General features: G+C 49.2%; 1 protein-coding gene across 1 annotated transcript; it reads right to left on the bottom strand.

The window, feature by feature from the left end:
* Positions 1-15,212: 15,212 nt before the first annotated feature.
* On the bottom strand, positions 15,213-40,876 carry LOC134965033 (achaete-scute homolog 2-like). The gene is made up of 2 exons (XM_063941620.1): positions 40,086-40,876; positions 15,213-16,706 (listed from the first exon to the last, which is right to left on the bottom strand). Exon 1 carries the CDS (start codon positions 40,625-40,627, stop codon positions 40,100-40,102), a length of 528 nt encoding a protein of 175 aa, XP_063797690.1. The 5' UTR covers positions 40,628-40,876; the 3' UTR covers positions 15,213-16,706; positions 40,086-40,099.
* Between the last annotated feature and the right edge of the window lie 31,213 nt (positions 40,877-72,089).

The raw sequence follows: 72,089 nt of genomic DNA, 5'->3' as shown, positions 1-72,089 counted from the left end.
GGACCACATACGGTTGTACCGGCATTGGGGGTCCCAAATGCGGGGTGTTAGTTTATGAACTAGCGTATGCAGAAGCGTGGAAAAAGCGGCCCATGGAGGGTCAGTATGTGCCTCCGTTGCCACAGTCCCACTGGGGGGCAAGGAGCCCCCAGAACCAGAGCACACTGCTGCTATATTCTCCCCATATGTGCCTGTGGCTTCAGCAATACCAGCAGTGTGTTCCGCCCCAGAACCGTTACCCTCAGAAGCAGACATGATATAACTTGCAGTATGAGGTAACACAGTACAATTATTAGTAGCACTATATCCCTAAACCCAAACCCCTGCGCAGTGTAGTCAGCACCAGCAGAGATAAAGGAGAGATATGGTGACTAAATCACAGAGAAAAATACATAATACAGTATATCTTTGTGAAAATCCTATATTAAATAACACCTGACGCACCAAGCCCCCTCAGGTTATAGAATATAGGGATAGCAAGTTGAGTGAAAGACACGAGATGGACACCACTCAGCTATCAATGCACACACAAATAGTCACAGTTTGTACAATGCAGAGGTTATTTCAGACAATAATACTGCACTGGACTAGCTTACACAGCTATATAACAATAGATATAACACTACACAGTAAGAAACTGGATGTATATCACAGGGTAATTGTACTATAAACCCCTGACTAAATGCACTCTTTCTTACTAACACTGACTAAAAAGGCAGGTAGAATACTTAAGTGTCATGTAAAGGCACAGCGCTGACAACCAGGCGGCTTTACATAGGAGGATTTGCCCAAGCAGTCCCAGGAACAGTGAGCTGAGGAGTAATGGCGCCGCAGACACTGACTGGGAGTGAAGAAAGACAGAGATGCAGCTCCAGGGTGGGAACACTTGCTGGAAATGGCGCCCTGGGGCTGGGGGAGGGGCTTCAGGTCTAAGCCTTATCCCCTTGCTGGCAAAACCACTGGGTACTGTGGGCGATATTAAAATCGGTTTTAAGAGAAAACCTGACCTGTGCCCATGCCCTGGTGATCTAGTGGGATCGCCTGTATCCACAGTGTCCACCGCCAGCGCGCGCGGCCCGCCTCCCACTGACCGCGCCGGATCGCGATAAAGACCGGGTCCCGCGAGCGGGACCCACTTACCACCTCCCAAAGCGCGGCCACGCGATCCTGGAGAGCCCCAGCCGTGTGTGCCTAACGTGAAGTAAACCGGAGCCTACGCTGTAGGTACCCAGCAACCAGGGCTCGGGAGTGTACAGCGCCGCTGGGGAGAGCTGGAGCTGCAGCAGAGAATGTCAGAAGACATTTACCCCTGCTGCTGCCCTTGAAGTTTTCACTTTTTACCTCATAAAAAGCTTTTCTTAGGGCTGCCTGGAGCAGCCCCTCTGTTAAGTGCCTGCTTACTGCAGAACCAACTGACAAACTGAGCTCCTGTGCTGGGAGGCGGGGTTATAGAGGAGGCGGCGCTGTGCATTCTGGGAACAGTCAAAGCTTTGAGCCTGTTGGTGCCTCGGATCAAGATCCTACTCTACACCGATTGTCCAGACTTGTGGAGCCCAGTGTACCCCGCAGCAGAAAGTAGATTTACCTGCGGTAGCTGTGGCAGCCAGGTCCGCGAGACCTTCCCCAAATAAAACTTCACCTTTGTATGGTAAAACCTCCATATGCTTCTTTGAATCGGCATCACCCGTCTATTGGCGGGTCCACAGGGCTCGCCTAGCAGAAATCGCCATGGCGTTGGCTCTCGAACCTAGCAGCCCAACGTCTCTTTGAGCGTCTCTCATATATAAGACTGCGTCTTTAATGTGACCTAAGGTCAATAAAATGATATCCCTGTCTAGGGTATCAAGGTCAGCTGACAAGGTATCTGTCCACGCTGCAACTGCGCTACATACCCATGCCGATGCTATTGCCGGTCTGAGTAAAGCACCCGTATGCGTATAAATAGATTTTAAGGTAGTTTCCTGTCTGCGATCAGCAGGATCCTTGAGGGCTGCCGTGTCTGGAGACGATAGCGCCACCATCTTGGACAGGCGCATTAAAGCTTTGTCCACCCTGGGTGAGGATTCCCAGCGTACCCTGTCCTGAGCTGGGAAAGGATACGCCATAAGAATCCTCTTGGGAATCTGCAGTTTTTTGTCTGGAGTTTCCCAAGTTTTTTCAAATAACTCATTCAGCTCATGAGATGGGGGAAAGGTTGCCTCAGGTTTCTTTTCTTATACATGCGCACCCTCGTGTCAGGGACAGAGGGGTCCTCTGTGATATGCAAAACATCTTTTATTGCAATAATCATATAATGAATACTTTTTGCCACCCTTGGGTGCAACCTCGCATCATCGTAGTCGACACTGGAGTCAGAATCCGTGTCGGTATCAGTGTCTGCTATTTGGGATAGGGGACGCTTTTGAGACCCTGAAGGGCCCTGTGACACAGTCCAATCCGTGGATTGACTCCCTGCCTTTTCCCTGGACTCTGCTTTGTCTATTCTCTTATGTAATAAGTTCACATTTGCATTTAAAACGTTCCACATGTCCACCCAATTATGAGTCGGCGTTGCCGACGGAGACACCACAATCATCTGCTCCACCTCCTCCTTAGATGAGCCTTCCGCTTCAGACATGTCGACACACGTGTACCGACACCCCCACACACACAGGGATATATCTATAAGGAAACAGTTCCCCACCAAGGCCCTTAGGAGAGACAGAGAGAGAGTAGGCCAGCACACACCCAGCGCCAACTGACACTGGAAACAGAATTCCCAGATAGCGCTTTTATATATAATAATAAATCGTGTAATACACTCACTGCGCCTTACAAGTGCCCCCCCTCCCCCCTCTTTTCAGCCCTCTTCACCGTGTTCAGCAGGGGAGAGTCCGAGGAGCCAGCTTCTCTGCAGTGCTCTGTGGAGAAAATGGCGCTGGTTAGTGCTGAGGGACCAAGCTCCGGCCCCTCCAGCGGCGGGCTTCGGTCCCGCTCAATTTTATAAAACTGGCGGGGGATTTATACACTTACTGCCTCTGCAGCCTATATCCATATTGCCAGACTTAAAGGTTTATATTGCTGCCCAGGGCGCCCCCCTACGCCCTGCACCCATCAGTGCCTGGTAGTGTGTGTAATGTGTGGGCGCAATGGCGCGCAGCGTTACCGCTGCACGCTTACCTCAGTGAAGATCTGAAGTCTTCTGCCGCCTTAGAAGTCTTCTTTTCTTCTTATACTCACCCAGCTTCAATCTTCCGGCTCTGTGAGGAGGAGGACGGCGCGGCTCTGGGACGAACGGCGGGGGGAGACCAGCATTCCGACTCCCTCTGGAGCTAATGGTGTCCAGTAGCCTAAGAAGCAGAGCCTATCACTTAAGTAGGTCTGCTTCTCTCTCCTCAGTCCCACGATGCAGGGAGCCTGTTGCCAGCAGTCAGGGGCGGATTGGAAACAAAAAGGGGCCCTGGAAAAGCTTGTACTAGTGGCCCCACATGGGTAGCACCAGAGGTGTAAGGTCTAGCCATGGGCCATGGCAGCAGCACCCTCCCCACAAGACTTTCCAGATAGTGGGCATGTCCAGCATCAAGGAAGTTAAAAAGATATAAAATTAAATATTGTGAGCACATTATGATTATATGATACACCTTCAGAATTTAGGAAACTATATCATTCTTTAGAAAGATATACAGTATTTTCTTCCTTATTACACCAACCGTATCCCAATCACTATTCACTCAATCATATATGTCAGCCAAGCAGGCAGACAGAGCATACACTAGATCATCTGCAATCACAGGCTAAATGTCAAAGTAATTAGAATCAGAATCAGCTTTATTGGCCAGGTATACTTGCGTATACTAGGAATTTGTCTTCGGTTTGCTATACAACAGCCAAGTAGGTAACAGATAAGCAGGTGGGGGGGGGGCAAAAGTAAAGTCAGACAGATAGGTAAACCGTAGGGACACAAGTTAGTTACATGTACGTCTAGTCAGTCAATGTTCAGGAGTTCAGCAGGCGGACCGCTTGGGGATAGAAACTTTTGAGGCTTCTGGTGGAGCTGGCGGGGACGGCCCTGTAACGCCTGCCTGAAGGAAGCAAGTTAATCATGCTGTGGCCGTGGTGTAGCTGGTCTTTTACTATTTTCATTGCCCCCTTTTTAGCTCTGGACAGGTACAGGTCCTGGACTGAGGGAAAGTCGGCCCTGATGATCTCTACGGTTCTAACCACCTTTTGGAGCCTGCATCTGTCCCTCGCGCTGGCAGAGCTGTACCATACAAGTATCGAGGAACCATACGAGTATCGAGGAGTATTTTCATATATGCAAATTATTTTGCATCTTATTCATTATGTCTATAAAAATGACCACATGTCCTCAATCAAAACAGGCTTCACGGGTGCGTTGGCCCACCGGGAATCTTCCCTGTAAACCCTATGGCCAATCTGCCTCTGCCAGCAGTGCTCCCTGAAAATAAAAAAACTAACAAAATTCTTTTTCCAGAGAAACTCAGGAGAGCTCCCCTGTAGTGCACCCAATCTCCTCTGGGCACAGGATCTAACTGAGGTCTGGAGGAGGGGCATAGAGGGAGGAGCCAGTGCACACCCATTCTAATTTATAGTGCCCATGTCTCCTGCGGAGCCCGTCTATACCCCATGGTCCTTACGGAGTCCCCAGCATCCTCTAGGACGTAAGAGAAAAAGACAACTTAAAACTACAAAAATAGGATATTAATTACCTACCAGTAAATCCTTCTCTCGTAGTCCGTAGAGGATACTGGGGGTCCATTTAGTACCATGGGGTATAGACGGGTCCACTAGGAGCCTTGGGCACTTAAGAATTTGATAGTGTGTGCTGGCTCCTCCCTCTATGCCCCTCCTACCAGACTCAGTCTAGGAAATTGTGCCCGAGGAGACGGACATACTTTGAGAGAAGGATAGATAAGGATAGTGGTGAGATTACGAACCAGCACACAGAACAATAGGAAAGCCATGCTTACCAAACTTGAAACATGAACAGCAACAGCTGAACCAAACAATAATACTTAACCAAGTAACAGTGCAGGAACACACGAAGCACTTGGCGGGCACCCAGCATCCTCTCTGGACTACGAGAAAAGGATTTACCGGTAATTAAAATCCTATTTTCTCTTACGTCCTAGACGATACTGGGGATCCATTTAGTACCATGGGGAAGTACCAAAGCTCCCAAACCGGGTGGGAGAGTGCTGAGGTTCCTGCAGAAGTGATTGACAAAACCGAAGGTACTCAGAGGCCAAAGTATCGAACTTGTAAAACTTTGCGAATGTGTTCGAACCTGACCAAGTAGCTGCTCGGCAGAGCTGTAAAGCTGAGACACCCCGGGCAGCCGGATGGTGCTTTTATCAGCAGATCGTCCAGGTACGGAATTATGTTCACTCCCTGTTTGCGGAGGAGAAACATAATCTCTGCCATTACCTTGGTGAACACCCTCGGTGCCATGGAGAGACCAAATGGCAGGGCCTGGAACTGGTAGTGACAGTCCTGTAATGCAAACCTTAGATAAGCCTGATGAGGCGGCCAGATTGGGATATGAAGGTATGCATCCTTGATATCAAGAGACACCAAGAATTCCCCTTCCTCCAGACCTGAGATCACCGCTCTCAGAGACTCCATCTTGAATTTGAACACCAGTAAATACGGGTTCAGTGACGTTTAAAATGAGTCTTACCGAACCGTCCAGTTTCGGTACCAAAAACAGGTTGGAATAATAACCTTTGTTCTGTAGCTGAGGTGGAACTGAAACAATGTCCTGAGTCTGTACCAGTTTTTGAATTGCATCCTGTAAAATTATATGTGCCTCCTGAGAAGCTGGTAAGCCTGATTTGAAGAATCTGTGAGGTGGAAGTTCCTGAAACTCCAGTCTGTACCCCTGGGCGATGAGCTCTTTAACCCAGGGATCCTGGAATGATGTCGCCCATATGTGACTGAAATCTCTTAATCGGGCTCCCACCTGCCTGTCTTCCAGGCAGTGCGGTCCACCGTCATGCTGAAGGCTTTGAGGAAGCAGAACCGGAGTTCTGTTCCTGTGAACCTGCAGTTGCTTGTTTTCTGGGTTTATCTCTATTGCCTCTAAATTTTGCTGTCCGAAAGGACTGCAGAGTTGGAGCAGAGTAGGTCTTCCTAGCTGGGGGGGCTGCGGAAGGAAGGTATGTAGACTTACCCGCTACAGCCTTGGATATCCACGTATCCAATTAATCTCCAAATAGGGCCTCACCTGTGAAAGGTGGACTTTCCACACCTTTTCTGGAATCCGCATCCGCAGTCCACTGACGTAGCCATAGGCCCCTGCGTGCTGACACTGCCATGGCCGTGGTGTGTGCATTGAGCAAGCCTATCTCTTTTATGGCCTCCACCATAACATACAGAGTCCTGTATATGCTGTAGTTGTAAAACTATCTCCCCTCTGTGTTACTTGACCATTTTGCAATGGCCCTAGTGATCCATGCACAAGCTATAGTGGGTCTTTGGGCCACCCCCGCAGCTGTGTATAAAGATTTGAGAGTGGTCTCAATCTTGCGGTCAGCCGCGTCTTTTAAGGACGCAGCCCCCGGGACAGGTAAGATTATCTTACGTGACAACCTAGATACCGATGCCTTAACAATCGGTGGGTTTTCCCATTTTTTTCTATCATCCTGAGGAAAAGGGAAAGATGCCAGTAACCTTTTAGGGATCTGAAACTTCTTCTCAGGATTAATCCAAGTTTCTTCAAAAAGGGAATTTAATTCCTTAGATGCCGGGAAAGTAGCTGAGGTTTTCTTTTTTACATTAAAATAAGATTCCTCATCGCCCTCTGTCACTTTGTCAGGAATGTGCAGGACGTCTCTAATAGCTTCTATCAGAGCCTGTATTCCCTGTGACAAAGCTGCATCCCCCCTCCTGAGTCCACCTCACCCTCCTCTGGGTCTGATACATCATCATCACTGTCAGCCTGCAGGATTTGGGCCAGTGTACGCTTTTGTGGACAAATGCTAGGGGTCTGAGACGCTGGTATGGGCACTGAATCTCTATTCATCAGGTCATCCACAGACTGTCTTAAGTATTGCGTCTCCTTTTCATTTTGGGACAATTTATGTCAAATATTTCAGATCATCCCTTTTAATGAATCCAACCATACTGGTTCGGACCCAATAGCCTGAGAATGTGTACTATCCTGAGTACACTGTAGTGATCCCCCTGGGGAAGAAAAACACTCTGTCGTTCACGAGACACACTCCTTTGACATTGTAAAATGTGAAAGAACACACCCACACAGGTGAAAAGGTTAAAAGCACAGTTAACCCACACAGAGCCCTCCAGGGAGACACAGAGTATGATGGAGTCAGCCACACCGCGCCCTTATAGCTAATGCCAAGCTTAGCTGGGTCACAAACTAAGTACCCTTTATAGGGGCTTAGTATTCTAATATTGCCCCCCCCCCCCCCCTTTGCTATGACCCCCTGGTACTGCTGAGGTAATCTGAAGTCCTTGTGGAGGAGCTGCGCTTCCCTGCCAGTCTGTCTGTGTAAGCTGCAGATGGAAAATGGCGCCGGTGAGCTGCTGGATCCGCTCATAGTGAAGCCCCGCCCATTCAATGGCGCGCGGTCTTACCGTTTTTTTATACTGGCTGTGGTAATTTGGTGCTTAACAGTGGGTCATAGCCCCTGTTAGTGCTGTGCCAGTGTGGGTAGTTGTTTAAAAACGGCTCAGCTCACCCCTCATAGCGGTGCAGCAATGCTGATCCTGAGCCTGGAGACACAGCCTGCACTCAGAGCTGCGCTCCTACCCTTGGGAGAGCAAAATGACAGACATAGGAATGGAGAGAGTTAAACCTCCTGTGAGGGGTGTGGACTTAACTGTTATGAAAAGTACAGCCAATGGTAGAGAGGGGAGGGATCAGTATATATAGGGATGTATAGGCTAGCTAAGGGTCTCTTACTTCTGGTTTGCCTTCTGGTGAGTGTTGCTGAATTGCATATTCACTAGTGTTTTAGCTAGGCTAGTTAGAGTATTCAGGTGTTTGCACTGTATTGTTATAGATCACCCTCCTCTCTCATCTCACCACATACTTCTCTGGGATTATGGCCGCCTCTCGCCCCCTCCGTTCTGCCAGGACCCCAGCTCGTTACCGCTTTGCAGGCGGTGATGCTGGGTCTGCGGATGGGCATGCTGGCTTATCTGCCCGTTCCCCGTCCACCGGCGCCGACGCGGGTGCCCGCGTGGCGGTGGCTGGACGGACCCGGTCTTCCCTGCCCCTGGTTTCGGGTCCGGTGTTAACCTCCGGCCGCGAGCGGCAGGGGGGGCTGGGGGCACGGGGGAGACGACCGGAGGTGGCCGGGCATCGGCCTTCACCTCCACCTCTGGAGGGTGAGGCGCCGCTGCCGGGAGCAGGCACCCGCGGGCGCGCGCCAGAGCGGGCGGCCTACGGGGGTTCCCATCCCATCTCCCCACCCGTCCCCCTTGTCACGGCCGCGGAGTGATGCCGGGCGAGGGGGTCAGGGGGGGGCGGAGAGCGGCGGCAGGTCGGACGAGGCCTGTCGCGGGGTCTCGTCCGGGGGTGCTTTCTGGTGGCCAGGACGCTGGAAGGAGGGTGGCGGGAAGCGGCGGGCTGCGCGCACGGGGTTCGTGCACGCCCGTGCTCTCAGCCAGTGGCGCCGATCGCGCACGTGTGTGCGCAGCGGCGCTGCCAGGTTCAATGTCTCCCCTGCTGCCTCCCTTACAGCCGGAGTCCGGCGGGGAGCGGGGGTGTCCGGATAGGGCGCGGCAGCATTGAGCCCCGCAGAGGTGCCTTCCCTGCAGACGGAGAGAGCTCCGGCCTGCGGGGGGAGGGCACGCGCGGGGGGGCCGGTGGCAGGCACAGCAGTGATAGTGAGGGCCAGCAGGCACAGGATAGGATAGATGATTGGTGGGGGGCCACGCCAATTGTGGTCAGGGGGGCCAGCAGATCACCAGAAGGCCAGGCGGGGCATTGGCCGTTGGGTCCGTTATCGGCGCCTGCCAGCCGACGGGCCAGGAGAGGTGCGCCGGCATCTGCGGGGGCTCCCGCCGGTGCTGGCCGCGACTTTTGGGGAAGTCAGAAGGCTACCGGAGAGTTGGCGTCGGCCCTGACGACGGTGGCGGTGGCTTTGGGCCCATTGGCCGCAGCCGCCTCCCCGGGGGCAGCAAGGCATTCCGGCGCGTGCGCGGAAGCAAGGCTCAGCGAATAGAGTGCACTTGCCGTGACCTGGGGGCAGCCACGGCGCAGTTGGGACACCGTCCAGTACGGACGGAGCGCGGACGCGAGGTGGGGACGTCTTTGCCCCGGAGTGCTAGGCATGCCCCGGGAGTGGTTTCCGGGTCCCGTGCTTTGTCTTCTTTTTCAGGTGATCGTGGTGAGGTTGAGGTGGACGTGAGCGATGAGGAGGATTTCGAAGTTTCCACACCGGAGGACTCCCAGTCCGAACAGTCGACAGCGTCAGGTGAGGTCGAGTAGTCGGCGTCGGGCTCCAGCGCGCGCTCCAGTTCTCTCAGTTCCTCCTCTTCTTCATCCCTGTCGTCGCAAGCGTCCGAAGTTAGTAGCACGACTAGGGCAAAAAAGCGTGCGACGAAGTACGCTAAGAGTGCGGCAGGGCAGCAGGAGAAGTGGAAGAGACGCAAGCGGCTTAGCGAGGACGCTCGCAGGGCCAAGAAGCGCCGCGATTTGCCGGGAGTAGTCCACTGTGATTATACGGCAGTGTTGAGGGGGTTGCGGGATAGCTGCCGTAGGAAGATCTGCAGAGGCGATTACGTGGATATGTTCGTGCTGACTAAGGACGCGAAGAAGGAGTATAAGGCAGCGACGGCTAAGAAAGGCATCGGAGCTGAGGCTTTCCGTACTTTCGACAGCTGGCTGGCCGGTTTCTGCGTCTTTGCGGCATGTTATCTGGAAGATAGGCCGGAGGAACACATGAACGTTATACGATACCTGCACTTGATACACGATATGCAGCGCACATCGTCAGGAATCGAATGGCGGATGTATGATGAGAAGTTCAGAGAGAAGCAGGACTGCTTACAGATTATTGACTTTGGGTGCAAGGACGTGGAGGTCTGGCTCCAGGTCACCCAGACTTCTCAACCCGCAAAGGAGCCCCGGAATCCGGGGGCGGACGGGCAACACGCAGGGTCGTCCGCCCAGGGGAGTAGCGCGGAAGGGGGACCGGGTAGGAGAGGTAGGTTGGCTATCCGCGGGGGAGGACAGGCAGCCGCGAGGGGGAAGTGCTTCGCATTTAATAATGCGACCTGTTCCTTCGGCAAGCAGTGTCGGTTTCGACATTCGTGCTTGCAATGTGGCGGCTTCCACCCGGCCTCCAACTGTTTTAAAGGAAATCGGCAAGGCGCGAGGGGAAAGCAAAGCTACGCAAAACCTGGCGCGAGCGGGATCGCTCAACAGGGCCCCAACACCAATTAATTTGGACGCCATGTCCAAATGGTTGGATTGGTATCCGAATAGTACGGACGCCCAGTTTTTGTTTCAGGGTTTTAAGTTTGGTTTCCGCTTGCCAGTTGCGGGCGAAGTATCGGTCAAGGCTCTCCGGAATCTTCAGTCCGCTCGCGCCTTGCCGTCTGTTTTGCGCGAGAAAGTTGATAAAGAGGTGCGAATGGGTAGGATGGAGGGCCCATTTAGCTCACCCCCAGTGGATGACTTGGTCATTTCTCCAGTGGGGGTAGTCCCCAAGAAGACTCCGGGTGCCTTTCGGCTCATTCAACATCTTTCTTACCCGTCAGGGTCGTCGGTCAACGACGCGATACCGCCGGCACACTGCTCGGTGGTGTACCAGTCGTTTGACGAGGCGCTGGAGTTGGTTCGTAGTTACGGCCCGGGAGCTCTGATGGCTAATATCGATGTTGAATCCGCGTTTCGGTTGCTCCCGTTGCATCCGGACTCATTCCGTTTTATGGGTTTTCGGATCGGAGCGGAATATTTCATTGACAAATGTTTGCCGATGGGATGTTCCGTTTCCTGCTCGTTTTTTTGAAAGGTTTAGCACATTCTTGCATTGGTGCGTGGAGTCTTCTTCAGGGGGTCATGGAGTTGCGCATTACCTCGATGATTTCCTGTGTGTGGGACCGGCGAATTCGCCGCGCTGCAGCGACTTGCTGTTCAGCATCCGAGCGTTGTTTTATCACTTTGGCGTTCCTGTGGCCGAAGATAAAACGGAGGGGCCGGTTTCCTGTTTGTCGTTCTTGGGGATTAAAATCGACACGGTGGCAGGCTCGTGTCGCCTTCCTCAGGCCAAGGTCGCGAAGCTCCGCGAGGTTATTTGCCAGTTCGTGATGTCGCACAAAGTCACGCTGAGGCAGGCGCAGTCCTTGCTGGGCCTCTTGAACTTTGCTTGCCGTGTGATCCCGATGGGCAGGGTTTTCTGCCGAAAGCTGGAGAGGGCGACGGCGGGGTGTGCCAGGCCGCATCATTTAATTCGCTTGTCCTCCGAGATTAAGAGGGATTTGGCCGTCTGGGCCTCGTTCCTGGAGGACTTCAATGGGGTGCGTATCTGGCTGGCCCCAACGATCGACAATGCTAGGTTACAGCTGTTTACCGACGCGGCGGGTTCCTCAGGGTTCGGATGCTACCTAGAGGGATCTTGGTGCGTGGCCTCGTGGCCTGAGGAATGGCATCGCGAAGGTTTCACTAAGGACATTTGCTGCTGGAGCTTTTCCCCATTTTGGTAGCACTGGAGGTTTGGGGCGATCGTCTGGCTCATCGCAGCATTTTGTTTAGATGCGACAATCTGGGCGTGGTGCATGCGATCAATAACCAGAGGGCGAAGTCGCTGGTGGTTTTGAGGGTGCTTGCGCAATTGCTGCTGACATGCTTGCATAGGAATGTATGGTTCCGCGCGCAGCATGTGCCAGGAATTGAGAACGGGATTGCCGACGCGTTGTCCCGCGGGCAGTGGGAGAGATTTCGTTTGTTGGCACCTGAGGCCGATGAGCGGGGGTTTCAATGTCCCGGTTATGTCTGGCAGGTGATCGGGCCGGACTGGAGGGCCTAGCGATGCGGTCCGTGGCTCCGAACACGCTCAAGGCTTACGGGCAAGCTTGGAGCGAGTGGGAAGAGTTTGCCCGAGGACGGAGTCAGGAAGGTAAGAGCGGGCATCGGATGATGCTTTCTTTTATTTGGCAGCTCTTTGTCACGGGTAGGTCCAGAGCGGTGGTGTCCCGGTACTTAGCAGGGATTTCGTTTTTTAATAAAATCAAGGGTGTTCCTGACGTGACAAAGAGCGGGCTTCTGGTGAAGGCGATGAAAGGTTGGGCACAGGTGGCGCCAACGCCGCCAGATAGGCGACGCCCCATCGATGCGGCCTTGTTGCCAGCTGTCATCGATGCTGCGGGCTGTATCGCATCGTCACTTTTTGAATCGCTGTTGTTCCAGTTGGCGTTCTCCATGGCTTATCATGGAGCCTTTCGGGTTTCGGAGGTGGTAGCGCCATCTAAGCGGGCAGATTTGCGCATGCTTCTGGATGACATGGTGGTGGGTGAGAGGTCTTTGCTTTGCAGACTGCGTCGCTCTAAGACGGACCAAGTAGGTAGAGGGTGATGGGTCACATTGGTACCGTCGCTGGAAGGGAGCATTTGCCCGGTGAGATTGGCATCGAAATATGCAGCAGTGCGGCCAGGTGTGAAGGGGTCGTGGCTGTTGCATTATGACGGTTTACCTTTGACGAAGTATCAATTTCGTTGGATGCTGAGTCGCTGTCTGGCGAGCCTGGGCCTTTCACCTGCTGCTTTCGGCACGCATTCATTCCGAATCGGGGCGGCGACGTCGGCTGCTTCGGCGGGTTTTTCCGGAAATTCAGGCGGTGGGGCGATGGAAGTCTTCAAGCTACAAGCGTTATATTCGCCCAGTTTCAAGAGTTTTCAGTTTTCTTAACTGTTCAGTTTTATTAACCGTTGACTAAGTTAATGTTGTAAGGTTAAGTACGTCCTTGTGCAGTTTGTGTCTGTTTGTCTCCCCTGTTCATCCTACTCAGGGATTAGCTACTCACCGCTGCTGGCAGCGGGGGTCTGGAGTTCTTTTGCGATTTTTTGCCTGACTTGACGGACTGAATTTCAATCTACAATTCGGCTGATCAGTACAACTCAAAGTCCCTCAGCAGGTTTTTACGCTTTCACCTCCAGCTGAGTTTCTTACATGTTTTTTTCCCATTTTCAAACCCCCCCCCCCCTCCTTTTTATTTTCCTTATTTTAATTTGATTTTCCCCGTTGTGTGTATATGTTACGCTTCGATTGGCTGGAAGCTTGTTTAGATCGGCTAGGCCGTGACTCATCAAGAACCGTAAACCTTTTTTCTTATGGCAGATCCTTCAGGTTAATGCATGCAATGAGATCCTGTTAGGATATTTATTAACCAATTTTTACTCCTTTCCTTCACTTCAGGTTGGGTAGAAGACGATTTGGCAATCTGGGTAGTTGGCCACTCTTATGTTTACTGGGCAGCCAGGTTTTTGGCCTCGGATGGGGCGCAGTTTTTTCCTTGGGCTCATGGCGTTCGTTGGCTTGGTTGGCGTGGGATGATGTGACAAGATCTGAAAAGTAGATTGATCAGTCAGGTCAGTGAGCATGGAGTCCCTAGGGTGCTGGTTGTCCATTTGGGTGGCAACGATCTGGGGAAGAGGACATCTTTGGAGCTGCGATGGGCCATGATGGAGGATCTGGCCAGTGTGGCCGCAGTGTGGCCCAATTGTGTTTTGGTGTTCTCTATGATGGTGCCAAGGTTGCGTTGGCAAGGAGTGGCGGACGGTCGCCCGATTGATGAGGCCAGGCAAAAGGTGAATGCGGCGGTGGCGAAGTGGGTGTTGGCTCACGGAGGGAAAGTGGTTCGCCACCCTAGGATTCGGTTTCGTGACATTCACCTTTTTCGGCCTGATGGTGTGCATCTGTCCAAGGAGGGGATGATGTTTTTCCTGGAGGATCTGTTTCTGGTGTTGCAGGAGTTAGGTTGAGGGTATGGTGGCGGTGCGAAGACTCTGGGGGAAGAGTCTTTCGCTGTTGGCGGAAAAGAGCGGCAGGTTATAGTTTGACTTGTTAGTTAGTTTTTTACAGTATTGGTGTGGTTTAGGTGCACTCACTTCCATTGACTTTTAAGGCCGCTAGATCACCCATCAGGGGGCAGCGTCATCACCCATCAGGGTGGGCAGTCAGCGTGGAGGTCTGAGTCGGGCACCTATTACCTATGTATGGTTTGTGGTAAATTAGGATTGTTTGGGTTTTTAATGTTTTTTGAGGTTATCGTCAGTGGAATATAGCCGTTCTTTTTTCTGCCACCATATGCCGGCTGTATCGGCATGTTAACTTAAATTTTACTTTACAGGTTTTTTCTAATGGTTAGGGTACAATAAATAGCTAACAATTTTCTGCCAAATTCAAGTCTCCGTGTCATTATTTCTTGGTATTAAAGGTATTGAATGTTTTACTTTTGGAATAGGGGTCCACACATTATCATTAGGAGGTTTATGCCACCATAATAGCCGGCGACCCGCTAACCGGGATGCCGGCATAGTACTCACCACTCTTCTAAGCTCTGGCTCTGTTAGGGGTGGCGGTGTGCTGCGGGAATGTACACTCGCCATGGTGGGTCTTGCGAATGGTTCCCTCAGGAGCTCAGTGTCCTGTCAGCGGGAAACGGGACCATTAACCCTATAGGAGGTTGGGCCGTATCCCCCCTAAGTCCCACAAAGCAGACAGGCTAATGCCAACCAGCCCTGTTTGAAAATAACAAACAGAAAATAAATGCAGAAAACTCTTCAGGAGCTTCCCTAAGTGTGACCGGCTCCTCCGGGCACATTTTCTAAACTGAGTCTGGTAGGAGGGGCATAGAGGGAGGAGCCAGCGCACACTATTCATTTCTTAAAGTGCACAAGGCTCCTAGTGGACCCGTCTATACCCCATGGTACTAAATGGACCCCAGTATCCTCTAGGACGTAAGAGAAGTGAGAGTTAGTTGCTGATTAGTTGGTACTTTATCTCTCTTAACCTTATCAATCTTCAAGGATTAGTACATCTGCCCCAATGTCTTTTTATATCTGATAATTAAAAGGGGTGTTGGCTGGTCCACCAATGCACAAAATAAATGCAAAGCAACAAGAAATGATCAGCTTTTCCCATTTCTTTTCAAATCATGCAAAGGGCTACAAGTCATAATATAATAATATATAGAAATATAATAATATATAGTAATTAAAAAAAATGTTTTCAGTGTTTAATTAGAAAAATAGCTTAACGTTCGGGTTAGAAAATCTGTATGTAAAAAGAATGTATATACAAATAAATAACTTAACAGTCCAGACATCGGTGAGCGCAGTCCACAGATGTACAATGCCTCTTGTCTCCGGATATGTGTGAAAGTCATTTCCCATCATGCACTTGGAGAGATTCTTGATGCGGATTCGCTATAGTTTATACAGTTTAAGGCACAAGTCGCTAGGCCAGGAGAGAGGCTGCAGTAATGTTAGTCCCTGATTGGCCTCTTTCTCTCTGTCTAATTATAGAGCTGACACCATTGTAAGGCAGCTGGATTTTGGAGGCACCCTTCATTGTCTTGTCTGCACTTCCAGAAAACTGGTTATTGCAGCTTTTCCTTTTTAACTGCCATGGAACAGGTTACTGAGCCAATAACATTAAGGTTTCAATACAAACACGAGTCATCAGCAAACCTAAGTAACAGTGATTACATCCATATTAAACATTATCACAACTGATAAATAGAGGTAGTGTGTAAATATTACATCATATGCATAATTGTATAGGTCAGATGTAAGCAACCTGCCGTCATCCAAAGGCTGTAGAAGCCTGAGCGTGATCTAACAGCCAACAGCTGGATCACAATACTGGTACCTGTAGCCTCATGATAGTTAAGGCGGCAACAGGTTGCCCAAGACTGGTTAGATGCCTGTGTGGCGACACCTAGTGGCAGCATTCACCTAATATACAGACATTTTGTTGAACATAGGATTCCAAACATGGAAGCTCGCAGTTTGGCTGTGTGCTGCCGGTGAGGGTGGAAGACGAAAAAAACTTTGTGAACAGATTAATAGGTCACAGGACAAACTCGCCGCTGACGTACTCTGTAATCTGACAGCCGATGCATGTTGTCACATCTCTGTCACTGAGGTACTTAGCCATGAAAAGGCTTTCTAAATATTTTTTTTTTTTTAAATGTCCTTTTTCTTTTTGTTTTGCACGATCCAGAGTCTGTCTGTATCTTTAAAGCTGAGTCTGTTTACTCTTGGATCCATTAGTGAGTATGGCTGTGATTCAGTCCTTTATGCAGCCTGGAGCAAGGGAAAGCTCTCTGCAAACAGAGCTTTTTCAGATCCATACAAGAGCAAGATATTTCCGCATACAATAGGGCTCACTTAAAAGCCCTTCTCCAGAGTTGGACTTTTGGGCGTTCTGAATTTTAGGAAAGTACAATCAAAGAGCAGTTCTCAGCACATAGTCAACACAAAGCCCCATAGTTAGGAGGTTACCGCTTCCCCCTCCAAAATACATAAAATACTGATTTAACCAAATATATTACCCTCCTACAACATTGATAAATACAAAAGGCAGTGTCAGTAGCCAGAACGTATATACAACTCCAGATATAAATAACCGTCTCTATATATTAACATTCTAAAGTATCCGCACAGTGTCCCAGCGAGAAGCCATATCCATATTTGTTGCAAGGCAAATGCAGCCAATCATTCTTTATGACCTGCAGGACAAAGAAGAAAATCAGTTATTGTAGCCATACAACAAAGCACAAGATGTACAGTACATTACAATGCTACTTATAATAGTAACATGTTTGAACAGAAAGAGACGTAGCATTCAGCAACCACTGCCATATAATTTCTTAGGGAACTTTGCCACTTGAGTACTGAATTTCCCCAACCCACCCCTTCCCTATAAAATCGGGTGATTGGAAGAGCTGCTGACTATATTTTAGCACAGACACCCCTGTTAAGTAGCTGAATGTTCCCAGGCTGCCATGAGAGCCCCAATACAGAGGGAGCTTGAGCACAATGTGTGTGGGAACATGGCCATGCCGAGATGCAGTTGCATTGCCGGCAGTCAGGATACCGACGCCAGAATCTCGACCACCGACAATGCCGCCAGACGGAATCCTGGCTAACAGGGACTACTGCATTCCCACTCATGGGTGTCCACAATACCCATAGAGTGGGGATAGAACCTGTGGTGAGCGCAGCAAGCCACAGAGCCCGCAGCGTGGCGAGCGCAACGAGCCGGGATCCCGACCACTGGAATCACATATCCAACGCTTCATGCCATATTGGGAATTTCAGGACCCTTCCGTAGATGTTGCACTACTGGAGAAGGTGCAGCTGCACCATGTTGCGGGTGTGGGTAGGCCCCTGCTCCGCTGTTGTCCGATTACAGAGGGCGATTCTCCCTAACCCATATGTGCTAAGCGATGTTTGAGACTGGAAGATAGGCAATCAATGTAGCTGCTGGTAATTGCAGTGTACTAGTAACGCAGACCGTGCTGTGGTGGTCAGTATATGATGTCAGGCGTGACTGCGCCTTTCAGCGCCCCTAGTGTCACAGGTGGCTGAGCCCCTGCCAAAGAACTCTGAAAGGGAGGGGAGATAGTGAGAATGAATGTTTAAGTGTAAAACCCTTTAGATATCACATTTTCTTAAGTAATTTACAATATATAAGTTATAATATTTACTTGTTTTTCAATATGTGACACTCATATTAAACAATGCAACTATGATGAGGAATGTACAGTTATAAATAACGCAAATGTATAGACCAACTGTATTTCTCCTGCATGTCATTAGGCTAAACTGTGTCTCTCTAACCCTTATAGGAATATAATTTGGGCATGCTGGAATTTGTAGTTCAAAACAGCCAGAGAGTCATCAACACCAAGTGGCATAACTGTCATGCAGACGGAAGATGCTATTACCTCTGCTTACATCAGTAACAGGTGGTCATGTGTTTAATTTTTATACAGTTTATATACACGGTCAAGTCACATTATTATTACCACCTCCTACCTTTGACGTTGGCAGCGCGTAGCCCATGAAGTACGTCATGTGTCGTGCACTGGCTTGATGGGTATATAAGGTGTGTGATAGGCCGTCTGCACAGATCATTCGTTGCTGTCATGGGTAAAAGAGGTAATTTATCCGAGTTGCAAAAAGGGAGGATTATCGGCTTTCGGGCCAAGGGTGGCAGTATTTCTGACACAGGGGGTGATTCAGAGTTGATCGCAGCAGCAAATTTGTTAGCAGTTGGGAAAAACCATGTGCACTGCAGGGGGGGCAGATATAACATGTGCAGAGAGAGTTATAGGCCCTACACACTGGGCGATATTAGTGAAAGATATGAACGATTGCGATCATTAATGAACGAGATACCGTTCATATCTTTCAGTGTGGAGGCACCAGCGATGAACGATGCGCGGCCCCGCACTCGTTCATCGCTGGTGCCCCGTCGCTTGTGCATGCAGGCCAAAATGGACGATTTCGGCCATATTTGCCTGCACTGCTATGGAGCCGGGTGACGGGGGGAGTGAAGAAACTTCACTCCCCCCCGTCACTGCCCCTCCCCCCGGCTGCTTTATTTTTACACTGCAATTTAGATTTCAGTTTGAACACACCCCACCTAAATCTAACTCTCCCTGCACATGTTATATCTGCCCCCCCCTCCCCCCCTGCAGTGCACATGGTTTTGGCCAACTGCTAACAAACTTTCTGCCGCAATCAACTCTGAATTACCCCCACAGTGCAGTATGTGACCTGTTCAAGTGCTGCTGTAGTGACGGTGGTCCGTGACTGGACAAATGGCACCATTGCGAATAACTGACGTGGAGAATGCAGAGCACCTGAACTTCACCTACAAAGATGTGTGACAGTCGGCCACCGTCAAAATGAACCTGGGGCTACCAGATGTGTGTCTAAAATGACAGTTCAGCTGCTGTCCGTGCTGCACACGGCTGTTACTCTGGCTAATAGCTGGTGGTCATAATAACATGACTCGACCGTGTATATACATAATAGTTTAAAACTCCAAACAAGAGGTTTCCTAATGATAAAGGCTCTAAAGGGGGGTACACACGGAGCGATAATCTAAGCAATCTGACTAGATTGCTTAGATTTTCAGCAAGATCGCTCCGTGTGTAGCCCTAACAGCGATAGCGATGCGCAGCCCCGCGCATCGCTATCGCTGGTGCTAGATTGGCCTGCCGTGCAGGCCAATCTAGCGGGTCGCTCACTTCACCCGCTGGGTGAAATGAGCACCCCCCCCGTCTCCCCCCGCATGCTCAGCACAGATCGCGCTGTGCTGAGCAGCGTGAGAGATGTGTGCTGAGCGGTTCGCTCAGCACACATCTCTCCCGCATCGGCCCGTCTATATGGGCCTTAAGGCAGGGCCGAAACTAGGATTCTCGGCACCCGGGGCAAGGCAGTAATTTGGCGCCCCCAACCCCGCCCCCCCTCCTGAAATTTTTTATATATATATATATAAATTAAAAATAAAAACCATTAATTAAAATATTTACATTTTTTTAAAAAATTTTAAGTTTTAATAATTAAACGTTAATTGAAACATTTTTTTTTTTTAAACATTAAAACTACACCACGCTGTAGTGCAACCTTATTCTCATCACACGGCACAGTAGTACCCCTCATTAGATTATGCAGCCCCACAGGGGAGAGATGGAGAAAGAGATGGGAGAGCAGAGAGAGACAGAGATGTGAGGGAGAGAGATGGAGGAGAGGGAGAGAGAGGGGTGAGAGAGAGATAAAGATTGGAGAGAAGAGACTGAGAGAGATAGGAGAGGGGGTTGAGGGAGAGATGGGGAGAGAGAGAGGGATGAGGGAGAGAGGGGTGAGGGAGAGATAGGGAGAGTGGGGTGAGGGAGAGATGGGAGTCACTGCTGTCACTATCAAAATGTTTCACATATATTCTTAAGACAGTTTCCAACTTTACCTATCACAGCTGTGGCTCTCCTCCTAATGTGCACTTCAAGCCTGTAGTGCTGTAAATGCATCTTGTGTATATGTGTTCTTGGATTCCAATGGAGGCAGCCAGTAATGACAGGGCGCATATTTCTTTTATCATCAGCTGCCTACTGGCCATCTGCTCCTCCGCCCGCCGGCGCCGATACATCCTAAAAATCCAGCATTGTCACGGAGGGGAGGTGGTAGCTATTGCATCCTGCAGGGCATATGTTATCATCAGCTGCCTACTCTGGACTATACCAGGTTACCTGCAATCATTCACATACTGACACGCTGACCGCGGCCCACTCACACAACAGTGCTTTGCTGCACTCACGATCGGCAGCACCAACACTTTACACTATCCGGCTACCTGCAATTTCATATTGTCACACTGACAACGGTCAGCACATTTAACAGTGCTCCACTGAACTTACAATCGGCGGCACTAACATCCCGTAGTGCCGCCGATTGTAAGTTCAGTGGAGCACTGTTAAATGTGCTGACCGTTGTCAGTGTGACAATATGCAATTGCAGGTAGCCGGATAGTGTAAAGTGTTGGTGCTGCCGATCGTGAGTGCAGCAAAGCACTGTTGTGTGAGTGGGCCGCGGTCAGCGTGTCAGTATGTGAATGATTGCAGGTAACCTGGTATAGGCCCTCATTCCGAGTCGTTCGCTCGGTATTTTTCATCGCATCGCAGTGAAATTCCGCTTAGTACGCATGCGCAATATTCGCACTGCGACTGCGTCAAGTAATTTTACAATGAAGATAGTATTTTTACTCACGGCTTTTTCATCGCTCCGGCGATCGTAGTGTGATTGACAGGAAATGGGTGTTACTGGGCGGAAACAGGCAGTTTTATGGGCGTGCGGGAAAAAACGCTACCGTTTCCGGAAAAAACGCAGGAGTGGCCGGGGAAACGGGGGAGTGTCTGGGCGAACGCTGGGTGTGTTTGTGACGTCAAACCAGGAACGACAAGCACTGAACTGATCGCAGATGCCGAGTAAGTGTGGAGCTACTCTGAAACTGCTAAGTAGTTTGTAATCGCAATATTGCGAATACATCGTTCGCAATTTTAAGATGCTAAGATTCACTCCCAGTAGGCGGCGGCTTAGCGTGAGCAACTCTGCTAAAATCGCCTTGCGAGCGATCAACTCAGAATGAGGGCCATAGTCCAGAGTAGGCAGCTGATGATAACATATGCCCTGCAGGATGCAATAGCTACCACCTCCCCTCCGTGACAATGCTGGATTATTAGGATGTATCGGCGGGCGGAGGAGCAGATGGCCGAAGTAGTCGGGCAGAGTTCTCGGCGCCCCCCTCCTTCCGGGCCCGGCGCCCTGCAGGATGCAATAGCTACCACCTCCCCTCCGTGACAATGCTGGATTATTAGGATGTATCGGCGGGCGGAGGAGCAGATGGCCGAAGGAGTCGGGCAGAGTTCTCGGCGCCCCCCTCCTTCCGGCGCCCGGGGCACGTGACCCCTTAGCCCCCCCCTAGTTACGGCCCTGCCCTCCGTGACAATGCTGGATTATTAGGATGTATCGGCGGGCGGAGGAGCAGATGGCCGAAGGAGTCGGGCAGAGTTCTCGGCGCCCCCCTCCTTCCGGCGCCCTGCAGGATGCAATAGCTACCACCTCCCCTCCGTGACAATGCTGGATTATTAGGATGTATCGGCGGGCGGAGGAGCAGATGGCCGAAGGAGTCGGGCAGAGTTCTCGGCGCCCCCCTCCTTCCGGCGCCCGGGGCACGTGACCCCTTAGCCCCCCCCTAGTTACGGCCCTGCTTAAGGCCCCTATTTATCAAGCCTTGGAGAGTGATAAATTGATCGTTGATAAAGTATCAACCAATCAGCTCCTAACTGTCATGTTACTGGCTGTGTTTGAAAAATGACAGTTAGGAGCTGGTTGGTTGGTACTTTATCACCGTGCAATTTATCACTCTCCAGGGCTTGATAAATCTGTGCCTATATCTGTTTGTACTTGTTTGCCCAGACATGCCCTTCTTCCCGTGTTGTAAATGAAACAATAAGATTTGACTTAGTAAATTAATTTAAAAAAAAGTTTCTTTCTATTCCAACGGGGAAATGTACTGTAATAGGGTTCGAGTTTGTCGAGGTCCGGGAATTCAGCTGAGATTGCTCATATTTTTAAAGCGGCAATCATTTGCAAGGCAAAACCAAAAACGATTGCCCATTGCTAGGGAGGATAATGGAGGAGCCCTCTGTGTGTTATATTTCTGAAGCGTAGGCCATAGACTACAACTAGCTAACGCCATCTTCACATGTCGTTAGCTGCAGGGGCTTCGCATTCCAGAGCTGATACTAAATATTTACGGGTTTCCCCCCCTAAAGCTGGTAGATAAAGAAAACTCCTTTGTACCAGTGGTTCTCATCTCCAGTCCTTAAGTACCACCAACGGGTTTTGTGTATGTCTTTTTACTATGCACAGGTGAGTTACTCTCTGTTGCTGTAATTATCCCACCTGCTTCCACAGCATACCTCCCAACTGTCCCGATTTTCATGGGACAGTCCCGTTTTTTGGGGACTGTCCCGTTGTCCCACCCGTGGGCCACAGTGTCCCGCGGTGGGGGGGTCAGTTGGGAGGCTCTGTCAATCGCTGCTCTGCTTAGCAGAGCAGCGGTGAATAGACGCTGTGCGCATGCGCACAGCGTCTATTCAGTGGAGTCAGAGGGAGAGGAAGCATGCCAGCGGCTCACAGAGCGCTGGGCATGCCCCCTCAGTGACGAAAACGGGGGCGTGGCTCGCGATAGCGGCCCTCCCTCGAAGCAACGCCCCTTTTCATAAGTCACGCCCCTTTTCATAGGCCACACCCCCTTTCGGCGCGAGTGTCCCGCTCCACAAAACAGCAAAGTTGGGAGGTATGCCACAGACACACATCCTCAGACCATGAGCTGTTGGGAAAACATGAGAGATGAGAAGCACTGCTTTATACTAGAGATGAGCGGGTTCAGTTCCTCGGAATCCGAACCCCCCCGAACTTCAGCCTTTTTACACGGGTCCGAGGCAGACTCAGATCTTCCCGCCTTGCTCGGTTAACCCGAGCGCGCCCGAACGTCATCATCCCGCTGTCGGATTCTCGCGAGGCTCGTATTCTATCGCGAGACTCGGATTCTATATAAGGAGCCGCGCGTCGCCGCCATTTTCACACGTGCATTGAGATTGATAGGGAGAGGACGTGGCTGGCGTCCTCTCCGTTAGAATAGATAGAGACACTTGAGTTGATTTACTACTAACTTAGTAATTTTGGGGAGCATTAGGAGTAGTCAGAGTGCAGAGTTTTGCTGATAGTTACTAGTGACCACCACCAGTTTTATTTATTATTTAATATAATCCGTTCTCTGCCTGAAAAAAAACGATACACAGTCACATACCATATCTGTGCTCAGCCTCAGTGTGCTGCATGATAATATCATCTATGTATATCTGACTGTGCTGAGTGCTCACTGCTCACACAGCTGAATTGTGGGGGAGACTGGGGTGCAGTTATAGCAGGAGTACAGTGCACACTTTTGCTGCCAGTGTGACTGACCAGTGACCACCAGTATATTGTCTGCCTGAAAAAGTTAAACACTCCTGTGGTGTTTTTTTATTTTTATTCTATAAACGCATTCTGCTGACAGTGTCCAGCAGGTCCGTCATTCATTATATTATATAAATATTTACCTGCAGTAGTGTTATATTTTTTTTGTTCATCTCTATCATCTCTATATTAGCAGACGCAGTACGGTAGTCCACGGCTGTGGCTACCTCTGTGTCGTCAGTGCTCGTCCATAATTGTATACCTACCTGTGGTAGGGTTTATTTTTCTATCTTCTTCATACTAGTAGTTTAGGAGTCTGCTGACAGTGTCCAGCAGGTCCGTCATTATATTATATATACCTGCAGTAGTGATATATATATATTTTTTATATCATTATCATCTCTATACTAGCAGACGCAGTACGGTAGTCCACGGCTGTAGCTACCTCTGTGTCGTCAGTGCTCGTCCATAATTGTATACCTACCTGTGGTGGTTTTTTTTTTTCTATCTTCTTCATACTAGTAGTTTAGGAGTCTGCTGACAGTGTCCAGCAGGTACATCATTATATTATATATACCTGCAGTAGTGATATATATATATATATTTTTTTTATATCATTATCATCTCTATACTAGCAGACGCAGTACGGTAGTCCACGGCTGTAGCTACCTCTGTGTCGTCAGTGCTCGTCCATAATTGTATACCTACCTGTGGTGGGGGGTTTTTTCTATCTTCTTCATACTAGTAGTTTAGGAGTCTGCTGACAGTGTCCAGCAGGTCCGTCATTATATTATATATACCTGCAGTAGTGATATATATATATTTTTTATATCATTATCATCTCTATACTAGCAGACGCAGTACGGTAGTCCACGGCTGTAGCTACCTCTGTGTCGTCAGTGCTCGTCCATAATTGTATACCTACCTGTGGGGGGGGGTTCTATCTTCTTCATACTAGTAGTTTAGGAGTCTGCTGACAGTGTCCAGCAGGTCCGTCATTATATTATATATACCTGCAGTAGTGATATATATATATTTTTTATATCATTATCATCTCTATACTAGCAGACGCAGTACGGTAGTCCACGGCTGTAGCTACCTCTGTGTCGTCAGTGCTCGTCCATAATTGTATACCTACCTGTGGTGGGGTTTTTTTTTTTCTATCTTCTTCATACTAGTAGTTTAGGAGTCTGCTGACAGTGTCCAGCAGGTCCGTCATTATATTATATATACCTGCAGTAGTGATATATATATATTTTTTATATCATTATCATCTCTATACTAGCAGACGCAGTACGGTAGTACACGGCTGTAGCTACCTCTGTGTCGTCAGTGCTCGTCCATAATTGTATACCTACCTGTGGTGGGTTTTTTTTTTCTATCTTCTTCATACTAGTAGTTTAGGAGTCTGCTGACAGTGTCCAGCAGGTCCGTCATTATATTATATATACCTGCAGTAGTGATATATATATATTTTTTATATCATTATCATCTCTATACTAGCAGACGCAGTACGGTAGTCCACGGCTGTAGCTACCTCTGTGTCGTCAGTCACTCGTCATCCATAAGTATACTAGTATCCATCCATCTCCATTGTTTACCTGAGGTGCCTTTTAGTTGTGCCTATTAAAATATGGAGAACAAAAATGTTGAGGTTCCAAAAATAGGGAAAGATCAAGATCCACTTCCACCTCGTGCTGAAGCTGCTGCCACTAGTCATGGCCGAGACGATGAAATTCCATCAACGTCGTCTGCCAAGGCCGATGCCCAATGTCATAGTACAGAGCATGTAAAATCCAAAACACAAAATATCAGTAAAAAAAGGACTCAAAAATCTAAAATAAAATCGTCGGAGGAGAAGCGTAAACTTGCCAATATGCCATTTACCACACGGAGTGGCAAGGAACGGCTGAGGCCCTGGCCTATGTTCATGGCTAGTGGTTCAGCTTCACATGAGGATGGAAGCACTCAGCCTCTCGCTAGAAAAATGAAAAGACTTAAGCTGGCAAAAGCACAGCAAAGAACTGTGCGTTCTTCGAAATCACAAATCCACAAGGAGAGTCCAATTGTGTCGGTTGCGATGCCTGACCTTCCCAACACTGGACGTGAAGAGCATGCGCCTTCCACCATTTGCACGCCCCCTGCAAGTGCTGGAAGGAGCACCCGCAGTCCAGTTCCTGATAGTCAGATTGAAGATGTCAGTGTTGAAGTACACCAGGATGAGGAGGATATGGGTGTTGCTGGCGCTGGGGAGGAAATTGACAAGGAGGATTCTAATGGTGAGGTGGTTTGTTTAAGTCAGGCACCCGGGGAGACACCTGTTGTCCGTGGGAGGAATATGGCCATTGACATGCCTGGTGAAAATACCAAAAAAATCAGCTCTTCGGTGTGGAAGTATTTCAACAGAAATGCGGACAACAGGTGTCAAGCCGTGTGTTGCCTTTGTCAAGCTGTAATAAGTAGGGGTAAGGACGTTAACCACCTCGGAACATCCTCCCTTATACGTCACCTGCAGCGCATTCATCATAAGTCAGTGACAAGTTCAAAAACTTTGGGCGACAGCGGAAGCAGTCCACTGACCAGTAAATCCCTTCCTCTTGTAACCAAGCTCACGCAAACCACCCCACCAACTCCCTCAGTGTCAATTTTCTCCTTCCCCAGGAATGCCAATAGTCCTGCAGGCCATGTCACTGGCAATTCTGACGAGTCCTCTCCTGCCTGGGATTCCTCCGATGCATCCTTGCGTGTAACGCCTACTGCTGCTGGCGCTGCTGTTGTTGCTGCTGGGAGTCGATGGTCATCCCAGAGGGGAAGTCGTAAGACGACTTTTACTACTTCCACCAAGCAATTGACTGTCCAACAGTCCTTTGCGAGGAAGATGAAATATCACAGCAGTCATCCTGCTGCAAAGCGGATAACTGAGGCCTTGGCATCCTGGGCGGTGAGAAACGTGGTTCCGGTATCCATCATTACTGCAGAGCCAACTATAGACTTGTTTGAGGTACTGTGTCCCCGGTACCAAATACCATCTAGGTTCCATTTCTCTAGGCAGGCGATACCGAAAATGTACACAGACCTCAGAAAAAGACTCACCGGTGTCCTAAAAAATGCAGTTGTACCCAATGTCCACTTAACCACGGACATGTGGACAAGTGGAGCAGGGCAGACTCAGGACTATATGACTGTGACAGCCCACTGGGTAGATGTATTGACTCCCGCCGCAAGAACAGCAGCGGCGGCACCAGTAGCAGCATCTCGCAAACGCCAACTCTTTCCTAGGCAGGCTACGCTTTGTATCACCGCTTTCCAGAATTCGCACACAGCTGAAAACCTCTTACGGCAACTGAGGAAGATCATCACAGAATGGCTTACCCCAATTGGACTCTCCTGTGGATTTGTGGCATCGGACAACGCCAGCAATATTGTGTGTGCATTAAATCTGGGCAAATTCCAGCACGTCCCATGTTTTGCACATACCTTGAATTTGGTGGTGCAGAATTATTTAAAAAACGACAGGGGCGTGCAAGAGATGCTGTCGGTGGCCAGAAGAATTGCGGGACACTTTCGGCGTACAGGCACCACGTACAGAAGACTGAAGCAACACCAAAAACGCCTGAACCTGCCCTGCCATCATCTGAAGCAAGAAGTGGTAACGAGGTGGAATTCAACCCTCTATATGCTTCAGAGGTTGGAGGAGCAGCAAAAGGCCATTCAAGCCTATACAACTGACCACGATATAGGAGGTGGAATGCACCTGTCTCAAGCGCAGTGGAGAATGATTTCAACGTTGTGCAAGGTTCTGCAACCTTTTGAACTTGCCACACGTGAAGTCAGTTCAGACACTGCCAGCCTGAGTCAGGTCATTCCCCTCATCAGGCTTTTGCAGAAGAAGCTGGAGACATTGAAGGAGGAGCTAACACTGAGCGATTCCGCTAGGCATGTGGGACTTGTGGATGGAGCCCTTAATTCGCTTAACAAGGATTCACGGGTGGTCAATCTGTTGAAATCAGAGCACTACATTTTGGCCACCGTGCTCGATCCTAGATTTAAAACCTACCTTGGATCTCTCTTTCCGGCAGACACAAGTCTGCAGGGGTTCAAAGAACTGCTGGTGAGAAAATTGTCAAGTCAAGCGGAACGCGACCTGTCAACATCTTTTCCTTCACATTCTCCCGCAACTGGGGGTGCGAGGAAAAGTCTCAGAATTCCGAGCCCACCCGCTGGCGGTGATGCAGGGCAGTCTGGAGCGACTGCTGATGCTGACATCTGGTCCGGACTGAAGGACCTGCCAACGATTACGGACATGTCGTCTACTGGCACTGCATATGATTCTCTCTCCATTGAAAGAATGGTGGAGGATTATATGAGTGACCGCATCCAAGTAGGCACGTCAGACAGTCCGTACGTATACTGGCAGGAAAAAGAGGCAATTTGGAGGCCCTTGCACAAACTGGCTTTATTCTACCTAAGTTGCCCTCCCACAAGTGTGTACTCCGAAAGAGTGTTTAGTGCCGCCGCTCACCTTGTCAGCAATCGTACGAGGTTACTTCCAGAAAATGTGGAGAAGATGATGTTCATTAAAATGAATTATAATCAATTCCTCCGTGGAGACATTCACCAGCAGCAATTGCTTCCACAAAGTACACAGGGAGCTGTGATGGTGGATTCCAGTGGGGACGAATTGATAATCTGTGAGGAGGGGGATGTACACGGTGATGAATCGGAGGATGATGATGAGGTGGACATCTTGCCTCTGTAGAGCCAGTTTGTGCAAGGAGAGATTAATTGCTTCTTTTTTGGTGGGGGTCCAAACCAACCCGTCATTTCAGTCACAGTCATGTGGCAGACCAGAGGCGTCACCGGGTGTGGTGACACCCGGTGCGCGCCCCTGATCTCCTGCCGCGATCGCGGGCAAAAAGGGGGCGTGGCCTTGCACTTAGGGGGCGTGGCTTAGCGAGGACCCCGGAATCGTCACTCTGGGGGCGTGCCCAGCATCTCCGCGTCCGCTGTCGGCTCCTCTTCTGTGACAGGAGCCGGGTGCTGTAGGAGACTTTCTCACTGCAGCACCTGTTTCCTGTCAGTGCGGAGGAGCTGACATTTGGTGTCACCCTCCTCCAGGCGTCACACCCGGGTGCGGGCCGCACCCCCCGCACCCGCCTTGTGACGCCACTGTGGCAGACCCTGTCACTGAAATGATGGGTTGGTTAAAGTGTGCATGTCCTGTTTATACAACATAAGGGTGGGTGGGAGGGCCCAAGGACAATTCCATCTTGCACCTCTTTTTTCTTTCATTTTTCTTTGCGTCATGTGCTGTTTGGGGAGTGTTTTTTGGAAGGGCCATCCTGCGTGACACTGCAGTGACACTCCTAGATGGGCCAGGTGTTTGTGTCGGCCACTTGGGTCGCTGAGCTTAGTCATCCAGCGACCTCGGTGCAAATTTTAGGACTAAAAATAATATTGTGAGGTGTGAGGTTTTCAGAATAGACTGAAAATTAGTGGAAATTATGGTTATTGAGGTTAATAATACTTTGGGATCAAAATGACCCCCAAATTCTATGATTTAAGCTGTTTTTTAGGGTTTTTTAAAAAAAAACACCCGAATCCAAAACACACCCGAATCCGACAAAAAATATTCGGTGAGGTTTTGCCAAAACGCGTTCGAACCCAAAACACGGCCACGGAACCGAACCCAAAACCAAAACACAAAACCCGAAAAATTTCCGGTGCACATCTCTACTTTATACTGTACCTACCCACTCCCACTGTTATATGCTTACAGCCACCAACGCCTGAAACTATCCAAAAAAATAGAATTGTTTCTCATGCGTTCCTTCCCATCACTGTGATTTAAAATGTTAACAAACTATGGGGGTCATTTCGAGTTGATCGCTCGCTAGCTGGTTTTAGCATCCGTGCAAACGCTATGCCCCCTCCCACTGGGAGTGTATTTTAGCTTAGCAGAAGAGCGAACGAAAGGATCGCACAGCGGCTGCCAAATAATTTTGTGCAGCTCCAGAGTAGCTTCAGACCTACTCAGCGCTTGCAATCACTTCAGACTGTTCAGTTCCGGATTTAACGTCACAAACACGCCCTGCGTTCGCCCAGCCACACCTGCGTTTTTCCTGGCACGCCTGCGTTTTTCCGAACACTCCCTGAAAACGGTCAGTTGCCACCCAGAAACGCCCACTTCATGTCAATCACTCTGCGGCCACCAGTGCGACTGAAAAGCTTCGCTAGACCTTGTGTGAAACTACATCGGCCGTTGTGAAAGTACGTCGCGCGTGCGCAATGCGCCACATACACATGCGCAGAAGTGCCATTTTTTTTGCTTCATCGCTGCGCAGCGAACATTTTCAGCTAGCGATCAACTCGGAATGACCCCCAATGTCACATGCTTTAGTGCATAGTACATAGTACATGTCGACACACACGTACCGACACACCACACACTCAGGGAATCCTCTTATAGTACATGTAAACTTGCTTTGATGGTGTGAAGTTACAGTAGCAAGTGGTGTGACTACTAGGGAAGAAGACTTGATGAATACCAAGTACGAAAGGACTTCAATAAACTGAAGTAGATTTCCAATGAAACCAGCAATAAGGAGACAGAACCTCAATACATGGTCTACAAATAAATATATATATATATATATATATATATATATATATATATATATAATGTATAAAAACATCTATATAATATGTAGTATCACACACTAACTTTTAAACATGCTGGTTTGGGTAGATAATGCTATAATTAGACGATAACCTACCTACCTGTAGTGCTGTGTTATTACTTTCTACTATGAGTACTACAGGACCAAGTTTCTTCAATATTACAGCACAAGGATAACTACTATTACAAGTGGCGTAGGGTACGGGATCCCGGTGGTCAAAATACCGACCGCCAAAATGACGACAGGCGGGCGAGCGCAACGAAGCCCCTTGCGGGCTCGCCATGCTGCGAGCTTGGTGGCTTGCTGCGCTTGCCACAGGTTCTGTTCCCCCTCCATTGGTGTCGTGGACACCCAGGAGAGGGAATAGCTGTGGCGCCGCTGCTGGCATTCTGGCGGTTGGGATTCCGACGTCTGGATTTTGACCGCGACGGGATTTCGACTTCCGGTATCCTGACTATATCCATTACAAGTGCACTAGTAACTGGCAGCATACAGCATATGGATAACACTTATTACATGTGCACTAATACCTGACATTATACAGAACATGGATACCTGTTATTATAGGTGCACTAGTATCTGGCAGCATACAGCACATGGATATCTCTTATTACATGTGCACTAATACCTGATATTATACAGCACATGGATATCTCTTATTGCAGGTGCACTAATAACTGGCAGTATACAGCACATGTATATCTCTTATTACAGGTGCATTAATACCTGGCAGTGTACAGGACATACAAATGCACTAATACCTGGCAGTACACAGCACATGTATACTTCTTATTACAGGTGTTCTTACCTGGCAGCATAAATTGATACCTCTTAGCACAGGTGCACTAATACCTGGCGGCATACAGCACATACAGGTGCACCAATACCTAACATTATACAGAACATGGATATCTCTTTTCTCTTACGTCCTAGAGGATGCTGGGGACTCCGTAAGGACCATGGGGATAGACGGGCTCTGCAGGAGACATGGGCACTTCAAGAAAGACTTTAGATCTGGTGTGCACTGGCTCCTCCCTCGATGCCCCTCCTCCAGACCTCAGTTTGATACTATGCCCAGTGGAGACTGGGTGCTTTTCAGAGAGCTCTCCTGAGCTTCCTGACAGAAAGTATATTTGTTAAGTTTTTTATTTTCAGGGAGCCTGCTGGCAACAGACTCCCTGCATCGAGGGACTGAGGGGAGAGAAGCAGACCTACTTCTGTGAGTTTCAAGGCTCTGCTTCTTAGGCTACTGGACACCATTAGCTCCAGAGGGAGTCAGAACACAGGTCTCACCCTGGAGTTCGTCCCGGAGCCGCGCCACCGTCCTCCTCACAGAGCCGGAAGTTAGAAGCTGGGTGAGTATGAGAAGAAAAGAAGACTTCAGAGGCGGCAGAAGACTTCATGATCTTCACTGAGGTAACGCACAGCAGTGCAGCTGTGCGCCATTGCTCCCACACACCTCACACACGGCAGTCACCGTAAGGGTGCAGGGCGCAGGGGGCGCCCTGGGCAGCAATATAAACCTCATTTCTGGCAAAAGAGATATATATACAGCTAGGCACTGTATATATAAAGAGCCCCTGCCAGTTTTTATTATATTTAAGCGGGACATAAGCCCGCCGCCGAGGGGGCGGGGCTTCTCCCTCAGCACTCACCAGCGCCATTTTCTCCACAGCACAGCTGAGGGGAAGCTCCCCGGACTCTCCTCTGCTTATCCACGGTGAAAGGGGGTTTCAGAGAAGAGGGGGGGCACATAATTGGCAGCAAATAATAGTATTACAGCGCTACTGGGTAAACACATTGTGTGTTTTTCCTGGGGTATTAGTGCTGGGTGTGTGCTGGCATACTCACTCTCTGTCTCTCCAAAGGGCCTTGTGGGGGAACTGCCTTCAGATAAGAGGATTCCCTGAGTGTGTGGTGTGTCGGTACGTGTGTGTCGACATGTCTGAGGTAAAAGGCTCTTCTAAGGAGGAGATGGAGCAAATGTGTGTGTGGTGTCTCCGTCGACAACGCCGACACCTGACTGGAAAGGTGGAATTAAGTACTGAGGTAAATTTATTGCACAAAAGATTAGAGAACAGACAGGGAATCTACCCATGTCTGTGCCTATGTCACAGGGACCTTCAGAGTCTCAAAACACCCACTATCCAAAATAATAGACTCTGATACCGACACGGAGTCTGACTCCAGTGTCGACTACGATGATGCAAAGTTACAGCCAAAACTGGCAGAAAAGTATTCAATATATGATTATTGTAATAAAAGATGTTTTGCATATCACTGATGACCCATCTGTCCCTGACACGAGGGTACACATGTTTAAGGGGAAGAAAGCTGAGATAACATTTCCCCCCTCTCATGAACCAAATGAATTGTGTGAAAAAGAGCGGGAATCTCCAGACAAGAAACTGCAGTTTCCCAAAAGAATTCTCATGGCGTATCCTTTCCCTGCTAGGGCTAGGATACGATGGGAATCCTCCCCTAGGGTGGACAAGGCGTTGACACGTTTACCCAAAAGGTAGCGCTGACATACCAAAATACAGCTACCCTCAGGGATCCTGCAGATAGCATGCAGAAAAGTACTTTGAAGTCCATTTACACACATTCTGGTACATTACTCAGACCGGCGATTGTGTCGGCAGGGGTTTATAGCGCTGTAGCAGCGTGGACAGATACCTTATCAGCGGAGATTGAAACCCTAGATAAGGATACCATGTTATTGACCCTAGGATATATAAAAGATGCTGTCTTATATATAAGACATGCTCAAAGAGACATTGGTCTACTGGGTTCTAGAGTCAACGCTATGTCGATTTCTGTTAGACGTGTCCTGTGGAACATTCAATGGACAGGTGATGCCGACTAAAAGAGGCATATGGAGGTTTTACCTTACAAGGGTGAGGAATTGTGTGGAGAAGGGCTCTCGGACCTGGTCTCCACAGCTATAGCTGGTAAATCTGATCTTTTGCCTTATATTCCCTCACAGCCTAAGAAAGCACGACATTATCAAATGCAGTCCTTTCGGTCGCAGAAAAACAAGAAAGTACGAGGAGCGTCCTTTCTTACCAGAGGTAAGGGCGCATGGCACAGCTAGTTCCCAGGAACAGAAGTCCTCCCGGCCTCTACTAAATCCACCGCATGACGCTGGGGCTCCGCTAAGGGAGTCCGCCCCAGTGGGAGCACGTCTTCGACTCTTCAGCCACATCTGAGTTCACTCACAGGTGGATCCCTGGGCAATAGAAATTGTTTCTCAGGGTATCACAGCGACTCGGCTAGAGTCTCAATATCCCGAAGTCACAGTTGGTTCCTGTGACTCGTCTGCCCTTCTTGGGTATGATTCTAAATACGGACCAGAAATGGGTTTATCTTCCAATAGAGAAGGCCCAGGAACTAATGACTCTGGTAAAAAACCTATTAAAGCCAAAACAGGTGTCAGTACATCACTGCACTCGGGTCCTGGGAAAGATGGTGGCATCTTACGGGGCCATTCCCTTCGGCAGGTTCCATGCAAGGACTTTCCAATGGGATCTACGGAACAAGTGGTCCGGATCACATCTACAGATGCATCAGTTAATCACCCTGTCCCCTAGGGCCAGGGTGTCTCTCCTATGGTGGCTGCAAAGTGCTCACCTTCTGCAGGGTCGCAGGTTCGCCATCCAGGACTGGATTCTGGTAGCCACGGACGCGAACCTCCGAGGTGGGGGAGCAGTCACACAGGGAAGAAACTTCCAAGGTCTTTGGGTCAAGTCAAACAAATTGTATTCAAATCAACATCCTGGAGCTGAGGGCCATATACAATGACCTTCGGCAAGCGGAAACATTGCTTCGCGACCTACCGGTTCTGATCCAGTCAGACAACATCACCGCAGTGGCTCATGTAAACGGCCAAGGCGGCACAAAGAGCAGAGTGGAAATGGCAGAAGTCACCAGGATTCTCTGCTGGGCGAAAAATCATGTAAGCGCATTTTCAGCAGTTCATTCCGGGAGTGGACAACTGAGAAGCAGACTTCCTCAGCAAACACGACCTGCATCCAAGAGAGGACTTCTTTAGGAAGCCTTCGCACAGATTGCAAGTCAGTGGGAACTGCCACAGATAGACATGATGGCGTCCCGCCTTAACAAGAAGCTACAGAGGTATTGCACCAGGTCAAGAGACCCTCAGGCAGTAGCTGTAGATGCCCTAGTGACACCGTGGGTGTTCCAGTCGGTCTATGTATTTCCCCTCTTCCTCTCATACCCAAGGTGTTGAGAATGGTAGGAGGAAGAGGAATGAGAACAATCCTCATTGTTCCAGATTGGCCACGGAGGACCTGGTATCCGGATCTGCAGGAAATGCTCACAGAAGATCCGTGGCCTCTTCCTCTAAGACAGGACCGGTTGCAACAGGGGCCATGTTTATTCCAAGACTTACCGCGGCTGCATTGGACGGCATGGCGGTTGAACGCCGGATCCTAGCAGATAAGGGTATTCCGGATGAGGTCATTCCTACGCTAATAAACGCTAGGAAGGACATGACATCTAAACATTATCACCGTATATGGCGAAAATATGTTTCTTGGTGTGAGGCCAGGAATGCTCCTACGGAAGAATTCCATCTGGGCCGTTTCCTTCACTTACTGAAAACTGGAGTGAATTTCGGCCTAAAATTAGGATCTATTAAGGTTCAGATTTCGGCCTTATCCATTTTCTTTCAAAAGGAATTGGCCTCTCTCCCTGAAGTACAAACTTTTGTGAAGGGAGTACTGCATATTCAGCCTCCTTTTGTACCTCCGGTGACGCCTTGGGACCTTAACGTGGTGTTAAGTTTCATTAAGTCACACTGGTTTGAACCACTTAAAACGGTGGAGTTGAAAAATCTCACTTGGAAGGTGGTCATGTTATTAGCCTTGGCTTCGGCTAGGCGAGTGTCGGAATTAGCGGCTTTATCACATAAAAGCCCCTATCTGGTTTTCCATATGGATAGAGCGGAATTGCGGACCCGTCCTCAATTCCTGCCAAAAGTGGTTTCATCCTTTCATATGAACTTTTGTGGTGCCTGTGGCTACGCGTGACTTGGAGGATCCCGAGTCCCTTGATGTGGTCAGGGCTTTGAAAATTTACGTGGCCAGATCGGCTACAGTCAGAAAAACAGAAGCACTGTTTGTCATGTATGCAACCAACAAGATTGGTGCCCCTGCTTCAAAGTAGACTATTGCTCGCTGGATCTGTAACACGATTCAGCAGGCGCATTCTACGGCGGGATTGCCGTTACCTAAATCGGTCAAGGCCCATTCCACTAGGAAGGTGGGCTCTTCTTGGGCGGCTGCCAGAGGGGTCTCGGTGCTACAGCTGTGCCGAGCTACTACTTGGTCGGGTTCAAACTCCTTTGCAAAGTTCTATAAGTTTGATACCCTGGCTGAGGAGGACCTCCTGTTTGCTCAATCGGTGCTGCAGAGTCATCCGCACTCTCCCGCCCGTTTGGGAGCTTTGGTATAATCCCCATGGTCCTTACGGAGTCCCCAGCATCCTCTAGGACGTAAGAGAAATTAAGATTTTAAACCTACCGGTAAATCTTTTTCTCGTAGTCCGTAGAGGATGCTGGGCGCCCATCCCAAGTGCGGACTACTTCTGCAAGACTTGTATATAGATATTGCTTAAATAAGGGTTATGTTATAGTCTCATCGGTCTTGGACTGATGCTATGTCGTTTTCATACTGTTAACTGGATAGTATATCACAAGTTATACGGTGTGATTGGTGTGGCTAGTATGAATCTTGCCCTTAGATTACCAAAATTCTTTCCTCGTACTGTCCGTCTCCTCTGGGCACAGTTTCTCTAACGGAGGTCTGGAGGAGGTTCATGGAGGGAGGAGCCAGTGCACACCAGATCTAAAGTCTTTCTTGAAGTGCCCATGTCTCCTGCGGAGCCCGTCTATCCCCATGGTCCTTACGGAGTCCCCAGCATCCTCTACGGACTACGAGAAAAAGATTTACCGGTAGGTTTAAAATCTTATTATTACAGGTGCACCAATACCTGGCAGCATACAGCACATACTGTAGATATCTCTTATTACAGGTGCACTAATACCTGACATTATACGGAACATGGATATCTCTTATTACAGGTGCACTAATACCTGGCAGCATACTGCACCTGTAAATCTCTTATTACAGGGGCGCTACTATCTGGCAGCATACAGCACTAAATGGGGGTATACACGTAGCGATGTATGCTTCATTTCTAAGCAATCTGACTAGATTGCTTAGAAATTAAGCACGTATCTCTCCGTGTGTATGCCCCATAGCGATGCGCGGCAACGTGCGTCGCTATCGCCGGTTCTAGATTGGCCTGCATGCAGGCACAATCTAGAAAATCGCTCACTCCACTGCTGGGTGAAGTGAACGTGTCCCCCACCGCCCCCCCTCGCTCAGCACACATCGCGCTTTGTGCTGAGTGTTATGTGCTAGATCGCACAGCACACATCTCCCTGTGTGTACCCCCTATACTTTAGAGCCCTCTTATTAAAGGTGCAATAATACCTGGAAGCATACAGCACTTACTGTAGATAATTCTTATTATAGGAGCACTAACACCTGGAAGCATACAGCACATAGATACCTCTTATTACAGGTGCACTAATACCTGTCAGCATACATCACATGGATACCTCATATTACAGGGGCACTAATACCTGGCAGCATACAGCACATACTGTAGATACCTCTTATTACAGGGGCACTAACACCTGGCAGCATACAGCACATACTGTAGATACCTCTTATTACAGGTGCACTAATACCTGGCAGCACACAGCACATACTGTAGACACCTCTTATTACAGGGGCACTAACACCTGGCAGCATACTGTAGATACCTCTTATTACAGGTGCACTAATACCTGGCAGCACATACTGTAGACACCTCTTATTACAGGGGCACTAACACCTGGCAGCATACAGCACATACTGTAGACACCTCTTATTACAGGTGCACTAACACCTGGCAGCATACATCACATGGATACCTCTTATTACAGGGGCACTAACACCTGGCAGCATACAGCACATACTGTAGACACCTCTTATTACAGGTGCACTAACACCTGGCAGCATACATCACATGGATACCTCTTATTACAGGGGCACTAACACCTGGCAGCATACAGCACATAGATACCTCTTATTACAGGGGCACTAACACCTGGCAGCATACAGCACATGGATACCTCTTATTACAGGGGCACTAACACCTGGCAGCATACAGCACATAGATACCTCTTATTACAGGTGCACTAACACCTGGCAGCATACATCACATGGATACCTCTTATTACAGGGGCAATAACCCATGGCAGCATACAGCTCTTATTACAGGTGCACTAATACCTGTCAGCATACATCACATGGATACCTCATATTACAGGGGCACTAATACCTGGCAGAATACAGCACATACTGTAGATACCTCTTATTACAGGTGCACTAATACCTGGCAGCACACAGCACATACTGTAGACACCTCTTATTACAGGGGCACTAACACCTGGCAGCATACATCACATGGATACCTCATATTACAGGGGCACTAATACCTGGCAGCATACAGCACATACTGTAGATACCTCTTATTACAGGGGCACTAACACCTGGCAGCATACAGCACATACTGTAGATACCTCTTATTACAGGTGCACTAATACCTGGCAGCACACAGCACATACTGTAGACACCTCTTATTACAGGGGCACTAACACCTGGCAGCATACTGTAGATACCTCTTATTACAGGTGCACTAATACCTGGCAGCACATACTGTAGACACCTCTTATTACAGGGGCACTAACACCTGGCAGCATACAGCACATACTGTAGACACCTCTTATTACAGGTGCACTAACACCTGGCAGCATACATCACATGGATACCTCTTATTACAGGGGCACTAACACCTGGCAGCATACAGCACATACTGTAGACACCTCTTATTACAGGTGCACTAACACCTGGCAGCATACATCACATGGATACCTCTTATTACAGGGGCACTAACACCTGGCAGCATACAGCACATAGATACCTCTTATTACAGGGGCACTAACACCTGGCAGCATACAGCACATGGATACCTCTTATTACAGGGGCACTAACACCTGGCAGCATACAGCACATAGATACCTCTTATTACAGGTGCACTAACACCTGGCAGCATACATCACATGGATACCTCTTATTACAGGGGCAATAACCCATGGCAGCATACAGCTCTTATTACAGGTGCACTAATACCTGTCAGCATACATCACATGGATACCTCATATTACAGGGGCACTAATACCTGGCAGAATACAGCACATACTGTAGATACCTCTTATTACAGGTGCACTAATACCTGGCAGCACACAGCACATACTGTAGACACCTCTTATTACAGGTGCACTAACACCTGGCAGCATACAGCACATACTGTAGACACCTCTTATTACAGGTGCACTAACACCTGGCAGCATACAGCACATACTGTAGACACCTCTTATTACAGGTGCACTAATACCTGGCAGCACACAGCACATACTGTAGACACCTCTTATTACAGGTGCACTAACACCTGGCAGCATACAGCACATACTGTAGATACCTCTTATTACAGGTGCACTAATACCTGGCAGCACACAGCACATACTGTAGACACCTCTTATTACAGGGGCACTAACACCTGGCAACATACTGTAGATACCTCTTATTACAGGTGCACTAATACCTGGCAGCACATACTGTAGACACCTCTTATTACAGGGGCACTAACACCTGGCAGCATACAGCACATACTGTAGACACCTCTTATTACAGGTGCACTAACACCTGGCAGCATACATCACATGGATACCTCTTATTACAGGGGCACTAACACCTGGCAGCATACAGCACATACTGTAGACACCTCTTATTACAGGTGCACTAATACCTGGCAGCACACAGCACATACTGTAGACACCTCTTATTACAGGTGCACTAACACCTGGCAGCATACAGCACATACTGTAGACACCTCTTATTACAGGTGCACTAACACCTGGTAGCATACAGCACATACTGTAGACACCTCTTATTACAGGTGCACTAACACCTGGCAGCATACTGCACATACTGTAGACACCTCTTATTACAGGTGCACTAACACCTGGCAGCATACAGCACATACTGTAGATACCTCTTATTACAGGTGCACTAATACCTGGCAGCACACAGCACATACTGTAGACGGGTTCACTACGATATGCCGGCGGTCGGGCTCCCGGCGACCAGCATACCGGCGCCGGGAGCCCGACTGCCGGCTTACCGACAGTGTGGCGAGCGCAAATGAGCCCCTTGCGGGCTCGCTGCGCTCGCCGCGCTACACGCGCCACACTATTTTATACTCCTTCCAGGGGGGTCGTGGACCCCCACGAGGGAGAATAAGTGTCGGTATGCCGGCTGTCGGGCTCCCGGCGCCGGTATGCTGGTCGCCGGGAGCCCGACCGCCGGCATACTGAAGACCACCCACTGTAGACACTTCTTGTTACAGGTGCACTAACACCTGGCAGCATACATCACATGGATACCTCTTATTACAGGGGCACTAACACCTGGCAGCACACAGCACACAGATACCTCTTATTACAGGTGCACTAACACCTGGCAGCATACAGCACATAGATACCTCTTATTACAGGGGCACTAACACCTGGCAGCATACAGCACACAGATACCTCTTATTACAGGTGCACTAACACCTGGCAGCATACAGCACATAGATACCTCTTATTACAGGGGCACTAACACCTGGCAGCATACAGCACATAGATACCTCTTATTACAGGGGCACTAACACCTGGCAGCACACAGCACATAGATGCCTCTTATTACAGGTTTGTGTACTAACCTTGCAGCACCCTGCTACCCCCAGCCATGCAGGGTTAGGAAAAAGTCAGCCTCGGATACACCACTGTCCTCCCGGGAGCACTCCTCTGATGTACATGGGGAACAGGATCCCGGTGACAGAGCCGCAGAGCCTGAGTCCACAGAGCAGCTGCTGCCACAAGGGGAGAGCCCATCAGAGCTCGGTCCCCTCTGCCCATCATCCCCTGACTGTCTGTCCAAGAGCAGAGACTGCAGCGCCCTAATATATTCCACTGCAGAGCGCAGCGTCTCCACCTTGCTCAACTTCTTGTTGGGACCCTGTGCCTGGGGCACATGCTGCCTGAGCTTGGCAAAGCCCATGTTCACCAGCTTCACTCGGTTCCTCTCCCTCTCGTTGCGCCTCTCGGAGGTGGAGGAGGTTGCGCTCCTGGTTCCAGACGAGCTGCTGCGCCTTTGGCACCGGAGCCTTTGTGGGGACGCGGAACAGGCGCTGCCTTTGCGCATAGTCCTTGGCTGTCTCCCTGGGCTGCTCTGCAGGTGGCTGTGCTCCTCTAATGACTCCATAGAGGTGAGGTAGGGCAGGTGCTTTATGTCCTTAGTGACAAGGAATGAGACCTCTGGCAGTCAGTGATATCTCTCTCTCTGCTCCCTATGCTGAGCCCTAGCAGCCAGGAGCTGTACAAGAGAGGTAACTCCCCTGTCAGCCAGTCATGACATGTCTCCTCTTCTTCTTTCTGTTATGTACTTCCTTGTGCACCACACTGTACTATATACCCCACTCCCAGCTCTATAACACCCCCTCCCACCTTACTCCACTTTCACTAGGGACCTCTTTTCACAGACTGATCCCTCCTTCCTCTGTGCACTTCACTAGGGAGAAGGAGGAGGAGGAGGAGAGGAGACTAATTCCAAGTCTTGCCTGGCAGCTCACTGATGGACTGTTGTAACTCCGCAAGTTCTACACTTGTAATATGAATGCCCCAAGACATAGACAACCCTGCACATGATAGTTCTCTACTCTTGGCAGCAAGGCTACATTCCCCCCATAGTTATTTCACAGGACTCTGCTGTAGGTAGACTGTGGCTCTTTAGTTGTTGTGGAACTACAAGTCCCTGCAGGTCCTGTAAGCTGTTAGCAACTTAAATCATGTAAAAATAGTATTCAAAGACCGATAGAAATCAATTGGCTGGGTGATTAAAACTGGAACTTGTAGTGCCACAACAATCAGAAAGACAGATGTTGCCTTGTATTACATTTACGCCTACTATGGCGCTAGAACTGTTGTAGAACTACAGGTCTCAGCATGCCAGTCCAGCCATTACTATTTGTAGGTCCACGCTAAACGGAGAGCCACAACAAATTTCCTTGTAATGGAACAGTGCAGCCCCCGCAACGCAAGACTGGACAGGCTCCATGCAGCCACCTCTGCCACTCTGGAGCTTGTAGTGCGCATCCCTGTCAGTGGGGTGTCCTATCCATTGTGGTGTCTGTGACAGCTGTGACCTGGGAGACATGGAGGGAGAGATTACAGACCGTTTCAGATTTTACTCAATCCCCACCATCAGTCAGGTCACCCCAGGCTTGGACTGGCCCCAGGGGTTCCGGGGAAACCACCAGTGGGCCCCGCTGCCTGGGGGCCCACCTCCTGCTCTAAGGATCAGGTTCTAGACTGTGCACTTGAATTTTACATTATACATATGTTACCTTATACTGGACTATGGTGTATTTTCTACAGTGTATTGCTGATAAGTAATCTGGTATCTTATCATGCATGCAGCAGCTGAATTTACTGTATATATGAAGGGGCCCAGGCGTTGCACTCTCTAATGGTTAGTCAAATCAATAAGGTGGCAGGCCACACCCCCTCTGCAGACTGGCCACACCCCTAAACATGGGCCCCTAACACTGCATTCCGCCGGTGGGACTTACATGCTCCAGTCCGACACTGGGTCACCCACACTGGTCAGTTATCAGCTAGGAACTGTAGGTGTTGCGTATACCTTCTTTATGTGTTATGTAGTCAGTAGAGGGTCTGGGCAGAGCTGTAAATATCTGCTGGTCTCTCAGTACTAATAATCAGCGGTAGGGCTGCAACGCCGACTACCTTGTGCTGGGCGGTGGGACGCTAGGCACATTTAAACTTATATGTGTAGATGTATGTAATATATGTGCTGTCCGTGTGTCCGGGATTGGCAGTGGTGCTGTATACCACAGCCACTGTGCAGGACCCGGGACACGGCATTAGGCTTCCCTCTCCTAAGCCCACATCCAGACTCTCATTGGCTAGTTTTACAGGAGTCTGGGGCCGGGTTTGGGAGAGTGAAGCTCTCTCCGGATCCATATATAATATATCATGCAGGTTGAGTCTCCCATAACCAAAATGCTTGGGACCCCAAGTGTTGCATATTTGCATACCATAATGAGATATCTTGGGGTTGGGACCAGGGGATTTTTTTAAGAGAGGAGCGGACCCGCATGCAGTCCGTCACGGGCCAACTCCTCTCCAGCAGCAAGTCAGAGTCTACTGCGCATGCGCAGGTCTTTGGGAACATGTTTAGAGTCAGGCTGCAGGAGGGGGAGGGGGGTTAGGGTTAGGCTTACCTACCTCACCTCTTTCGGGATCGGGACCATCTGGATGCCGCTGTCAGTATTGTCACCACCGACATCCTGTCCGCCAGGATCACATACTGATCCCTTATACTAATCGAAAGTTGTCTACAACCAATCTTCCAATAAATATGTAACAACCACCATAATGGTTTCCATTCTAAGGGATGATGTGGAGAGTGAGCGCGTGCGAAGACAAATGCACAGACGTAATCGCGATCACTAAAATAATGCAATGGCATGCATAATAGGCAAATTTGCAAACAAGCCAAGTCACGTATCTCAGGTTCTGTTGTAGCAAAGGAGCATTTATATCTATGTACAGGTGTGTCCTCACTAAATGGCACTATAGGCTTGCCATAGATAGTTATGTATAGTGTTTCCACAATTGTATGTTTTAGGGGGACATTTACTAAGCAGAAATAAGACCGGAGAAGTGAGCCAGTGGAGAAGTTGCCCATGGCAACCAATCAGCACTGAAGTAACATCTATAATTTGCATACTATAAAATTATACAGAGCTGCTGATTGGTTGATGGGGCAACTTCTCCACTGACTCACTTCTCTACTCTTTTCACTGCTTAGTAAATGTCCCCCTTAGTCGCATCACCGGCGTACATGTATTGTACTTTTCTTGCATTAGTGATGAAAATAATAAGATGTATTTTTTTATGAAAAAGACACATGGCGTGGTTTAGTCGCAAAGCCCTTGGCGTGTCAAACAGGGCAATTTGGCCTGATTTGAGCAACGGTGTATGTATACACCAATATTCCTATCTGTATACACTTCTTACAGGAATACAGTGGCGGCTGCAGCGCCAGCCAAACATTGCATAGGGGAGGGCAGTTAACGCACATAAACATACATGTAATGCTGTATGTAATATATATGTTGGCTGTCATTATGCCGGGGATCGTCAGTGCCACTATGTTTCACTGAGCCGCTGTACCCAGGATTCAACATTCAGTTTCAGTACTCCTTACTCTATAAGCCCATCCCCAGACTCTTGTGAAACTAGCCAATGGGAGTCTGGGGCCGGGCTTATCGAGGAAGGAGAAGTGAAGTCGAATACTAAGCCCCGGGAGCAATGGCTGCTGTGAAACGCACTGCAGATCTCTGGTGTACGGCAGCCAGCACATACAGTATATTACATACAGTACAACAGTACATTATGTTTATTTGTGATAATCTGCACCTTATGCAATGTGCAATGTGTGGTCAGCGCTGTAAGCCCAGGGACAGCAGCCACCACTGCAGATATACAGTATATCTCTGAATTTTATTAGTGGCTCTTTAAATAAATACATTTACTATTTCCGGTTCAGTAGTCCTATAAGCTTCATGCTGGCCTGATATTGGCAGCTCCCTTGCCAGGCGGATAAAGCCCAGCTATTACATACAGCCCTATACTAGAACGTGCCAACATGCAAATATCTTGGCAGAAAGAAGTCTGGGTGGAGCAGAAGAAATCTGCCAATATCATCATGATTTTAATAGTGCAGCACTTACAAAGCAGAGGAATTCCTTCCCTCAAGTAATTAACCCCATTCTGTCCTAGAGGTTTGCTATTGGCTGTTTTTTTTTAAATTCTTTTAATTGAAACCTTTTGAACTTACCTGGTGCCCTGCTGTACTCGGGATCCGGTCTGAAGATCGACAGTGACCACTATAAGTCGACAGTCACTTGGTCGACATGGATGGAAGGTCGACAGGGTTTCTAGGTCGACATGTGCTAGGTCGACAGGTGTAAAGGTCGACATGAGTTTTTCACATTTTTTTTATTATTATTTTTTTCATACTTAACGATCCACGTGGACTACGATTGGAACGGTAAAGTGTGCCGAGCGAAGCGGTAGCGGAGCGAAGGCACCATGCCCGAAGCATGGCGAGCGAAGCGAGCCATGCGAGGGGACGTGGTGCACTAATTTGGGATCCCGGTCACTTTACGAAGAAAACGAAAAAAAAAAAAAAATCCTCATGTCGACCTTTAGACCTGTCGACCTAGCACATGTCGACCTAGAAACCCTGTCGACCTTCCATCCATGTCGACCTAGTGACTGTCGACCTATAGTGGTCGACCTAAACATTGTCGACCTAGATACTGTCGATAAAACGAACCACACCCGCTGTACTCTACAGCCTGTGGGATGCTGCACTCTACAGCCTGTGGGATGCTGCACTCTACAGCCTGTGGGATGCTGCACTCTACAGCCTGTGGGATGCTGTACTCTACAGCCTGTGGGATGCTGCACTCTACAGCCTGTGGGATGCTGCACTCTACAGCCTGTGGGATGCTGCACTCTACAGCCTGTGGGATGCTGCACTCTACAGCCTGTGGGATGCTGCACTCTACCGCCTGCGGGATGCTGCACTCTACCGCCTGCGGGATGCTGCACTCTACCGCCTCTGGGATGCTGCACTCTACCGCCTCTGGGATGCTGCACTCTACCGCCTCTGGGATGCTGCACTCTACCGCCTCTGGGATGCTGCACTCTACCGCCTCTGGGATGCTGCACTCTACCGCCTCTGGGATGCTGCACTCTACCGCCTGCAATGATCAGCATATATTTAGGGACCTACAAACAACAGCCCTGCTGTGTAGTACAGGATGGATGACCATTACATTTAAATAGAGGAGAAATGTTGGTTCTCGTGATTGAAAATAGCCACTCATCAGGCACAATATCCATCTCATCTTTAACCTAACACTGCTGTATTCTATGTATGAGGGAAAGCAGGACCACCATGCTGTGACAGCCTCTGAAAGAGATGCAGGGAGTAACAATGAAGGAGCCGGAGGAGAAGACAGTAGGATACTTCCTGTGTGGATCCAATCTGACAATTAATGACCCTCCCTGTCCATTTATTAATCCCCAGCAAAGCAAAAATAAGTTACACAAACACTACTTGTATGCTTAGCAGGCCATAAATTCTACACTCTCACAAAATATCCCCAATGCAGTGAAATAAAGCTGCCATTACAAAATGAATATCTATATCTGTCCAATGGTGACATCACAGCAATTGCAATGGACTGGATTGAGCCACCTGAACGGGTGTAAATATCGATCTTTAGTTGTGTCCGGTGTTTGTAAACATGTAGCGGAGATTTGGCCGCATTTCTCATATGCACCAGAATCGATACATTCCGTATCTTGGACCCGGCATGCCTAATAGAAGCCTATGCACGTCTCTTCGCAATGTGCATTGAGAGGGGTCCAATCCAATCCGATCTCTCCCAGGGTCCCCTGCGGCGTTCATGTTGTTTGCATGTGCAGAAGCACTCCCGGGTCATAACCCCAGAAGTCCCTGTATCACAAAGGGCAGCTCTTATCGGGAGAGCTGTCCTTTGTCATTTTTTTCAAGCATACAGTGTTACTAAACGCTTCTGTGCTTCCGATAAGTAGCGGGAACTTGTGCAAAATGTGATGCTTGTTGAATCCCGCCCATTCACCCCTTTTTTTTATTTCAACTTTATAAATATGTGTTGACGGCCAGCATTGTTTGTTGGCACAGTGTTGGAGTCTATACAAAATGCCTGTAGAAGAGAAAGTGGTAACAACATCTAGAGGAGGAGGGGGAGGGACTAGGAAGGGATTACAGCATAGGTTCTCAAACTCGGTCCTCAGGACCCCACACAGTGCATGTTTTGCAGGTAACCCAGTAGGTGCACAGGTGTATTCATTACTCACTGACACATTTTAAAAGATCTACAGGTGGAGCTAGTTATTTCACTTGTGATTCTGTGAGGAGACCTGCAAAACATACACCGTGTGGGGTCCTGAGGACCAAGTTTGAGAACCTGTGGCTTACAGGTTCTCCATATGACTGGTTCGGTACCTCTGCGTGCAGCTTAGCAATGCCAGGGAGATGTTTGTTTTTTACGAACAATTTACAAATAGAAAAAAAAGAAATGTCACTACATATGTCACTACATTTTACTGACTGTCAGACAATATACCGATGATTGATAGCCCTTATGCTATGTCACTTGTAATAATGACGACTGCATTATACCGCCTGAAGTCCTGTTAAATAGGAAACAAGTCTGGGTTAGTGTTAGGCTGCAGGGGAGGGGAGGGGGGGGGGGGGGGCAGTTAGGGTTATAGGCCCTACACACTTGGCGATATTCTGAAAGATATGAACGATCTCGTTCATAAATGAACGAGAACTCGTTCATATCTTTCAGTGTGGAGACTTAAGCGATGAACGATGCGCGTCCCCGCGCTCGTTCATCGCTGGTCTCCTGTCGGCTGTGCATGCAGGCCAATATGGACGATCTCGTCCATATTTGCCTGCACTTCAATGCAGCCGGGTGACGGGGGGAGTGAAGAAACTTCACTCCCCCCGTCACTGCCCCCCCCCCCGCCGCCGGGTCGCTCGTCGGCCGTCGGGCACCTCGGCGGCACATCGCCAAGTGAGTAGGGCCCTTTTGACTGCAGCAGGGGTGGGTTAGGGTTGGTGTTAGCCTTAGAATGCTTACCAAAAATTTCCGGCTTTTTCACCATCGGGATCCTGCTGTCGGCATTCTGACCATTGGGATTCATACCGTCGGGATGCTGTTCCAAACCCTCTGGGCACTATTCTAAAAAGGTAACAGAAGCTATGCTGGTTTACCACACGAGATCAGTATGATATCCCGGCTGTCAGGACACCGATGCCGGGATACCAGCGGCGAGCGCAGTGTGTCCAGTCGCCACGATTCGGCCCAGTGGCAAACTTAGGTCGCCATAGGGTTATATTCCCCCTCGGGTGGTGGCGTAGACCAACACCCAAGTGGTGATTCCAGTCTACAGTCGGGATTCTGTCTGCTGGTATTTCACTGGGTGTCGGGATCCGGCGTCGGTATCTCAACAACCGGTAAATTGACTGCCTCCCTACCACAAGCGGCAGGGAGTTAGGTTGGGTGGTGTTGTGAAAGAGCAGAGTAATGGTCTTATGTAGATAGATTGTAAGCTGCACTGGGGCAGAAACTGATGTGAATGTATAAATATTCACTGTAGAGCTCTGCGTAATATGTGTGCGCTATATAAATACTATCCTTAATTAATTAATAATGTTTATTTATCTTAACTTTTCATGTTGTTCCATTTGAAATCTAAATTGCAGTGTAAAAATAAAGCAGCCAGTATTTACTCTGCACAGAAACAATATAACCCACCAAAATAATGTTATATCTACCCCACCTGCAGTGCACATGGTTTTGCCCAACTGCTAACCAATTTGCTGCTATGATCAGGGGCCTAATTCAGACCTGATCGCTAGGGTGCGTTTTTTGCATCCCTGCAATCAGGTAGTCACTGCCTACAGGGGAAGAGGGAAATCAGGAGTTTGTGCAGTCTCTGCACAGCCCAGGACTTACTTTTCAGTGCGATGATCGAGGCCGGAGGTAACGTCAGAAACACTCCCTCCAAAAGCCTGGTCCCTCCTGCGTTTTTACGGACACTCCTCTAAAACGGTCATTTGCTACCCACAAACGGCCTCTTCCTGTCAGTCACCTTGCGATCGCCTGTGCGATTGCTTTTTTCGCACCATCCCGTCACTGCCCGGCACTCCCCGTCGCTTTGGCCCGTTGTGCCTGCGCATTGCAGTGCATACGCATGCTCAGTTCAGACCTGATCGCCCGCTGTGTGAAATGCACAGCAGCGATCAGGTCTGAATCGGCCCCCAGGTCTGAAATACCTCCTGGGTCTTGGCAAAATATTCATGAACAAACACAGAATTTCCAGAGAAGGGGTACGAGGAGAAGAGATGCTTTATTTTTTTTATTTTTGGGGTGGATCAAAGCAAAAATAAACAAAAAAAACCCCCTTCAAATAATATTGGTTCCAGTGGTGGTTTTAGGTGCGGGCTAGCAGGGAGGCCACCTGGGGTGCTGCGGCCTGGGAGCGTGGATGATGTATCCCCAGCAGCACCATATGATTTGTGTGCGGCCCCCTGCTGACAGCACCACGCTGTCAACTTCCTGCCTCCTGCACCGCACTGTCTGCCTCCTGGCCCTCGCTATTGACTTCCGGGAAGCTTTGCCTCTGATGAGAGAATGTGGCTGCGGGACTTCGGGGACAGCATCGTAGTGGAGGCGGCTTGCTTCGTCAGGAGCCAGGGGACCTACCACTGCGTCCAGAGTGCTGGTGAGTGACACAGGAAGCAGATGACTGGCACACACACACTCTCTCTCTCATTCTCACTCATTCTCTTTTTAGAGGCTCTACCTGGTGCAATGTGTATAAGGGGCTCTACCTGGCGTACAGTGTATAAGGGGCTCTATCTGGCGCAATGTGTATAAACGGATCTATCTGGTGCAATGTGTGTAAGAGGCTCTGCCTGGCGCAATGTGTATAAGGGACTCTACCTGGCACAATGTGTATAAAGGACTCTACCTGGAGCAATGTATAGAAGGGGTTCTACCTGGCGCAATGTGTATAAGGGGTTCTACCTGGTGCAATGTGTATAAGGGGCTCTATCTGGCACAGTGTGTATAAGGGGTTCTACCTAGCGCAATGTGTATAAGGGACTCTACATGGTGCAGTGTGTATAAGGGGCTCTAGCTGATGCAGTGTGTATAAGGGGCTCTACCTTGTGCAATGTGTATAAGAGGCTCTACCTGATGCAGTGTGTATAAGGGGCTCTATCTGGCGTAATGTGTATAAGGGGCACTGCTGTACTGTGGTATAATGCATGTGAGGGGCTCTAACATGGCATAATGTGTATAAGGGGTACTTCTGTGTAGTGTGGTGTAATGTGACTGAGGGACACTACTGTGTGGTGTAATGTGAATTGGTACTATTATGTGGGCACTCCCCTTCAATATGAAGCCATACCCCTATTTTTTTGCTTTGTGACTTTGGCGTGCACTCTCCCTGTGTTTAATGGGGTAGCAGGAAGGGGGGGGGGGGCACCAAAGGAAACATTTGCCCTGGGTGCCACATGGTCTAGAATTGGCTCTGATTAGTGCCCAATTGTCTGGTGGGTAGTACTCCCATATAAGCAGCTTCTGAGGAGTGTGCGTGCCAGAGCCTTGGTGGCATTGCTCACAGGGGCATACAACTGCATGTAGCAGTCTCTGGGCTCTAGAATGGGGGTAACCTTAGGGAACATGTTTCCGAGTTGGAAGTGCAGCTCTAAAGAAACTATGTGGTCCATTAAGAAGCAGGACATTTTTACTGAATATATTTTCATTTTCTTCAAACGCACACTGGTGTTCATGCTGAAGTCAGTAACCTACTACTTATGTCTTTTGTATGGGGGGGAACACCTAAGCTCCATACAGACACTGGTAGTGCCACACCCATGACCCCAGTGCTATGAGGCCGCAATGCTAACTAATGAGCTATAACGTTGCAATTTTTTGGTACTCAGCAAGGGGACTATTTATCACAATCCGCACTAAATACGTAATGTAAAAATTCATATTTGCATGTAAATTTATTTAAAAGCTCTTGCCGGTAGATAATAAGAGCGTATCCCAGCGAAGGGAAGAGAAGCAGAGTGACATTTTAGGCTATCACTATGCCTCCTGGTTCCGTGTCCTTGCACATACTGCGCGTATGCGGTCGTGCGGCTGACGCATGTATCAGTGGGGGCTTACGGCTGGCACATGCATCAGTAAGGGCCGACGGCTGGTGCATGCAACAGTGGGGGCCGACGGCTGGCACATGCATCAGTAGCAGCCGATGGCAAGGTTGTGCCTACCCCTAATCCCCATCATACTTACGATCAAGATGGCCGCTGTCATGATTCTGGCGCTGGCATTTCAACTGATGTCGGGATTCTGGCGCTAGTCTTCTGCCCACGCAGAGCCGGCCCTAACCAATATGATGCCCCAGGCAAGATTTTGGCTGGTGCCCCCTAGCACCACCGCTAGTTCCGCCTCTGACCCTGCGCCCCTTTCCCAGCACCATCACCCCCCACCCATAGCAGTCCTTTTTTTTTGTTTTCCTACCCCCTGTAATTTAAATAAGAACAGTGTGCACATTTGGCCTTACACATATGCCGCACATTATTAGTGCCCTTATACACATAATTACACACATAGTGCCCCTTACACATATGTTACACATTATTAATTCCCTTATACATATAATGACACACATAGTTCCTGGCGTGAGTCATCTGGCAGCTCTGCTAACGTCGGGTGCCTATTTTTTATGAAAGTGCATCTTATTTGCATTGCTATGTGGCTAGGATACACAAGGTGCTTCTGCTGATTAAAATGATATGTGGCATGCCCATATACTGTGTGCGACTGCGGCTGTATCTGCATACGAAATGCTACACACAGAATATAGGCATGCCGCATATCATTTTAATCAGCAGAAGCTGCTGATGCCCCTAGACATACCAGATGCCCTAGGCAATTGCCTAGTTTGCCTATGCCTAGGGCCGGCTCTGTGCCCACGTGCCATGATTCCAGCATCAGGATTTCAACTGCTGGCATCCCAACCGTCAGCATCCTGAACGTATCCCCTATAACTAACAAAATGATTATGAAAGTTGACATGGGAAATTGCAAAGTAGGCCCATCATTTTGAAATAAAGAATCAAGAGGCCAACATGACTTGAGGGTTATTCAGGCCATGAAATCCACACTATACCTGCTTATCTGTGTTGAATAAAGGTAAAATAGGTATAGGAACCTATTTCCAATTACACTGTTAATTGCAGTGTGTCATGGGTCTCAGTTATGGCAACATAAGCACTGTAATTTTTCTGTTGGATAAAGATGGATTGTCTTGGGAAAAGTGGGCACATGGGAGAAATAGCAATATCCTTTGAAAAATATATATTTAGCAGCGTGCTGAATCTGTAATGCAATTATGTAACCAAGGGCAGTGTGTTTTTTTTGTACTTGTACTGTGGGATATCGGAGCCATTCACCCCAAAGTGCCAGCCCAATGGCCTATCTATAATGTGAGCAGTATCTGCGGTGCACTCGGCCCCTTGAGTCCAGGGGGCCCCCACACCGCACATGCTGCACTTATTTAGTCAGTACTTAGCTCTCCAGAGTCTCGCCATCCGCAGCTGCAGTGGTGCTAAATCACTGGGAAAATAGCGTGGTGGCCATTTTCCCAGCATTTATAGCATGCACAGTAAGGAAATCACTGGGAAAATGGCCACTAGACCATTTTCTCAGAGACCTGCGCATATGCCGTAGACTCTAGCAAAGCACTAGAGTCTATTAGTGCTCACAAAACCTAGGCTGCCGGCTATAGAGAGAAAGGAGCCCAGATAGAGACTGCACCCGGGCCCCCTCCTCTCCTAATGCGCCTCTCTGCCAGCCCTTGACTGTAAATGAAAGTGGATATCAGACAGTTGCCCTCCTTGCTCAACTTGGAGTCTGTTTCATATTGGGTTGGGTATTGGTGACCGGCACTTGGGATCCCGCCGGTCACCATACCGACGCCGGTGACCAGCAGAATCCCAAGCACTGGTCCCCCATACCCAACCCAATATGAAACACACTCCAAGTTGAGCAAGGAGGGCAACTGTCTAATATCCACTTTCATTTACAGTCAAGGGCTTGCAGAGAGGCGCATTAGGAGAGGAGGGGGCCCGGGTGCAGTCTCTATCTGGGCTCCTTTCTCTCTATAGCTATGGGCTCAGTGGCAAGCTGCGCTTGCCACAGGTTCTATTCCCACTGTATGGGTGTAGTGGACACCCACGAGTGGGAATAGTCCCTGCTAGTCGGCATGCCGACTGTCGGGATTGTGAGGGGGCAGGAGGCATCTCCTGACTGCTGGTCACATAACTACATCCCTTCATATTCATTTCTGAATGCCACTATCAGCTATCTTATATTAACACTCTAATGTTCTGTTACCTTTCGTCCTACTGAAACCATCCAAGATGTAAAAAGTATAACTGCTTCATATCAGACTCTGATCTTCAAAGGTCACTTTAAAGTGCTCCTGGCAACTAATAATAATAATAATAATAATAATAGGTCATAATTATATAATAATAATAATAATAATAATAATAATAATAATATTATATAATAATAAAATTAATAAGTTATTATTATATACAATTAATAAGTAATAATAAGTATTATTTTATTATTATTATTATTATTATTGTATTCCGCAGCGCTTTACAGAGAATATTTGGCCATTCACATCAGTCCCTGCCCCAGTGGAGCTTTCAATCTATGGAATTTATTCAGCATCACTGTATAGAATATTTAGAAAATAATTCAGTGCGCAAAAGCAGACGATAATGGGTAAGACTCCCAAGAGGTTTTCTCAACCCCTCACCAACAAGTGCAAACAGACAAAAAAAAGGGGAGGAAAACTTAACCAGCGCTTCAAAATGCTCCCCGGATCTTATTGGCCGTCACAGGTTTTCACCACAGGGGACAATAACATGTGAATAAAATAGAATAAAATATAGTGTAATAGAGTTTTTTAATAACATAAAATCCAAACAAATTCATAAGTAACATCAACAGATGTGCAAAGCAGTATTAATAAACATTTTTTACATCACATAAAAAAGGTATTATAGCAGCATCACTCAACATGCAATTACCGGATTTTCAAGAACTGTGGCCAAATATTTCTTAAACAGCATAGAAATTTACACTTGGAACCTCTGCAACGTGCCACCGCAAAGTGTGCTGGATCTTTATTAAAAGACGATTTGTCGCCGTATCGTAGCTGCAGGGACCACACCGACGCTTTTCCACCCCGTGCTGGGGTCTTTTTCAAGGTCAGGATCCAGAGGTTCCACATGTAAATTTCTATGCTGTTTAAGAAATGTTTGGCCACAGTTCTCGAAAATCCGGTAATTGCATGTTGAGTGATGCTGCTATAATACCTTTTTTATGTGATGTCAAAAATGTTTATTAATACTGCTTTGCACATCTGTTGATGTTGCTTATGAATTTGTTTGGATTTTATGTTATTAAAAAACTGTATCACACTATATTTTATTCTATTTTATTCACATGTTATTAATTATCCCCTGTGGTGAAAACCTGTGACGGCCAATAAGATCCGGGGAGCATTTTGAAGCGCTGGTTAAGTTTTCCTCCCTTTTTTTGTCTGTTTGCACTTATTAGGCATCAGTTTTGATAAAATTAGCAAAATTGCAATTGCTTGCAATCGCATACTGGGGGGCCGCCCAGCACAGGGCAAGGCTGTCCAGCATGGTAATGGCTGCCAGCGATGCCATCGCAAATCAATTACGCTCGCATCGCTGATTAAGGGAAGCCCCTCCGCCTGCACAGCCTGGGCCCAGACCTTTTGGAGGGGCTGGGGGCCCGTGTCCCACTGCCCCATCTCCCCCACCCTTCCCCAATATAAACAGCTTCTCTCCCCAACGCAGTACACATGCTCCAACAGTGTCCTCTCTCACTGCGTGACGTAGGGGGGAGGGGGGGGGGGGGCGGCGATTCCCCTCGCCACCACCTGCTGTTCACCTGCTAACCATTACACCAACACTGTGGTAGCATATATTTAAGGGCTGAAACTTTCAATTCATAGGAATTTAATATAAGAATTTAATATCTATCCTTACCAATATACTTCTAAGCTATAGCGTTATCCATCCCTTATACACAAAGACCACAAAATAAGCACACCGAATGCCATCATTGCAAATGCGCAAATATAAGAACCCCTCACCTCCAGCATGTCGCATTCATCACCGGCAGTATTATTATTACTGAATTTAGAATGCCGCGCTCTGAATAGAGGTTTAATCAAAGCGTGCATTGTGATTATTCCATTTCTGCTCCAAATTACTAGTGTGTGTTCTTTCTTATCTCAGCACACGGGACCCTTGACCTATGTAATTAGTGTCCCTGTCCTCCACCCCACTGTGCCCTCAGGTCTCCTGTTGCTAAGAAGGCATTCACAGCCCATTCAGAACCCAAGGAGCTAACAGCTGGAGTTCCGCCTCTCGCAAAGACTTCCAGCCTAATTGTTTTAATGAAGGTGGTCCCAAAGCTTTGTTCCAAGTGCCAGCACCAGACTGATACATGGTGGCTTCCACCGTGTGCAGCTATTTTTCAAACACGGTTCATTTATCATTTTAAATGTGAGCCCCCCACTACCAGAAGAAAATAGAGCTGGTTTGCATTGATCGGATGCAGAGGGTTCCACCCCCCCTTCTGCTTTGAGCCACTGACACACTGGGCAGACTTTAGAGACCAAATTGGTCTAAGCAAAAGTTGACTGAGCAGCATTATGGCTGATGCAAAGCTTCAATGCACATGAACACTTAATCATTTTTACATAAAGGAACCAGAGTATGTGCTGCTGGAACTGTAGCATGCAAATGGCCTGCGAGCAGCACAATGAGTGGGGCTGAGGGCCTCACTTTACATAATATTACAAAGATATAACAATAAATGTAAATAGGCAAGCCGGGAAGGAACGAGAATAAAGACAAACATTTAAATGAACAACTTGTAAAGGCTTCATGGATTTGGAGCTATGATTATGATGGTTCCTGTCTGGCTGTAGCACCAGTCTGACCGGTTGGGTGATTTCCTCGTAGATAATAAATAGTACTTTTTGGTGACCCCTGGCTATAAGTTCCTAGTTTAGAGCCAGACTTTTGAGCAATTGTTCAGCACATACTAAAATGATTAGTTTTACCCTTGTAATAAGACTAAACATCCTAGTGATATTTGGTGGACCCCTTCATTCTAAGTACAACATTCGTTACCTCTAATACCAAGAAATAAAGACACGGAGACTTGAATTTGGCAGAAAAATTGCTAGCTATTTATTTGACCCTAACCATAGCAAACCTGTAAATGAAAACTTTGTTAAGATGCCGATTCAGCCGGGATATGGTGGCAGAAAAAAGAACGGCTCTATTAAACTGACGCTAACCTTAAAATGCTAAAATCAAAACCATCCTAATTTAACTACAAACTATCAAAACGGTAATAGGTGCTAGCTCAACCCCCACAGTGACTACCCACCCTGATGGGTGCCCTGCCGCTGCCTCCCGGACGGGTGGTCGAGCGGCCAATAAGTCGATGGAGGTGAGTGCACCTAAACCACATCAAACTGTAAATCACTACAGCTTACCATACAACTACAAACTGCCGTTCTTTTCCGCCAATAAATAGCCAACAATAAAACCAGCCAACAATTCAACGCCAAGGCACTCCGTGCCAGAACCTCTACCAACAGGGCGGGAGGGCGGGAAGGCAATTCACCAACAAGAGAGAAACAAAATGGCCTATCCTTCCCTATATATACTAACCCTCCCCCTTTTCCAAGGGCTGTACTTTCCTTCCAGCTAGATCCACCCCTCACAAGATGTTTAACTCATTCCTTTCCTATACAGTCAATTCTCTCTCCTAAACATCCTAGTGATATTTGGTGGACCCCTTCATTCTAAGTACAACATTCGTTACCTCTAATACCAAGAAATAAAGACACGGAGACTTGAATTTGGCAGAAAAATTGCTAGCTATTTATTTGACCCTAACCATAGCAAACCTGTAAATGAAAACTTTGTTAAGATGCCGATTCAGCCGGCATATGGTGGCAGAAAAAAGAACGGCTCTATTAAACTGACGCTAACCTTAAAATGCTAAAATCAAAAACATCCTAATTTAACTACAAACTATCAAAACGGTAATAGGTGCTAGCTCAACCCCCACAGTGACTACCCACCCTGATGGGTGCCCTGCCGCTGCCTCCCGGACGGGTGGTCGAGCGGCCAATAAGTCGATGGAGGTGAGTGCACCTAAACCACATCAAACTGTAAATCACTACAGCTTACCATACAACTACAAACTGCTGTTCTTTTCCGCCAACAGCGAAAGACTCCTCCCCAGAGACTTCGCACCGCCAACATAACCTCACCCTAACTCCTGCAACACTAGGAACAGATCCTCCAGGAAAAACATCATCCCCTCATTGGATAGATGCACACCATCAGGCCGAAAAAGGTGACTGTCTCGGAACCGAATCCTAGGGTGGCGAACTACCTCGCCTCCGTGGGACAGCACCACCGCCCCATTCACCTTCTTTCTGGCCTCATCAATCAGGCGACCGTCCGCCACACCTCGCCAACTCAACCTTGGCACCATCAAGGAGAACACCAATACACAATTGGTCCATGCTGCGGCCACACTTGCCAGATCCTGTATCATGGCCCACCGCATCTCCAAAGATGTCCTCTTCCCCAGGTCGTTGCCACCTAAATGGACAACCAACACCCTAGGGACTCCATGCTTGCTGGCCTGACTGACTAGTCTACTCCTCAAATCCGTCCACATCATCCCTCGCCAACCAAGCCAACGAACTCCTTGAGCCCTAGGAAACATTTGAGCCCCCTCCGAGGCTAAAAACTTGGCGGCCCAATACACATAAGAGTGGCCAACCACCCAAATAGACAAGTCATCTTCAAACCAACCTGAAGAGGAGGAAAAGGGGGTAAAATTGGTTACTAATTGTCTATACCATCGTTTATTAAATGCATTAACCTGAAGGATCTGCCAAAAAAGAAAATTTTGAGTTTTAGTTATTGCAGAAGTCACGGCCTAGCCGATCTGCACAAGCTTCTAGCTAATTTGAAGCTGAACCGAAACACACGATGGGAAAAATCAAATTAAAATAAGAAAATAAATGGGGGGGGGGGTATAAAATGGGAAAAACATGTAAGAACTCAGCTGGAGGTGAAAGCGTAAAAACCTGCTGAGGGACTTTGATTAGAACTGATCAGCCGAATTGTGGATTAGAATTCAGTCCGTCAAGTCAGGCAAAAAATCGCAAAAGAACTCCAGACCCCCGCTGCCGGCTCATGCCAGCAACGGCGAGTAGCTAGTCCCTGAGTAGGATAAAACAGGAAGACAAACCAACGCACAACACCATAACGTACTGAACTGATACAACAGGATTAACAACTGTAATTAAACAAAAACCACACGCAAGCCAACATCTCATGCAACGGGGCGAATATATCGTCTGTAACTCGACGACTTCCATTGCCCCACCGCCTGGATTTCAGCCATGGAAAATCCCGCCGCCGCAGCCGACGTCGCAGCCCCTATGCGGAAGGAATGCGTCCCGAACGCAGCGGGTGGAAGGCCCAAGCTCGCCAGACAGCGCCCCAGCATCCAGCAAAATTGATACTTCGTCACCGGCAGCCCGTCATAATGCAGCAGCCATGACCCCCGACCGTCGGGCCGTACTGCCTCATATTGCACCGCCAACCTTACTGGGCAAATGCTCTCCTCAAGTGCCGGAACCAAGGTGACCCATCGACCTCTTCCCACTTGGTCCGTCTTAGAGCGACGCAATCTGCATAGCAAGGACCTCTCACCCACCACCACGTCCCCGACCAGCATGCGCGAATCTGCTCGCTTAGAAGGCGCTACCAATTCCGAAACCCTAAAGGCCCCGTGGTAAGCCATTGAGAACGCCAAACTGAACAACAGCGACTCAAACATGGACGACGCGATACCTCCAACCGTCCTGATGACAGCCGGCAACAAAGCCGCAACAATTGGCCGCCTCCTGTCAGGTGGCGTCGGTGCGACTCGCGCCCATCCTTTCATCGACTTCAGCAGAATCCCGCTTTTTGTCACATCAGGGACGCCTTTTATTTTGCTGAAAAACGAAATACCAGACAAGTACCGGGATACCACCGCTCTGGACCTACCCGACACATACAGCTGCCAAATAAAAGAAAGCATCATCCGATGCCCGCTCTTACCTTGTTGATTTCGTCCTCGAACAAACTCCTCCCACTCGCTCCAAGCTTGTCCGTAAGCCTTAAGCGTGGTTGGCGCGACTGACCGCAACGCTAGACCCTCCAGTCCGGCCCGATCACCTGCCAAACATAACCGGGACAATGAAAACCATGTTCGTCGGCCTCGGGTGCCAACAAACAAAACCTTTCCCACTGCCCTCGCGACAAAGCGTCGGCAATCCCGTTCTCCAGACCAGGTACATGCTGCGCGCGGAACCACATGTTCCTACGTAGGCATGTCAATAGCAACTGCCCCAGCACCCTCAGAACCACCAGCGACTTCGCCCTCTGGTTATTTATCGCATGCACCACGCCCAGATTGTCACATCTAAACAAGATGCTGCGATGAGCCAGCCGATCGCCCCAGACCTCCAGCGCCACCATAATGGGAAAAAGCTCCAGAAGCAAAAGGTCCTTAGTTAAACCTTCGCGATGCCACTCCGCCGGCCATGAGGCCGCGCACCAAGATCCCTCCAGATAGCAACCGAATCCAGAGGCACCCGCTGCGTCGGTGAAAAGCTGCAACCTAGCGCTGTCCACCGCTGGCGCCTGCCATATACACACCCCGTTGAAGTCCTCCAGGAACGAGGCCCATACGGCCAAATCCCTCTTAATCTCGGAGGACAATCGCACGAAATGGTGTGGTCTGGCACACCCCGCAGTCGCCCTTTCCAGCTTCCGGCAGAAAACCCTGCTCATCGGGATTACCCGACAAGCAAAGTTCAACATGCCCAGCAAGGACTGCGCCTGCCGCAGCGTGACCTTACGCGACCCCTCGAACCGGCAAATAGCATCGCGGAGCTTCACCACCTTGTCCCGAGGCAGCCGACATGATCCCGCCACCGTGTCAATCTCAATCCCCAAAAAGGACAAACAGGAGGCCGGTCCCTCTGTTTTATCCTCAGCCACGGGGACGCCGAAGTGGAAAAACAGAGCTCGGATGCTGAAAAGCAAGTCGCCGCACCGTGAAGAATTTGCCGGACCCGCACACAGGAAGTCATCGAGGTAATGGGCGACCCCGTGACCCCCTGACGAAGACTCCATGCACCAATGTAGAAACGTGCTAAACCGTTCGAAAAACGAGCATGAAACGGAACATCCCATCGGCAAACATTTGTCGATGAAATACTCCGTTCCAATCCGAAAACCCATAAAACGGAATGAGTCCGGATGTAACGGCAGCAACCGAAAAGCGGACTCAACATCAATCTTAGCCATGAGGGCCCCAGTCCCGTAACTGCGGACCAGCTCCAACGCCTCGTCAAACGACTGATACACCACCGAGCAATGAGCCGGCGGTATCGCGTCATTGACCGACGCCCCCGACGGGTAAGAAAGATGCTGAATGAGCCGAAAAGCGCCTGGAGTCTTCTTGGGAACCACCCCCACCGGAGAGATGACCAAACCATCCACCGGGGGTGATGGAAACGGTCCCTCCATCCTGCCGAACCTGACCTCCTTATCCACTTTCTCCCGCAGCACCAACGGCAAGGCTAGGGCAGACTGGAGGTTCCGCTGGGCCCGAACCGACACCTCGCTCGCAACAGGCAAGCGAAAACCAAAACTAAAACCGGAAAACAAAAATGTTGCATCCGCCCTATTCGGATACCAATCCAACCATCGTATCCAACTTAATTGGCGTTGGAGATCTGCGGAGCGCTCCCGCCCGCGGCCTGTCTCGGGTAAGTTTGCTTACCCCGGGCACCCTGACGACTGCCTTTGAAGCAAGAGGAGGCTGGGTGGGATCCGCCACAGTGCAAGCACAAGTGTCGAAACCGACACTGCTTGCCGAAGGAACAGGCCGCGTTGTTAAACGCGAAACATTTCCCTTTTGTGGCGGCTTGCCCCCCTGTACGGACGGCCGACCTACCTGGCTTGGCCGATCCGCCGTCCGCGCCGGACCCCTGGGCGGACGACCCTGCACGGTGCCCGTCCGCCCCCGCGTTCCTGGGCTCCTTAGCCTGTTGCGAAGCCCGAGTGACCTTGAGCCAGACTTCCACGTCCTTACACCCAAAGTCCATGACCTGCAACCCGTCCTGCTTCTCCCTGAATTCCTGGTCGTACCTACGCCACTCAGATGTGCGCTGCATGTCGTGTATGAAATGCAGGTACCGAATGATGTTCATGTGCTCGTCCGGTCTATCTTCCAGGTAACAAGCCGCGAAGACCCAAAAACCGTCCAGCCAGTTATCGAAGGTACGGAAGGCCTCGGCCCCGATGCCCTTCTTTGCTGCCGCCGACTTATACTCCTTCTTCGCGTCCTTCGTCAAGACGAACACATCCACGAAGTCCCCCCTGCAAATCTTCCTACGGCAGCTATCCCTCAGCCCCCGCATTACTGCCGTGTAGTCGCAGCGAACAACCCCGGGCAAATCGCGGCGTTTCTTGGCCCTGCGAGCTTCCTCGCTCAGCCGCTTGCGCCTCTTCCGCCTCTTCTGCTGACCCGCCGCCCTCTTGGCGAATTTCGTTGCACGCTTCTTCGCCCTAGTTGTACTACTAACGTCAGACGCCGGCGACGACAGAGAAGATGAAGAGGAGGAAGAGGAAGAGCTACGTGAACTAGAGCTCGTGGAGGAGCCCGATACCGACTGTACCACCTCACCTGATGCCGATGACTGCCCCGACACGGAATCCTCCGGCGTGGCCAAACCGACGTCTTCCTCCTCGGACTCTGCCATCTCCACTTCACCGCGACCCCCTGTAGAAGAGAAAAGAGCGGAGGACCCAGCAAGCAATCGCGGCGCCTGCCGAGCCGCTCGTGAGGGGGCGTCTCCGCCGCGCGTCCCTGCACGTCCTGTCCCGGGCCATGATCCAGTTCTGCGGCGGCCGCCCCGAGCTCCCGGCAGGCGCGGGCAACTCGCTGCGCCGCCGAAAACCTCCGCGCCCCGGACCCGCCAGCCACGGCAGGCGTGCTGGAACTTGCAGCCACCCTCGGGGATGCAGCCGCGGCCAGCGGCCCTAATGCCGCCACCACCGTGGCCAGGGCCGACGCCGGCGTTCCGGAGGGGTCCTGACTGCCCCAAAACGCGGCATCGGACCCCGAGGGACCCCCAGCCGGGGCCCGCGCGCGACCATCCACTCGAAGCCCGACCGGCGTCAACCGGGCGCCCGACGCCCGCTGCCCCGGCGGGGAAAAGGGGGGGCCCCGGACCGACTGCGAACTAGTCCCACACCAAGCTCCGCCTCTACCGGGGGACTGGTCGTCGGTGCCAGCGCTGCCCTCGCTCTCCACATCCACACACGCCCCCTCTCCCTGCGGATCGGAGCTATCTCCGGCCGCTGGGAGGGAGCTGCGGCGAGACCCGTCAGCGCGTGCAACAGCCCTGCGGCCACTAACCCATTCCCTGTCTCCCCTCCTCCCCCGCATGCCGCTGGGTTCCGGCTCCAGGGGAGTGAGTTGGGGAGACAGAGAAACCTGCAGCGCAGCTGCGCGCGCACGTGCGCACACGGCGCCGCTTGCAGTGAGCACGGGCTCGCGCACATCCCGTGCGTGCGCCCCGTCACCGCGCGCTGCTACCCCCCCGTGCGCAGACCCTGTCTCATGCTGTGCAGCCCTGCTGCCTCCTACTAGTGCCCTGCCTCTCCTCCCCCCCGGCCCCCGCCGGACTCCGGCTGCCGGGGAGTGAGCTGGGGAGACAATGAGGCTAGCGGCGCCCGCCGGAGGCGAGCGTGGGCGCGCACGCACCTCGTGCGCGCGTCCCACTGCTACCCGCCATCGAGCTCCCGTCCGCATTCCCCGTGTCACCTGCCGCGCGAGGCCCCGCGACAAGTCCCGCGCGGCGAACAGCCGTCCCCCGCCCGGCCTCTCCCCCCCGCCTGGCATCTCCACTCGGCCTCGGCAAGGGGGAAAAGATAGGGGCCGAGTACGGCTTCACCGCCGGGCGCCCACCGCGGTGCGCATGCGCGCGCCCGCAGGCGCCGGACACCGCTGCTTCATCTGCCGCGCTCGGAGGTGAGGGCTGCTGCCATTCTACCTCCGGGCGGCCTGACTGGACCTCCGGCCTACCCCGCCGCCCGCCCGGCAAAGCCGGCCTGGCCCCCAGCGGCGAGGCCGACCTGGTCCGCCGCCCTGCGTCCCTACCCGGGCCTGTGGAGACCCCAGGGGACGGAGCCCCGTCCCCCAGGCCAGCCACCCCTTCCCCGGGTCCAGCTCCACCGCCAGAAGCGCGGTACCGAGCTGGGGTCCCGGCGGAACGACGAGGGCGGGAAGCCATGACAATAAAGGGAATGCAGGAAGCTCACAACTATAAATAACTAATAGCACAATCAAAATGGGGAGCTCTGCTATGCAGCACTCACCCAGGTAAAGGCAATTCACCAACAAGAGAGAAACAAAATGGCCTATCCTTCCCTATATATACTAACCCTCCCCCTTTTCCAAGGGCTGTACTTTCCTTCCAGCTAGATCCACCCCTCACAAGATGTTTAACTCATTCCTTTCCTATGCAGTCAATTCTCTCTCCATACGGCAGGCCTGGATACTGCAGTAGGTTTGGCCATACTCACTTGTTAAAATTTTGACTTAACAAAATTAACATATTATGCTTTGCAGTGGCATGCACCTAGAACAAGGGCATTCTACCTCTTCCACAGCATTCCTTGTCCCCTGTGTAAGTAGGGTTCAGTATGTAATCCCGAGGAACGGGATCCCGGCCATTAAAATCTCGGCAGCCCCGTAGTTAGCACCCTAAACTTCCCCTGTCCCCTACTGTAGCCCTTACCCTCCCTTGTGGGTTCCTAACCCTAACCCTTCCCGTGGATGCCTAACCCTCCCCGGGGGTGCCTAACCCTAACCCTCCCTTCCCCGCTGCCTAAACCTAACACTCCCTGCTTAGTATGTAACCCTAACCGCCTCTTCTAAGTGCCGAAACCTAAACTTCCCTCCCTGATACCTAACCCAAACCTTCCCGTCCCGACACCCTAACCCTAACCCCTCTTCTAATGCCTAAACCTAAACCCCCCCCCCAGCCGCATGGCCGGACGCAACCGCATCCCGCTGAGAGGACGATAGGGAATCCCGCCTTTGTTGGCATTTTAACGTCAGTATTCTGGCCGCAAGTTTTAACTGCGACCCGTGTAAGTGTACATGGGCAGATTAGATGGACCAAGTGGTTCTAATTCTATGGGGGGAAGTCAAATGTTTGAAAACTCGGTTGGGTGTCTGTTTTTTCCTGTTTATTAGATAGGAAAAAACAGACACCCAACTGACTTTTCAAACAATTGAACATCCCCCTATCTTTCCATATTACCCACAGTGGTATGCACTTTTATAATGGGACACTGAGGGAGACATTTCTGTTGGTACCTCAGAATAACTAGGCCCAGACATGTCTATAATAGGCCGTCCAATGTACTCATTTCACAAAATGGAAATATACAGTATGTCTCTTGTGGCCTATTCGTAAATGGTGGAGATGCCTCAATTCCACCAACAATGTATTTAAAAACAGAACGTTACACCATGTTATTAAGTAAAGCTTTTTGAAACTTGCCTGAATAGACTTACACTTAATTTAATAATTGTACTGGTCACCTCTGCATGGTGGATGCAGCCATATTGTGGGAATGCATCCAATTCATTAGGCGCAAGCTACCATGCTAAGCCATGAAGGGTGCATGAAGTGGGCAGTAACAGGGTGAGGAGTCGCATGGTAAAGCTAATTTCCATAGGAATTTTACAGCGTCTTCTGGTTCTGGGTGTTTATTAAACTATTGCTGCATCTTTGCAGGTGTTACACAGTAACTGTGGGGCAGATTTATTAACCCTGGTGAGGTGATAAAGTGGAAGGGTATAAAGGACCAGCCAGTCAGCTCCTAACTGTCATTTTTCAAACCCAGCCTGTAACATGACAGTTAGAATCTGATTGGCTGGTACTTTATCACCTTCCACTTTATCACTTCACCGAGCTTAATAAATCTGCCCCAACTCCTTTCAGATGGGTAGTTTACTCCAATCATGGGGCTGGCAGAGAATCCAAACGATAACAGCTGTATACATTACATTCATGCTAACACAGTGGGCATGGACTTCCAGCACACCAAGGTGGATTGTCTTTATATGAATATTAGAGAAAGTACAAAGACACAGAAAATCAATTGCAGATGCATCTGACTCCGAATAAATCTCATTGGGGCGGGATGCATGACGCATCACATTGTGAATGCAATGCACTCTTCCACTCACTGCATGCACATCTGTGTTTATTAACGCCATATGCATGAATATTTCAGCAAAGGACAGCTCTCCCGGTAAGCTGTCCTTTGCGGTGTGGGGACTTTCGGATTTAGGACCTGGGAGTCGCCGGGGCTGCTGGGAAGGATCCAATAGGGAGGAAATACATAAAGAAGCCCATAGGCTTTTTTCATGACCACATCTGAGGAAGCAGGAGTTGATACAATGGGCCTCCGGAGGATGGGCCAGGCCCAACTTACCCCCAGTACCCATAGCAGTCACCCTCCCCCTTATTTACTTTAGTTTCGGCACTGCCTATTAATGAATGTACCGTGTGTAAAAAGAAAGCACATCCACAAAAACAAGCACTTTTCCTATTATCAGATGACCTGATCGTGTGGACATCTGCTAAGAACGAGAACTAACCAAAATAATTTATGTCCAACTTTCTCCTTATTTCTTGTACACAAAATATTTGTGCAGGAAAATGTAGTTACCAGAACCTGGATGCAGAGGACCACACTGGTTGGTAATTGGCTAATCAGATTTTTTCCTTTCATAGAGACACATACTACTGGCAAACAGTAGAACAAAGTAGAGCTAATTTAATAAGTTCCACTTGCCTCATTCTGCAGGCTATTCATCTGCTGCTGAATGAATGGGATTCCCCGCGGTAACTGCAGTGACAGCCTGCTTTCGCAGGGACATCATTGTGTTGGCTGACAAGTGCAGATCAGAATGACTGTATGCTAACAGCCAGCCTCATACTGCTCTGAAACCTCAGGTTATTTATTAAAGGCTCATGATAGACTGAAGCTATTAACGGCTTGGTAAGCACTTCAGGCAGGCTTCTGAGCACCAGGCTAATGCTCCATTATTGGCCAAGTTACCATGTTGCTTATTAAATTGAACAGTACAGTGTGTTACTGCCATGATACTCATGGAAGACGGCTGTCTCAGGCAGTGGTGCATGTAGGGGGGGTTTCCGAGCACCCAAACCCCCCCCCCCCTTTTTTATTTTTATTTTGCTGCATAGTGCAAGCCGAATATTATTAATGGCTGTCTAGTGTCCTCTGCAGCCTGCTGTCTTCCTGGTGGCACTTGTAAGTGCTTAATAAAAGTTTACTTTATTTTAATTAAAGTACCTATATATCCATGTGCATACATATATACTCACATGTATATACATACATATAAACACACACATATGATATATATATACACATGTGTATATATACGTGTACTGTAGTTATACATATATGATTATGTATGCATGTTTAATATGTTATGTGTATATATATATATATGTGTATATATGCGATATATATATATGTAGATATATATATATATATATTAGTGGTGGGCAACGATTAAAATTTCTAATCGCGATTAATCGCATGATTTTCTCAGATTAATCGCGATTAATCGCATTGTTATGCGCAAGTTTCAATAATTACTTCAAAAGTAGTGTATTGCGCTCCTAATTGGCTGCCAGTCCTCGAGTTCCGATTGGCTCGCTGGCGGCCAGCAATACACTTGAAATGGCACCGGCGCTGTCACGGTCTCCATGGCTGCCCGCAGCTAACTACTGTATGCACCAACAGCTGGTAGGACGAAGACGAAGAGAGCTGATTACAACTGCACAGTGCTAGGGGGGGGTGATCGCCACAATCACCCTCCGCCAGGGCTGCCATCAGAAATGAAGGGGCCCGGGACTGACAAATGAGGCAGGGCCCCCCTCCCCACACAAACGCTGCCCCATTCCTCCCCCCTGCATTCTACAAAACTTACATTTTGAGGGGGCCCGGGAGGCAGCAGCAAAGAGCGGGACAGGGACAGCTGCCTGCGAACCGCCAGGCAGCCACGGCATGGAGGAACAGAGCCGCAACGCTATTATTAGTACAGAGCCTGCCGTGAGCCAATCGGAGGTCACGGGCCGGCAGCCAATCAGGAGCTGCCAAATGGCAGCTCCTGATTGGCTGCTGGTCCGTGACCTCCGATTGGCTCACGGACGGCATTGTAGTTAGAATAGCGCCGCGGCTTAGCCTCTGTCCTTCCAAGGCAGCTGCCGGTACGCAGCGTTAAAATAATTGTCGCCGTTAATTAGTTAATGCGTTAACGCGATATTAACGCGTTAACTTGCCCAGCCCTAATATATATACACACACACACACACACACACACACACAGACACACTAGTTTTACGGACCCACCATATACTAGGTCACCACAGTCCCCACCCCCGTGCTTGGCTCCACCCAGTTCTGCAAACCCCCCCATGCAAATCCTGTGTTTGCCACTGGTCTCAGGGTCCAAATACAGTGATGCTCCTGACTCCTTCACAGTGTTAGCTTAGTGTGGTCTTTGCTGTGACAGGTCCGCATCGATATGGGTTTCAGCAAGTAGAGATTGTTAAACAGGCTTGGACTGGCCCACAGGGGAAACCACCGGTGGGCCCCACTGCCTGAGCCCCCACCTCCTGCTCTAAGGATCAGGTTCCAGACTGTGTACTTGAATTATACATTATACATATGTTACCTTATACTGGACTATAGTGTATTTTCTAAAGTGCATTGCTGATAAGTAATCTGGTACATTATCATGCATGCAGCAGCTGAATTTACTGTATATATTTATGACAGGGCCCAGACGTTGCAGTCTTTAATCATTGGTCAAACCAGTGAGGTGGCAGGCCACATCCCCTCTGCAGACTGGCCACACCTCTAAACATGGGCCCCTACCACTACATCCCCCCGGTGGGCCCTACACGCTCCAGTCCGACACTGTTGTTAAATGATACCAAACTGAATAGCTCCCAGATATATGCCGGTCATGAGATATATACCCTATGAGCTTGCAATCTACAGAAGAGGGAAATGTGACACATATTGAGTGAGGAGAAAGCTTTAAGATTCAATGAGGAAGAGTAAAGACAGCAGGACATGAGGTGCAGGATCATTCTTTAGTGTTAGGAGGAACATTCTCATAAAGGAGCAGGGCCGGAGTAAGGGGCAGGTTTTATACTCGATAATTATAATTTCTTATATCATGGTGGTAAGAAATGATGGGGCCCATTTATCAACAAATTTTTAGGCTTCATTCATCAACACAGACAGCCATTCATCAATGCAAACACTGCGGCCATCTTCTTTTACACTACCGTTCGCCGGCGAGCAGGTGAATGATGAATATAATTTAAAAAACACAAAAACCCTGCAGAAACTCTAATTAGCATCACATAAAAAACTTGTTGATAAATGGGCTATGTATCCCTGGAATGTATTACACATACAGGGACAGGGGCTCCAATGCAATCACTCTACTTACTGCTTTGGGGCCAGCCATGTTACTGCGCAGTCATCAGACCACACGTGTGAGTGGTCATTGCCAGGGTGAGATGCTACAGATCCCTCTCTCTGAGAATTGTGTGGAAGGTACAATGGCTAATTCCATATGAAAAGGCTGTTACTGTACTTAATGGGCCTTGAGACATTTCACAGATAGCAGTCTCTATAGATGCATATCTACCCTCCCAGACCCCTGGGATCTGTTTGTGTAATCAAAAATGGTTATCTGTTGCTATTCCCCCCTATATACATCCAGGAAATTTGTGGATATCACCAATAGGCGCAGAGAGGTAGAGGGAGCGGGTACTGACTACCTGGGTCTGGGCATGTGTATGGGGCCCAGCGGCTATTGAGTCTAATAATTGTCCCCCTTTGCATGCTACTGAGGACTACAAATGCCCCCTTGGTTGTTTGAGGGGCGGGAGGCCAGGTTAGCTGCTGAGGTGAACAGTTGTTCCCTTTACAGTGCTGCTCAGGGCTACAAATGTCCCCCTTGCAATGCTGCTGAGGGGCCAAATGCATAGTAATGTGTGTGTGTGTGTGTGTGTGTGTGTGTGTGTGTGTGTGTGTGTGTGTGTGTGTGTGTGTGTGTGTGTGTGTATGTATATATACATATATTATTATTATTTTTTAATTAACCCCTCCAGTACACGGGCCCTGTTCAGTTGTTTGCGGTTGTGGATATCACTCAAAAATGTAAGTTTTTCGGGGATATCCCACACATTTCTTTTGATAAACAGGACACTAAGGGTGGGTACACACCAGAGCAATGGGCAATCGGTACAATGGCCGGGCCAAATTCCCTTTGGCCCAGACCATGCCTGATTGCCCGTACACACCAGCTCGATGTAATGAAGGACGGAACGATCACTGTTCTGTCCTCCATTACAAAAAGCAGAGCCGCGTGCAGTGTCTTTTCCGGTTGACCGTGCACCAATCGGAGGATGTCGCATATGTACACACTAGACGATGTAGACAATTTGTCATTCCAGTACGGCAAATCGTTCTAATATTGTTCTGGCATGTACCACCCTAAGAGTCTCCTGGGCTTGTGGTTTAAATTGGTCAATTGCATATTATGAGAAGTGCAGGGGGTGTGACCTGTGCTGTATGGGTGTGGCCACTGCCATTTGAGCGTGCACATGTATACGCCCCAATGCCTCAATGTAGAAGAATAGTAGAGTCTAGGACAGGGGTGGGCAATTATTTCAGCTGGGGGGCCGCTTAACACTTCCAGTGAATGTTCGAGGGCCACACACAAGGGTGGGGACTAATATGAATAACAAATATTTGTAGGAGTAAGTCCTGGGCTGCGCAGAGACTGCACAAAGTAGATTTTTGCAGCTCTGCGTACACATACGATCGTACACTTGCACGGGTGAATTTACACTCCTCCTGGGGGCGGCGACTACCCGAACGCAGGACAGCAAAATTTGCAGCACAGTGATTAGGTCTGAATCAGCCCCTTAGTCAGCAGTTGCTGCAAAATAAGACCCGTTAAAGGGCCCAGTTCAGACCCGGTCGCTGCTGTGTATTTTCGCACAGCGGGTGATCGGGTCTGAACTGCGCATGCATTGCAGTGCGCAGGCACATCGGTCCGCCGCGCTGGGGAGCGTCAGGCAGTGATGGGATGGTGCGAACAAAGCGATCGCACAGGTGATCGCAAGGTGATTGACAGGAAGAGGCCGTTTGTGGGTGGCAACTGACCGGTTTAGAGGAGTGCACGGAAAAATGCAGGAGGGACCAGGCGTTTGGAGGGAGGGTTTCTGACGTCAGCTCCGGCCCCGATCATCGCATTGGAAGAGTAGGTCCTGGGCTGTGCAGAGACTGCACAAACTTCTGTTTCTGCAGCTCTCCTGCACATGCGATCGCTCCCCTGCACAGCGATTACCCCCTCCCCCTGTAGGCGGCGACTACCTGATCGTAGCAGTGCAAAAATCACACCCTAGCGATCAGGTCTGAATTAGGCCCATAGTTTTATATATATATATATATATATATATACTATAACTATAAAAACATAGTATTATATATATATATATATATATATATATATATATAAAAACACACACACCACAATATACATTACACCGCATACGTAGTTTTTTACAGGCAAAATACAAATGTCTAAAGGGGGGTAACTCACGGAGCGATATTCTAAGCAATCTGACTAGATTGCTTAGAATATCGGCATGATCGCTCCGTGTGTAACCCCCTCAGCGATAGCGATGCGCGGCCCCGCACATCACTATCGCTGCTGCTAGATTGGCCTGCATGCAGGCCAATCTAGCGGGTCGCTCACTTCACCCGCTGGGTGAAGTGAGCGCCCCCCCCCCCCCCGTCTCCCCCCGCACGCTCAGCACAGATCGCGCTGTGCTGAGCGCGGCAGGAGAGATGTGTGCTGAGCGGTTCGCTCAGCACACATCTCTCCCAAATCGGCCCGTGGGTACTGGGCTTAAAAAACACATCCAGTAATAAAAAAATAAAAATAAAAAACTGCTGAAGACAAACAAACAAACAAACAGCATCCTGTGTAATGCTGTTATCAATCGTATTCACAGCTGGTTACTAGCTCCCCCCACCCGCTTCCCTGAACCCACATAGCAGTCTCAAACCTCCCCTCTCCCTTAAAACCCATATAGTAGTCTCTACCCCCCTTCCGCCACCCCTGAACCCATATAGCAGTCACTACCCCCCTTCACCCCTCCCCTGAACCTATACAGCAGTCTCTACTTCCCTTTCCCTGAACCTATACAGTAGAGATGAGCGGGTTCGGTTCCTCGGAATCCGAACCCGCCCGAACTTCAGGTTTTTTTACACGGGTCCGAGCGACTCGGATCTTCCCGCCTTGCTCGGTTAACCCGAGCGCGCCCGAACGTCATCATCCCGCTGTCGGATTCTCGCGAGGCTCGGATTCTATCGCGAGACTCGGATTCTATATAAGGAGCCGCGCGTCGCCGCCATTTTCACACGTGCATTGAGATTGATAGGGAGAGGACGTGGCTGGCGTCCTCTCCGTTTATAGAGAAGAGAGTGAGACTAGAGTAGAGAGAGACACAGTATTTACTTTAGTAATTTTGGGGAGCATTAGGAGGAGTACTACTACTTGCTGAAGTGATAGTGTGACTGTATATCTGACTTGTGGGGGAGACAGTGGGGAGCAGTTAGAGTCTGAGAGCAGGAGTACATATTTTAACGTACAGTGCACACTTTTGCTGCCAGAGTGCCACACTGCCATTGTGACCACACTGACCACCAGTATATATTGTGATTGTCTGCTTAGGAGTACTACTTGCAAGTTGCTGATAGTGTGACCAGTGACCTGACCACCAGTTTAATTAATCACCACCAGTTTAATATATATATATATATATATATATATATATATAATTGTATATAATATATATATAATTGTATACCACCTACCCGTGTTTTTTTTTTTCTTTCTTCTTGATACATACTACTATAGTAGCTTACTGTAGCAGTCTGCAGTGCTGCTGAGCTGACAGTGTCCAGCAGGTCCGTCATCAGTCATTACATAATAAATATATATAACTGTCCGGCTGCAGTACTAGTGATATTATATATATATATATATATATATATTAATTTCATCTCATTATCATCCAGTCTATATTAGCAGCAGACACAGTACGGTAGTCCACGGCTGTAGCTACCTCTGTGTCGGCAGTCGCTCGTCCATCCATAATTGTATACCACCTACCCGTGTTTTTTTTTTTTCTTTCTTCTTGATACATACTACTATAGTAGCTTACTGTAGCAGTCTGCGGTGCTGCTGAGCTGACAGTGTCCAGCAGGTCCGTCATCAGTCATTACATAATAAATATATATACCTGTCCGGCTGCAGTACTAGTGATATTATATATATATATATTAATTTCATCTCATTATCATCCAGTCTATATTAGCAGCAGACACAGTATGGTAGTCCACGGCTGTAGCTACCTCTGTGTCGGCAGTCGCTCATCCATCCATAATTGTATACCACCTACCCGTGTTTTTTTTTTTTTTCTTCTTGATACATACTACTATAGTAGCTTACTGTAGCAGTCTGCGGTGCTGCTGAGCTGACAGTGTCCAGCAGGTCCGTCATCAGTCATTACATAATAAATATATATACCTGTCCGGCTGCAGTACTAGTGATATTATATATATA

The sequence above is a fragment of the Pseudophryne corroboree genome, chromosome 10 (genome assembly GCF_028390025.1).
Source record: "Pseudophryne corroboree isolate aPseCor3 chromosome 10, aPseCor3.hap2, whole genome shotgun sequence".
Lineage (NCBI taxonomy): Eukaryota > Metazoa > Chordata > Amphibia > Anura > Myobatrachidae > Pseudophryne > Pseudophryne corroboree.
This window is presented reverse-complemented; position numbering and strand designations above follow the sequence as displayed.

Excerpts from the sequence above, each read along its gene's own strand:
- LOC134965033 (XM_063941620.1), bottom strand. The coding sequence starts at position 40,627 with ATGGAGTCATTAGAGGAGCACAGCCACCTGCAGAGCAGCCCAGGGAGA.